Genomic DNA, 72089 nt, shown 5'->3' with positions numbered 1-72089 from the left:
AAATCTCAGATCTTGCAACACTCCACAAGCTTCTTATTCCCTTAATACCTCAAAACTTACGGCTAACACGTCGTCCTGCTCTCCTATATAACCATTAACTCACACCCTCTAGTGGGGATATCGTACATTTCATAATTTCCTACCTTCATGCTCCTTAACTCCGGTCAACGTTCTCTCAACTTACTTCCATCCCTTTTTCCCTCCTTTTACTCAATAATACCAAGTAATAATTCATCTCCTTCCTCTCTCTACCTAACTCTTTAGTAATTTGTTTATTTCCTCGTAGCTCCAGAACCGTGTATTCATATACACTTCAATTTCAGCCGTTCGGAAGGTCGTACCGGACCCTGTTTCTTTTTCTCCCTGTTTTTCAATCACGCGTCCGAGCTCATTTCAGAAATTAACCTGTTCGATTTCAGCCTCAAATAACGAACTTTAACACATTTTTCACGATAATCCGAGTTTCGGCGAATGCTGGTTTATGGAACACCGGCACCCCCAAATGTCTTCCGTTGGTGCTCAAATTTTGCGTGACCGCTTTATCTGACCCGAGGAACTTTCTATGTGATTTCCGGAGAATTTTGTTCCGAGACCCCGGAATCCCGAAAAACCATGTATTATACATTTCAATTCCAGCCGTTCGAAAGGTCGTACCGGACCCTGTTTCTTTTTCTCTTTGTTTTTCAATCACGCGTCCGAGCTCTTTTCAGAAATTAACCTGTTCGATTTCAGACTCAAATAACGAGATTTAACACATTTTTCACGATAATCCAAGTTTCGGCGAATGCTGGTTTGTGGAAAACCGGCACCCCTAAATGTCTTCCGTTGGTGCTCAAATTTTGCGTGGCCGCTTTATCTGACCCGATGAACTTTCTATGTGATTTCCGGAGAATTGAGTAGCAACGGAAAACATTTGGGGGTGCCGGTATATCATAAACCAGGATTCGTCGAACCTCGGATAATCGTGAAAAATGTATTAATGCTCCTTATTTGAGGCTGAATCGAATAGGCTAAATCCTGAAATGGCCTATGACGCGTGATTGAAAAATAGGAGAAAAAGAAACTGGGTCCGGTACGACCTCCCGAACATCTCAAATTAAAGTGTATACACGGTTTTTCGGGATTCTAGGGTCCCGGAACAATATTCTACGAAAATCACATAGAAAGTTCCTCGGGTCAGATAAAGCGTCCACGTAAAAGTTGAGTAGCAACGGAAGACATTATGGGGTGCCGGTTTGCCATAAACCAGGCTTCGTCGAAACTCGTATAATCGTGAAAAATGTATTAATGCTCGTTTAATGCTCGTTATTTGAGGCTGAATAGAATAGGTTAAATCCTGAAATGACCTCAGACGCGTGATTGAAAAACAGGGAGAAAAAGAAACTGGTTCTGGTAGGACCTCCCGAACGGCTCAAATTGAAGTGTATATAATACACGATTTTTCGGGATTCGAGGGCCCCGGAACGAAATTCTCCGGAAATCACATAGAAAGTTACTCGGGTCAGATAAAGCGGCCACGCAAAATTTTAGTAGCAACAGAAGAAATTTGGGAGTGCCGGTATGCCATAGACCAGCATTTGTCGAAACTCGGATAATCATGAAAAATGTATTAATGCTCGTTTAATGCTCGTTAATTGTGGCAGAATCGAATAGCCTAACTCCTGAAATGACCTCGGACGTGTGATTGAAAAACAGGGAGAAAAAGTAACTGGGTCCTGTACGACCTCTCGAACATCTCAAATTAAAGTGTATACACGATTTTTCGGGATTCAAGGTTCCCGGAACAAATTTCTCCGGATATCACATAAAAAGTTCCTCGGGTCAGATAAAGCGGTCACGCAAAATTTGAGTAGGAACGAAAGACATTTGGGGGTTCCGGTATGCCATAAACCAGCATTCGTCGAACTTCGGATAATCGTGAAAAATGTATTAATGCTCGTTATTTGAGGCTGTATCGAATAGGTTAACTCCCGAAATAACCTCGGACGTGTGATTGAAAAACAAGGAGAATAAGAAACTGGGTCCTGTACGAGCTCCTGAACGGCTCAAATTGAAGTGTATACACGGTTTTTCGGGATTCGAGGGTTCCGAAAAAAATTCTCCGGAAATCACATAAAAAGTTCCTCGGGTCAGATAAAGCGGCTACGCAAAATTTGAGTAGCAACGGAAGACATTTGGTGGTTCCGGTATGGCATAAACCAGCATTCGTCGAACTTCGGATAATCGTGAATAATGTATTAATGCTCGTTTAATGGTCGTTATTTAAGGCTGAATCGAATAGGTTAACTCCTGAAATGACCTCGGACGCGTGATTGAAAAACAGGGAGAAAAAGAAACCGAGTCCGATACGACCTCCCGAACGGCTAAATTGAAGTGTATAATACACGGTTTTTCGGGATTCCAAGGTCCCGGAACAAAATTTTCCGGAAATCACATAGAAAGTTTTCTCGGGTCAGATAAAGTGGCCACGCAAAATTTGAGTAGCAACGGAAGACATTTGGGGGTGCCGGTATGCCATAAACCAGCATTCGTCGAACCTCGGATAATCGTGAAAAATGTATTAATGCTCGTTATTTGAGGCTGAATCGAATAGTCTAAATCCTGAAATGGCCTAGGACGCGTGATTGAAAAACAGGAGAAAAAGAAACTGGGTCCGGTACGACCTCCCGAACATCTGAAATTAAAGTGGTTACACGATTTTTCGAGATTTCAGGGTCTCGGAACAAAATTCTCCAGAAATCACATAGAAAGTTCATCGGGTCAGATAAAGCGGCCACGCAAAATTTGAGTAGCAACGGAAGACATTTGGGGTGCGGGTATGCCATAATCCAGCATTCGTTGAACCTCAGATAATCGTGAAAAATGTATTAATGCTCGTTATTTGAGGCTGAATCGAATAGGCTAACTCCTGAAATGACCTCGGACGCATGATTGAAAAACAGGGAGAAAAAGAAACTGGGTTCGGTACGACCTCCGACTCAAATTGAAGTATAATACACAGTTTTTCGGGATTCCAGGTTCCCGGAATAAAATTCCGAAAATCATATAGAAAGTTACTCGGGTCAGATAAAGCGACCAAGCAAAATTAGAATAGCAACGGAAGACATTTGGGAAGGTTGCCTCTTGGGTGAGGCTTCAAATAATTAATTTTGGGTCGCTTTGTATTGTGTCAATTCCTGGTCCTGCTTTGGTTCGTATCATTTTGGGTCAGGCTTAAATAATTCATTTTGTGTTGCATTGAGTTTTGTCAATTCCTGGTCATACATCGGATCATTTTCATGTCGTGGTTTACTAATCTAGCTTATCAAATCGAGTCAATTTTGCCACCTCTAGACGATTTTGAATGTTGGCCCTCCCCGCTTAATTAAGTTAGTTATATATTCTGATTCGCAGCCGAAAATTAATTTATTTTTTTTAACAGAATTTACGATACCTTTTACTGATTTGTTAGGATGAATCGAGATCACTAGTTTCAGAATTTTAACACTTAATTAAACTTGAAGTCAAATACGGAGTATTATTGTCTTTATAATCTTTAATTTTCCCAATTATCAATACAATTCACACTACCTTTGATCAAATACGCAATTTTAAAAATGTAGTGAATTAAACTAAAATTAAAAAAAAAACAAAATACCTTTGAAATTGAAGAAAATATATCTTTCTCAAAACAAGCAGGTCAATAATCAAAGTAATACTAACCCACAAAATAGCAAGAGAAAGAAAATATCTAGCACCAAGCTCGTGTAACTTCTGACATAATTTTACGTCATGTTACGTATTAATTGGTGCAAATTATAAACTTAATCAATCATCCGTCTCAAACATTTATTCATGACAATGAAAATAAGAGGTAAACAAATAATCGAGACGGAAAGAGTAAAAGCAAAGCGATCAGAGAACTTTGAAGGCGTAAATGAATTAATTCAACATAGAATAAACTTCAGATGATAATTATTTCATTTTTTCATCATTTCGCTTTGCTAATAATAACAACAAATTGAAAAAGAAATTGAAAAATTGAAAAGATTTGGGGAAATTGAGAAAAACTGGAGGAATAGAAAGAGCGCTATTGTGATTTTTGTGAGAAAAGGGGATAAATCGGCGGATTATATAACTTCAATTAGGTCATTAATTAGGGTTTTTAACATTCAATTTTCTCCAAAGATGGGCTGGGCCGCTGCGTTTTGAGCCTACCGTTTCAAAGCCCAATGGTGTTTGTCAAATGTTCACGTGCATTACTCATTTACTCCCTCGGGTCTTTGTGAATAGTTCACATTTACTTTATTTTATGACGGGAAATAAAGCAAAAATATATTATTGTATGGGACGGATGGAGACATGCAGTAGTAGTCAGGCTCCGATATTTTGGGCTGAAATTGTCTTAACTGGACTGAACTTAATGGAGCTGGACTAAACTGATGTAAGAGTTAAGCCCTGTTCTGCTGAACTGAAACTCTGAACTTAATTTAATGCAGCTGAACTGAACTGAATTTAATGTAGCTAAACTAAACAGTCTCGGTGAATAGTTCACGTTTGCTTTATTTTATGACGGGAAATAAAGCAACTATATATTATTGTATGGGACGGAGGAAGTTTTTTAGTTTTCAGCTACCTTTTCAGGTTTCAGCTACCTTTTCGGTTAGTTTTACCAAACAGAGCCTAAGTTACTATTTTGTATTTATAAAGAGTGGTCACTTCCACGTGTCAACTAACTTACTCCCTCCAATTTCATTTATTGTTCCCCTTTCTTTTTGACATAAGAAATAAGGGAATCAATTTGCACCACACAATACACATGACCCCATATCAAATTAGTTTTGGACCACACAAAGTTGTCCTAAAAAGGAAAGAGGGAACAATAAGTAAAATAGATGGAAAGGAAAGAAGAACAATAAATGAAATTGGAAGGAGTATTTGATAAAGTCATGATTGGTGGTGCTCATAATCGCGTCAACATCAAAATCGCCATTAGGCTACCTTTACACCAAAAATAAAAAGTTGTCACTTTTTAACACAAAATTATCACCTTTTAGTCTTTTACCATTAAATAATCCCTTTTTTTATGTGATCGCATCATATTGTCAAACACAACCTTTAAATTTTTTTTTTCCAAATACCACCTTTAAAAAAAAAGTTAGTAAAACACAACCTTTAATAAATTTTTTGTTGTCAAACACGACTTTTTGGCTGAAGGACTTAGCATTTTGCAATGGGGTAACTTTCAATCGATATTTGAGATAGCAAACGATGTCGGTTTGAGGTGTTCTTGGACTCGTTGGAAAGGTGGAAATACAAGCTTTCCATGGGTTATTAACACGATGGTCAAAAGTGGCCTTATGTGGGGTCTATTGTTGTGTAAAGTAAAGCTGGTCGGAGAGATTAACGAGTGGTCGGAGATTTTTAGTGGGTCTTTTAAAGAGGTTATGATGCTTTGTTTGGTCTGAAAATTGGTATGTAGGTAGCGGGGAGTGTAAGGTAGGCCGTAGTTGTGTTGTTTTTTGTGGTTATTGGTTACAAGTGGTGGTTCGAGGGGAGTTAATTTGAAGGTAAAAAACATTCAAAAGAATGTCAAAGTAGGATTTCTTTTTTGTGGGTCAATTCACTCACCTCAAACCAGCACTTACAACAAACAAGCACAGAAAACAACACAACTACGGCCTATCTTACACTCCCCGCTACCTACATACCAATTTTCAGACCAAACAAAGCATCATAACCTCTTTAAAAGACCCACTAAATATCCCTGACCATTCGTTAATCTCTCCGACCAGCCTTACTTTACACAATAACAGACCCCACATAAAGCCGCCTTTGACCATCGTATTGATAACCCCTGGAAAGTTTGTATTTCCACCTTTCCAACGAGTCCAAAAACGCCTCAAACCGACATCGTTTGCTATCTCAAACATCGACTGAAAGTTACCCCATTACAAAATGTTAAGTCCTTCGGCCAAAAAGTCGTGTTTGACAACAAAAAATTTATTAAAGGTTGTGTTTCACAAACTTTTTTTTTAAAGGTGGTGTTTGGAAGAATTTTTTTTTTAAAGGTTGTGTTTGACAAAAAACCTTTATAAAATAATGTCTATCATCCTTCTCATTACGTTCCGTTTTTCTTAAGACCATTGCTTTTGGTCTGAAATAAGACGGGTAACATGTCATCATTTTACAATAAAATGTTGTTATTTTTTGATAACATGTTACCATTATTGTTCACATCATTTTCAGGGTAAAAAATGACACCTCTAGTCATAACATTTTGTGAATTAATTGGTTACATTTTCTTAAAAAATTGCAACATTTTATTCGTCTGACAAATAAGACCAAAAGTGTCCGTCTGAAACAAGAATTTGTGTTCTCATTATCATTGGAATTCATATTTACAAAATAAAAACTTCGTACTCCCTCCTATTCACTATAATTTTCCCTATTTCCCTTTTCGGATTACTCAGGTTTTCTTCCCTATTTTCTCTTTTGGGTTGATTTATGTGGTCTAAATTCGATTGCATGTAGGGTAGTGTGTTTTGTGTGGTCCAAATTAACTTTCTTATTTCTTATGCAAAAAGGAAAAGGGAAGAATATAGTGAATAGGAGAAAGTATATGTTATCACATGTGTTGCTTACTATGGAGCACGAGGTATTATTTTAGGTTCGTCTCTGTTATAGGATGATCATTTAGAATAGTAGTAGTTGTTGTCGTCGTTTTTTTAAACATGTCAAAACGATGATAACACGTTCAATTATCCTGAGGAAGAACTGACTAGTTAGGACTTTTAGATAAATGGAGATTTACGACGTGATTCTAGTATTTACCCATACCTAGCCATGTGGCCCATGCGAGTCCCGAACCTACCTAAAAACCATTTTGTTAAATACTATTAGAGAATATTAGAATAGAATATTAGATAGGATAGAATATTAGGAAATATATTATTATGTGGAAAGATAATATTATGGTTATCATAATATTATCATTTAGGATATTTAGGATTATTCTTGGATTATCCTCCAAGACGGTCTACTATATAATGTAACCGATTCATTAATAATAATCACCTCATTATATCGTATTATACTATCTTACAAATACTTCCAACTTCAATTTGATTTGGCTAAATTTGCCGGAAAAAATCTCAACCTAAACTGTTTAAGGGTGTGTTTGGATTGGGGGATTTGGAGGGAAAGGAAAGGGAGGGAGAGTGGGGATTTAAAATTCTTTGTTTGGATAGCAAATGAGGGGGGAGGGAAATGGAGGGGGAGTGATTTGGAGGGATTCAATTTCCCTCCTCCAAGCCTAATCAAAATCTCTCCATAATAGGCAAGATTTGGAGGGATTCAATTTCCCTCCTCCAAGCCTAATCAAAATCTCTCTACAATAGGCAAGATTTGAAGGGAAATTGTATCCAAACACCTACAGCCCATTCCCCCTCCTTTTCCCTTCTCTCTCTTTCCCTTCCCTCCTCCCCCCTCCCCTCCCTTTCCCTCCATTTTTGCTATCCAAACACACCCTAAAAGCAGACTTGGATAAAGTGATAAACTCGAAAACTGGGTGAATTGAAATTGACCTACCTTGACTTTAAAATGGTAAAAATCACAACCTTATTTTTTCCAACTCAAATCGATTTGAATTGACTTGTAACCCAATATCGACTCAACCCGATCAATGACCCGTTAACAACTTACTTTAATAATGATGAATAAGACAAAATTCACACCGGCCTTAAATATTTTCACTTAAAACTAAAATATATACTATACACTTTACATCATTTTAACATAAAGTTTGCTATCTAAGATTAGATAAGTAAAAGATATGTTAATAACCTAACTTGATATTCACCCAAGGCGAAGACATATAAGTGATCACAAATTCTCATTAAAGACGGGCATATCCGTCACAAGCTAAAGACGGGTCAAGTAATACCCAAATAAGTAGATAAGACAAAAACAAAATGTTACTCCCTAGGCATTCTGCTTTTGTCTTATCTACCCACTTGGTTATTATTTGACCCGTCTTCAACTTGTGACGGATATGTCCGTCTTTAATGAGACTTATAACCCAACCTGATCTGATCAAACATGTCTTGCTTTGACCCGACTCATAACCCACCGCCTATTCGAGTAACCCGATTGCCAGTTTCCTACATTGAAAAACTGACTGAAGTTTGCTGTAACCCTTTGTTAAGTTTGCCAGTTTGCCACTTCCCATTCCTCAAGCGGGTAAGTTTTCTCTAATCCTTTGTTAAGTAAATTAACAATTTATTTTGTTAATCAAAGTAATTTAGTGTAATTGCAGAATCTTGCCTACAGTAATCTGTAATTTAAATTAATTGAGGTTAACAAAAACTGTAAATTTGGTTTTAGTACATGTATGTTTTGATTCTAAAGATTGTTTCATGCATCTCTGCCCAGATGAATTAAGTATTGAATTTTTTTTATAAGCCTATGATTTTTTTTACATTTCCGCTCTTCCTTTTGTTTTTCATTTTCCCTTTTCTATTCGCATTTTGAGGTGTGCGTTCACCCATGGACAGTTCTAAAGGATGATTCATTTTGGGATTAAGACTCTGATGTTGTTGTTATTGTTGTTGAATCAGTCTTTTAAAGCATAAAACGAGGAATATGATACCAACCGATCCTTCGCAATCACTCTCTCTTCAAACCCGGATTCAAGATGGGGACGTAGTGGTAGTATATGAACGGCATGATCAAATGAAGCCCATTAAGGTAACTGAGGGTGCGGTGCTTCAAAACCGATTTGGAATGTTCAAGCATTCGGATTGGATTGGAAAGCCATTTGGGTGTAAAGTATTCAGCAATAAGAAGGGGTTTGTTTACCTTTTAGCACCTACGCCGGAGTTGTGGACTTTGGTTTTAAGTCACAGGACCCAGATATTGTACATTGCTGACATTAGCTTTGTTATTATGTACTTGGAGATAGTTCCTGGATGTTTGGTTTTGGAGTCTGGTACTGGTAGTGGCTCACTCACCACTTCGCTTGCAAGGGCTGTTGCTCCCACTGGTCATGTCTATACTTTCGATTTTCATCAGCAGAGGGCTGCTTCAGCAAGGTTAGCTTGCCTTCCAATTATATTTAACGGAAATTTCCCATGGTATCCTTGAACTTTGGCAGATTACACATGGTACCCTCATTTTAGTACCCCTGTCGGCCCTGTGTTTACCTTTTCCATTCCCAGAATACCCTTTTGACAAACTTCCGTCATAATGCCGTTACTCCTATGAGTAATTAGATGAGTAATTGAGTATGTTATGCTATCAAAAAAAGTGTCATAAGTCATACGAGTAACAACATTACGACGGAAGTTTGTCAAAAGGGTATTTAGGGAATGAAAAAGATAAACACAGGGGCAACGTAGAAACTTAAAATGAGGGTACCATGTGCAATATGCCAAAGTTCGAGGGTACCATGGGAAATTTCCGTATATTTAATAATGCACACTGAACATGGGTTCATGGTCGTTGTCGCCTCTCGAGGTCTTTATTCCACATGGCCGCACCACAATAATTGAGTTTCCCTTGTTTCGTTTTAAATAGATACAACTCTTAGTGTGTTTTTATCCAAAAAGCGGAAACATCCCTGAATCCCTGATAGTGTAGAGTGCTGGACAGTTGCTAAAATTGTAGCCAAACATATGTAACATCCGACTAAGTACTGAGAAATGACGTTTGTTTTCACAAAATAGGGAGGATTTTGAGAAGACAGGCGTGAACAGCTTGATTACAGTCGGCGTTCGGGATATTCAGGGCGAGGGGTTTCCTGATGAATTCGTTGGCAAGGCAGATTCTGCGTTCTTGGACTTGCCGCAGCCTTGGCTTGCCATCCCTTCAGTTGGAAAAATGCTTAAACCAGATGGGATTTTGTGCTCATTCTCCCCCTGCATCGAGCAAGTTCAGCGCTCATGTGAAGCTCTTAAAACCAAATTTACAGGTAACTCTTTCTTCAAATCGAAATTACTCCGGTCTTGTTCATCCTCGCTTCACTTGGTTTACCTGTGGGAATGGCTTATAATACTCTACCAATGGCTCTAGGGTTCTTCCAATAAGTAAATTTTTGTGTTTTTCATATAGATATAAGAACGTTTGAGGTTCTCTTGAGAACTTACGAAGTCAAAGAAGTGATATCTGAGTCAAGCAAAGGAGACGAGAATGTCAGCTTCAAATCCCCACCTTGCAAAAAAAGACAGCATTCAACTGAGAAAAGCAGTGCAATAAACGCTTCCATTACTACAACAGTGATGGCTAAGCCGTGTGCAGAAACAAGAGGTCACACTGGTTATTTGACATTCGCAAGACGGAATTGCTTTTCGTGATGGCCACACGCCCGCCCGCCCAAATTTGGATCCATACGGGTTTTGGCTGGTCAAATGCTGGTGAGAACACCTGCCTGTCAGCTCCTTGCATTGGAAATCCTACCTGTGGAATCGACTATTGACGATGGAGTAGGAACAGGACATCAAAGCAAGTCTCAGAATTGATTTTTGTATCGACTAAAAGTACTCTTTAATCCATTTTTCATTGCCGCTGTACACCATTGATTTTTTAGAGCTTGTAGTCCTTGATGATCGATGAATCGATGATATATGTTACACCTTCCTTCCGGGTAGATTTACAAGCTAATTATCGATATATAATGTCGGATACACCAGAGTTGTAATTCACGGGAGTAATACACATTCAACTTAGGCTTAGTCAACATCTAGGTAGCACCAAAACGGACACGGACACGGACACGACACGGACACGTGATACGGCATCCCATGAAATTTAGGACACGGGACACGCTATTCAAATTCAATAAAAAAATATTTTATGGTTATAAATAACGTATGATTTATTATTGTAATGTATTTGATTCTAAATTTAGTGTATTTGATACTAAATTTAGGTAACTGGAAGTAAAATTCGACCTTAACTATAACTAATTCTAATTTCGCACCCAAACAAAATCTTTAATCAATCTTTTTTGAGAATTTATTCCTCGTGTGAACTATAACATGTTTAGGCGTGTGTTCGACGAGTGTCGGGTGTCCGAGTGTCCGACACGGTGTCGGACACGGGACGGCTAGTTAGGAGGAATGTCCGTGCTACGTAGGTCAACATGCGTAGTTAACCTTCTCTCAATTTCATACTTCTCAAGGAATTTGAGAGACCGTCTCTCCCAAAACTTTGGTGTAATGGTGTAGGGAGATGGATAATGTTGGAGGAAATTGAAATGAATAGTTGCATGAATATACACAAAAACTTTAGAGAGGCGGTCTCTCAATAGCGTTATTGAGAGACCTCTCACATAATACGAGGAAAGAGTTATTTATTTTTTGTTTTTAATGTTATGTCGCCCACTAATTTAGTGGGAAACGGTATCTCAAAACTCAGAAGACCTACTGATAAATATATTAATGAAAAATTATAGCGGCGCTTTCCGTCTTTTTTCTGTTTAACTGCTTCCCACGTTTCTACAATACTGTTTTCATTTATTTACATGTCGCTTTTTCATCAGTTAATTGGGCTTACTTTCTATTGGACCTGTTTTATGCTATAAAACGGTCTTATAAAAGAGCGCAAATAACATTGTACAACCTGTTGTATGATAATAGTATACAACAGGCCCACTTTACATCTCACAGCCCAATTTAATACTTATTTTTTTTTAAAAAAAAGACAACTAAACCTCAAACAAATCAGACGATACACACCTCTCCCAAAATCAAACTCAAAAACCCTCTCAACTTCAACCTAAAAATGGAGAAAAAAAGACCAATTGACAATTCCATCAAGAAGGAAGAATGCATGTAACAATATTCAAAGGTAAGTTCTTCATCAATTTGTACTATTGATATGTATTTTATCATTTTTACCCAAATTATTAGAACCCTAATTTTTGTGTTTGATACCGTTTTCCCCAATTTTCATATTTGTTTGATGTTTCATGATTGTTTTCATGTTTATGATCAGTAACGAATTGAAATTGTACAAGTAACACATCTTGTTCGAATCTGGTCCATTTTAATTTTGTGATAATGGTTGAAGGTTGTATTAAAAATCATAAACAATGAATGGTTGTTGTCAGTAATGGTAGTATGTTGCGTATAATCGTTTTTAATTACGAGCAAAGAAATTGGTAGGGCTTTAATGAAATACTAAAATAGTATAAGTGGAATATTGGCTGCACAATACTTTATGTCTATATGCTAGTTATGAAGATTACGACTCTAGTCTGATTGGGTTAATTACATAGGAAATCAATAATGAAAAATGAAGCAACTACATTGACATTGAAACATATGAACTTATGACTCCACAACCATGTTAATTTGAGTTTGCAGGGCACGATTGAATTTTTCGTCTGTTAAGCACATGGAATTTTTCGTCTGTTAAGCAGATGGAATTTTTTGTCTATTAATCTCAGTTTCGGTCTTCGAGTTTCTTTTGCTCTTCACACTGAGTTTGCTGGGCACACGCATTCTTCTGTGCAATTTATTGACCTATTAGTTTTAATATATAGTATCTTTTAGTTAGTATGTAAAAATGTTCAATTACATAAAAGATGTAGAGCTGTTGTGTAAAGATTACGAGTTTTCATACAAAGATTTTGAGTTTAAAATTTAATGTGAGTTTCGGTCTTCGAGTTTCTTTTGCTCCTCATATTGAGTTTGCAGGTCACACGCATTCTTCTGTGCAATTTATTGAGCTATTAGCTTTAATGTATAGTATCTTTTATTTATTATGTAAAAATGTTGAAATTACATAAACATGTAGAGCTATGGTGTAAAGATTACGAGTTTTCATGCAAAGATTTTGAGTTCACAATTTAATACTACAAACTAGGTTTGTTTTAGTTTATTTCCTAATTGGTTTTGTCTATTCTTTTTAGGGTTTTTTGATAACTACTACCTTTGTACTATACGGTTTTAAGAACTACTACCAAGATAATTTTCGTTTAAAAACTACTACCTGTAAGTTTGATTTTTTTTAAAAACACTACCAAATCTCATCCAAACCCAATAAAACACAATTTTAACCATTTATTTTTGAATTTTAATCTTAAGTTGTAAACCTTATCCCTTTAGCACTACCAATACTACCGTTTGGCAATCATTTTGGGGAAAATCACTTTAAATTAGCTTCATCTAATTCACCTATCTAACGTAATTAAGATAAGAAAAGTTGCTTAAACTTTATCAAATTAGCTAGTTTAAGGGATAAAATAAACAACTTAGGATGGAAATTCAAAATTAAATGACTGAGATTGTGTTTTATTGAGTTTGGATGAGATTTGGTAGTGGTTTTTAAAAAAATCAAACTTATTGGTAGTAGCTTTTAAGCGAAAATTATTTTGGTAGTAGTTCTTAAAACAGTGTAATATATAGGTAGTAATTATCAAAAAACCCTTCTTTTTATTAGACCTTTGAAAAGATCAAAAAATGATGAAGAAGAAGACACTGACGACGACAATGATCTGAAAATGTTTCCTCGCTTGGAGACAAGGATGTCTCCGGCAAAAGTAGTGAAACTCATCAACAAATTATCACCCACTCAAAAAGAAAGTTCAAGTCGCTGCATAACTTTAGATTCAAATACGCCTTCGAGATTGTCAACTATGTGGGAAATGAAGTTAAATCAAAAGCATGTTCTTTGGTTGATGAGCTAGTTCAAAAAGTCTCCAAGTGATTTATTATACGAAATTTTCTTATAGATCGTAACTATGTATGTTGTTTTTTAAGATAATAACTATTTCATGTTTGAGGTACAAGATTGGAATTACATGACTGTATTTTTTGGGCATATTCTAAGATTTCGAGTTTTATATGATACAATTTGGGCTTTCTTTTCGAGCTCCGTAACAAAGGTTTCGAGCTTCGTAAGAAATGTTTCGAGCTCTGTAATTTTATACGCTAAAATTGCAATAAACAATAACTATATACAAATTTCCGAAAGAAAGGTTTCGAGCTTCGTAAGTAAGGTTTCGAACTCTGTAATTTTATACGTTAAAAATTGCAATAAACCATGACTATGTATAAATTTTTGCAAGAAAGGTTTCGTACGTAACTATTAGAGCTAAAAAAGAAAGGTTTCGAACTCTGTAATTTTATACGCTAAATTGAAATAAACATGACTACGTACAAATTTTTGGAAGAAAGGTTTCGAGCTACGTATGTAACTATTCGAGCTACTTAAGAAAGATGTCGAGCTACGTATGTAACTATTCGAGCTACTTAAGAAAGATGTCGAGCTCTGTAATTTTTTACGCTAGATTGCATAAACCATGACTACTTTTCGAGCTCCGCAAGACCGCAAGAAAGAATTTGAGCTGCGTAAGAAAGATTTCGAGCTCGGTAATTTAATACGCTAAATTGCAATAAACCATGACTATGACACATCTTTTAAATCTCATCATAAATACAACCATAAACTAATAGAATTTGTGTCCATACGAAACAAACACACTGAATTAAACGACTACAACTACTACTAAATAAGTTTCAACAAAGTTAAATTACAAGTTTAAAAAACTATAGATGATAATCCTACGACGACATCAGAATATCGTGAAGATCGACGTGGCTATTACCATGATTATTAGTAAGAGGCACAACTCCAGCTCTATCTCCCCCTTTAATTTCTCTGCACGAGTCTTAGCGGCTTTGAATAAGCTTCATAAGCATCAGCGTCTGAATCAAATATACGCCCAATCAATTCCGATTGCTCAGCTTCAACACAAGAAAAAGAATTGTTGGCACCTGAAAAAATATATTAATGACGTATTACATTTAGATTAAATAACCGTTCAACGTCTATTTACGATATTAACAAATTATGATTTAATGAGGTATCATATAAATTTTCCGAGCTAAGTTAATAATGTATTATACGCAAAACATATCGAGCAAGACAAGTAACTTACTGAGCTATTCAATAAAATTATTGAGTAAACAAACAGTTATTAACTATTACCTTTACGAGGAGATATAGCTTCATAATGTTTCTCCAAATCCATTGATATTGATTCAATAATACTATTTCCATTGAAGTATCAATTTTCTTAGAAGTCTCACTGGCCATTGGTGATGATAAATCTATTGTTTCATCTACCAAAATACCTTCGTCCACAACTGATTCTTGAGGATACAAGATGCAAAAAAAAAAAAGAGAATTACTAGTATCTTATACAACGTATGATGCCAAAACTATGAAACCAATTGCAAAAACCACCGACCCACTGAGTTATCATGTAAATTTACCGAGCAAATGTAAAATCATCATATATATCAAACAGTCATGAGCAATACTAGTAACCTATTGAGCTGCCATGTAATTTTCCCGAACAAAATTAAAGTTTTAATATATATCAAACAAATAGAGCAAAACTCACAACCTATACGAGCTATTCAACAGACTTATCGAGCCGAACATATATTCAAAGTCGGAAAATTAACGAGCTATTCAATAGACTTATCGAGCTATTCAAATTTTAATATATATCAAACAAACAGAGCAAAACACACAACCTAGACGAGTTATTCAACAGACTTATCGAGCCGAACATATATTCAAAGTCGAAAAATTAATGAGCTATTCAACAGACTTATCAAGCTATTAAAATTTTAATATATATCAAACAAACAGAGCAAAACTCACAACCTATACGAGCTATTCAAGAGACTTATCGAGCCGAACATATATTCAAAGTCGAAAAAATAACGAGCTTTTCAACAGACTTATCGAGCTAGTTTAGCCTTGTAAAATTGACGCAAATCATATCTTCTATGAGATACCATTGCAAAAATTCATGGATTTAATGACGAAAATTCTAAGTTTCAGTACAAATATATTGACGTAACACATAAAACTAACGATTATTACCTTGACAAGGAGATTTCTCATCTAGTTGTCTTTTCAAATTCATTGATACTTGATTAAAAGCAGCAATTTTCATTGACATTCCAAATTCCTTAGAAACTCCGTTCTCTATTGCTGGTGATAAATTTTAATCATCCACCGTAAAAACTTCATCATCCATATATTATAACTCTTGTATAGATCTTTGATTCTGATTAAAGATTGTGAATTACTATAGATGAAAAAATAATATTGATGGAATAGATAATTGAGTAACTGCATAATTGAAATCAGTTAGAAAAATATGGAGAGAGAGAGAGGGAGAAAATTTTGGACTGCGTTGAACATTTAGTTGCAAAATTTTTGATTTAGTTTTACATAAATTAGGAAAATAAAAATTAGGGATGGAAAAGACTAAACTAGCCTTGGTTGTATATTAATACTATACCACAGGAGGTATAGTCTATTAAACAAATACTACTATACCTCCAGTTGTATAATGAGCATTGTACAACCACTATACATTTATCCGAGCTTATGTGTAATTTTTCTGAGCTTTTTAAAAGTTTGTTTTTTTTATGGTTAAGTGTGTGAGTTCAGAAACTTTACAGCATTGCTCAGGTTCTTTAAGACAAAATTCGAAGACATTAGTACATAGCTCGGATTCTAAACCATACAACTGGTGGTATAGTCAATTAATTGAGCGCAAATAACATTGTACAACCTGTTGTATGATAATAGTATACAACAGGCCCACTTTACATCTCACAGCCCAATTTAATACTTATTTTTTTTTAAAAAAAAGACAACTAAACCTCAAACAAATCAGACGATACACACCTCTCCCAAAATCAAACTCAAAAACCCTCTCAACTTCAACCTAAAAATGGAGAAAAAAGACCAATTGACAATTCCATCAAGAAGGAAGAATGCATGTAACAATATTCAAAGGTAAGTTCTTCATCAATTTGTACTATTGATATGTATTTTATCATTTTTACCCAAATTATTAGAACCTTAATTTTTGTGTTTGATACCGTTTTCCCCAATTTTCATATTTGTTTGATGTTTCATGATTGTTTTCATGTTTATGATCAGTAACGAATTGAAATTGTACAAGTAACACATCTTGTTCGAATCTGGTCCATTTTAGTTTTGTGATAATGGTTGAAGGTTGTATTAAAAATCATAAACAATGAATGGTTGTTGTCAGTAATGGTAGTATGTTGCGTATAATCGTTTTTAATTACGAGCAAAGAAATTGGTAGGGCTTTAATGAAATACTAAAATAGTATAAGTGGAATATTGGCTGCACAATACTTTATGTCTATATGCTAGTTATGAAGATTACGACTCTAGTCTGATTGGGTTAATTACATAGGAAATCAATAATGAAAAATGAAGCAACTACATTGACATTGAAACATATGAACTTATGACTCCACAACCATGTTAATTTGAGTTTGCAGGGCACGATTGAATTTTTCGTCTGTTAAGCACATGAAATTTTTCGTCTGTTAAGCAGATGGAATTTTTTGTCTATTAATCTCAGTTTCGGTCTTCGAGTTTCTTTTGCTCTTCACACTGAGTTTGCTGGGCACACGCATTCTTCTGTGCAATTTATTGACCTATTAGTTTTAATATATAGTATCTTTTAGTTAGTATGTAAAAATGTTCAATTACATAAAAGATGTAGAGCTGTTGTGTAAAGATTACGAGTTTTCATACAAAGATTTTGAGTTTAAAATTTAATGTGAGTTTCGGTCTTCGAGTTTCTTTTGCTCCTCATATTGAGTTTGCAGGTCACACGCATTCTTCTGTGCAATTTATTGAGCTATTAGCTTTAATGTATAGTATCTTTTATTTATTATGTAAAAATGTTGAAATTACATAAACATGTAGAGCTATGGTGTAAAGATTACGAGTTTTCATGCAAAGATTTTGAGTTCACAATTTAATACTACAAACTAGGTTTGTTTTAGTTTATTTCCTAATTGGTTTTGTCTATTCTTTTTATTAGACCTTTGAAAAGATCAAAAAATGATGAAGAAGAAGACACTGACGACGACAATGATCTGAAAATGTTTCCTCGCTTGGAGACAAGGATGTCTCCGGCAAAAGTAGTGAAACTCATCAACAAATTATCACCTACTCAAAAAGAAAGTTCAAGTCGCTGCATAACTTTAGAATCAAATACGCCTTCGAGATTGTCAACTATGTGGGAAATGAAGTTAAATCAAAAGCATGTTCTTTGGTTGATGAGCTAGTTCAAAAAGTCTCCAAGTGATTTATTATACGAAATTTTCTTATAGATCGTAACTATGTATGTTGTTTTTTAAGATAATAACTATTTCATGTTTGAGGTACAAGATTGGAATTACATGACTGTATTTTTTGGGCATATTCTAAGATTTCGAGTTTTATATGATACAATTTGGGGTTTCTTTTCGAGCTCCGTAACAAAGGTTTCGAGCTTCGTAAGAAATGTTTCGAGCTCTGTAATTTTATACGCTAAAATTGCAATAAACAATAACTATATACAAATTTCCGAAAGAAAGGTTTCGAGCTTCGTAAGTAAGGTTTCGAACTCTGTAATTTTATACGTTAAAAATTGCAATAAACCATGACTATGTATAAATTTTTGCAAGAAAGGTTTCGTACGTAACTATTAGAGCTAAAAAAGAAAGGTTTCGAACTCTGTAATTTTATACGCTAAATTGAAATAAACATGACTACGTACAAATTTTTGGAAGAAAGGTTTCGAGCTACGTATGTAACTATTCGAGCTACTTAAGAAAGATGTCGAGCTACGTATGTAACTATTCGAGCTACTTAAGAAAGATGTCGAGCTCTGTAATTTTTTACGCTAGATTGCATAAACCATGACTACTTTTCGAGCTCCGCAAGACCGCAAGAAAGAATTTGAGCTGCGTAAGAAAGATTTCGAGCTCGGTAATTTAATACGCTAAATTGCAATAAACCATGACTATGACACATCTTTTAAATCTCATCATAAATACAACCATAAACTAATAGAATTTGTGTCCATACGAAACAAACACACTGAATTAAACGACTACAACTACTACTAAATAAGTTTCAACAAAGTTAAATTACAAGTTTAAAAAACTATAGATGATAATCCTACGACGACATCAGAATATCGTGAAGATCGACGTGGCTATTACCATGATTATTAGTAAGAGGCACAACTCCAGCTCTATCTCCCCCTTTCTCTGCACGAGTCTTAGCGGCTTTGAATAAGCTTCATAAGCATCGTCAATCAAATATACGCCCAATCAATTCCGATTGCTCAGCTTCAACACAAGAAAAAGAATTGTTGGCACCTGAAAAAATATATTAATGACGTATTACATTTAGATTAAATAACCGTTCAACGTCTATTTACGATATTAACAAATTATGATTTAATGAGGTATCATATAAATTTTCCGAGCTAAGTTAATAATGTATTATACGCAAAACATATCGAGCAAGACAAGTAACTTACTGAGCTATTCAATAAAATTATTGAGTAAACAAACAGTTATTAACTATTACCTTTACGAGGAGATATAGCTTCATAATGTTTCTCCAAATCCATTGATATTGATTCAATAATACTATTTCCATTGAAGTATCAATTTTCTTAGAAGTCTCACTAGCCATTGGTGATGATAAATCTATTGTTTCATCTACCAAAATACCTTCGTCCACAACTGATTCTTGAGGATACAAGATGCAAAAAAAAAAAAAGAGAATTACTAGTATCTTATACAACGTATGATGCCAAAACTATGAAACCAATTGCAAAAACCACCGACCCACTGAGTTATCATGTAAATTTACCGAGCAAATGTAAAATCATCATATATATCAAACAGTCATGAGCAATACTAGTAACCTATTGAGCTGCCATGTAATTTTCCCGAACAAAATTAAAGTTTTAATATATATCAAACAAATAGAGCAAAACTCACAACCTATACGAGCTATTCAACAGACTTATCGAGCCGAACATATATTCAAAGTCGGAAAATTAACGAGCTATTCAATAGACTTATCGAGCTATTCAAATTTTAATATATATCAAACAAACAAAGCAAAACACACAACCTAGACGAGTTATTCAACAGACTTATCGAGCCGAACATATATTCAAAGTCGAAAAATTAATGAGCTATTCAACAGACTTATCAAGCTATTAAAATTTTAATATATATCAAACAAACAGAGCAAAACTCACAACCTATACGAGCTATTCAAGAGACTTATCGAGCCGAACATATATTCAAAGTCGAAAAAATAATGAGCTTTTCAATGACTTATCGAGCTAGTTTAGCCTTGTAAAATTGACGCAAATCATATCTTCTATGAGATACCATTGCAAAAATTCATGGATTTAATGACGAAAATTCTAAGTTTCAGTACAAATATATTGACGTAACACATAAAACTAACGATTATTACCTTGACAAGGAGATTTCTCATCTAGTTGTCTTTTCAAATTCATTGATACTTGATTAAAAGCAGCAATTTTCATTGACATTCCAAATTCCTTAGAAACTCCGTTCTCTATTGCTGGTGATAAATTTTAATCATCCACCGTAAAAACTTCATCATCCATATATTATAACTCTTGTATAGATCTTTGATTCTGATTAAAGATTGTGAATTACTATAGATGAAAAAATAATATTGATGGAATAGATAATTGAGTAACTGCATAATTGAAATCAGTTAGAAAAATATGGAGAGAGAGAGAGAGGGAGAAAATTTTGGACTGCGTTGAACATTTAGTTGCAAAATTTTTGATTTAGTTTTACATAAATTAGGAAAATAAAAATTAGGGATGGAAAAGACTAAACTAGCCTTGGTTGTATATTAATACTATACCACATGAGGTATAGTCTATTAACTGAAGAGTTGCTGCATACATTAAAATTTCACATACTATACACTATCTTTTGGAAAAAGGCCCGTACAATTATATGATCATGTCAATCCGCATAATCAACCGTCTTATAAAGCGTTTAAAAAACTCAAATTCTTTGAACTAGAGTAGGTCTTAGTTTGATCCAGACCATTGGGTTTTAGTTACAAAACCCGACCCATATTAGGGCTTGAAAATAAAACCCAAATTCACTATACAAACGGTATACAATATTTAACCTACCTTAAGTTTAAGGCGGATAATAGCACTGTAAATGAGAATTTGTGTTAATTTATTCATTTTTGATTATTTTAAAACGCATATCGGGCTGAAGCCCAAGAAGCCAGGGCCCGGTTCCGACCCTTCTTACTCGTATAAAACCCTACCTAAAGAAACACATCTTGTTTATTTGATCGACACGAAAGAAGTGTTTAGCAATGGATCAACCATCTGATAATAATGAACCGTTATCGGCTCATAATAATCCGGGTTTCACTGCTCATATTCAACCGGCGGCTCATACTAATCCGGGTTCCATACAGCCACGTCGGCATCGCACTCTTTTTCAATGGACACCGGAGTTGCGTAACAAGTTTGTTGAAGCAGTCAATTCCTTAGGTGGTGCTGAACGTATGTTTATGTCTTCTTCTTTAAATTCTTTAAATCTTTTAATATTTCTTATAATCTCCTCCATCCAATATGTTTCTTCGGATCGATTTGATTTCGGTTTGTTTTTTTACTCCATATATAAAATAACTCTACTAAAATTAACAAGATACTTGCTCTTTGTGCTACTCTGCTATTTCTCCAGTTTTTTTTTTTCTATTGAAGATTTATAACCGCTTGTCCTAATCATTTGTTTACGTTTTTTATTTATTTATACGGAGTGTTTTAACAAAGCTAAACAAATGATAGGGACGGAGAGAGTAATAGACAAGAAGGGAGTACATATTACTAACTCTGACATCTATCTTAATTACAGAAGCGTCTGCCACGGACATACTAGAATTGATGGGCAATGTTAACAACTTAACTAAAAGAGTAGTGGCCTCCCGACTCCTGGTAAATTTACCTCCCTCTCTCGACTTATTAAAAGTTAAACAAATGATTGAGACGCTCCATATTTATATTAGGCAATCCTTTTGAACTTTGGTTCCTTTGAAATTGTCAACTTTGTGTTCCAGAATTATAAGAAACGTGCGGAAGGACAGAGACGTACCAGCAACCTACAAGAGAACTCAACTTACACGGCTGACCCCTTGGAGGAGAGTCGGCGTGCTTATTCCCTTGGAAACACTCATACTCTCAATCAAGAATGGTTAATAAGTTACCGAGAGGATTATATTAGAGACATCCTTGCCTCAAAAGCCTAAATTGTCTAGGGATTTCAAATGACAAACTTCAACAATGTGCCTTATCTGCTGATGATGTTTTTCAGATAGAAAATTGAAGTTGACAGTATTATAATTTCGTTGTACAATTATGGTAGCCGGGGTTTCTGAACTTGTCACAGATTGTAGGTCTCGTCAGTACAGACGGGGCGCAGTTGCGCAGATGAAACATGATTTGGGCTTGAGACAAATATTCGTTAACAGGAAATATAGCAAACTACCCCTAAGTTTGATATTATGTGCAATCTATCTTTTTAACTTAATAAATGTAGCAAAATTGACCCCGTAAATTTTTCCATAATTGTGTAGATGATTGTCGTCTATAAGGGTTTTTGGACTCGTAATTGGATTCGAGGAAAATAGGAAGAGGTAGTAAATGGAGATATCATTAAGCCTTTGTGAGAAGCTTAGAAACATTGATGATTTGATGGTTAGAGTTATAAGATCATAAATTCATAATCATATTAAAAGAAATTAAAGCTTTAAATCAAATTAAGAAAATAAAGTACTATTGATTATTAATGATAATAAACCATCTAACATAATTTTTTTAGAGATTCAAAAATAATCGAAGATTCAATTAAGGAAATTTATCTTCCCAACTTTATCGCTCAAATTGATGCTCTTAGTGCACCATCTATTAAGGAAGTCGGTAAATCCCTTCCCATCTACGTTGTTTATCGAATCCGACACTTATCGAGATCAGAAAATTTATCACCGATAATTATGAAACCTAATATTTCATCTAATATGAAGTGTCGAGTGATAAAAGTAGAATACAAATTTTATAAACCAGACAAACTTATATCCTGCAACTCAAAATAACATAATTCATTATGCAACTCAAATAACTTCATTTGCAAAGTCGAGATTTAAAGTTAACTTAATTCGTTGTACAACTCAAATAACTTCATTTGCAGAGTCGAGATTTAAATTTCGGGACTATATAGTAAATACATGTGACATTTTTTAGTCGGGTTTTTTGTTTTCATATGAAAAAATATGCACACGTGCAAACCACTGAAGGAACGAGAGGACTACTAAGGGCAATCATCCCCATGAAATAAAAACTCGAAACTTTTGAGTTAAAATCTTTATGTCTTTTCCAATGTTTTTAATCAACTTTTCATTTTCCAAACTTTAAATCTTGATTCCACCACTGCATGCATACGAGATGACATGTGTAGATCGATATTGTTAGAATGCTAGATATAAGAAATGAAAACGAGAACAAATTATATTACCTGGTGCTACTATTAGAAGTGTGACAAACATAATTATCATGAAACATTTCGAATCCATAATAATAATAATTATAATCACTTTGTATTTGTGAATTAACTAGGGAAAATACTATGATCAATATGTTTTTTTTTTTTGGCTTGAAATAATGTTGTGTAGTTTTGGCTCATTTTATAGTACGAGTAAAAGTAATTAATAAAATTGATTAAGTGCATTTTGTTTTTTCACATCTTCTTAATTTGTTATATTTTGATTTAATGCTAATATTCTTCCTCTTATGTAAATTGGATATCATACAAAAACTTTATTATGTCCACATTCTTTTTATTTTATTTTTTGGATTCATTTTTTTTAATACTAAAACTGAATATATTCCATCAGTTTTTGTATTTATGACGTTTTTGTTTTTTCGAGGTGACTCTTTGACTTAAATATTTACAAAAATAAAGTAGTCCAAAAGTTATACTCAATCCTCCTCCGCCTATAAGTTCCTTTTCTCAAATATATGTGAAGAGTATTACAGTATAACGAAGGGAACTATAAGCTGAATAGGAGGGAGTATAAAATTATACCAATAAATTCCTTATAAAAAAGAATTTTCATATGAGCTAATGAATATACATTTCATGATTTTTTTTCTTATATTTTAAGAGATATTGAAGAGAAAAGAAAGTGTCTCGACAAGTGAGAATGATATATATAAAAAAAAAAAAAAATTAAAGGAGGTCCGTTTTAACTTCAGAGTTTTTTAAATGATTTTTTTTTGTGTAATGCTGTTGTATACGTATAACCAAGTTATTAGCTCATATAAGGAAAAAAGAAAGAGGTACATATGAGTATAAAACTAGTCTAATGTATGGTTTTTAGGTAGATAATAAACGTATCAAAACTTTACAAATAGAAGTGCAACCACGGAAAAAAATCACTTTCAGTTTCATAAATATCGATTTTGAACATTAATTTAATTAACGGCTTCAAGAAATAAAGTAAACAAACAAAAAAACAACTTATATCGGATAAAATTAGTTACCAACTTTATTAACCGTAAAATAGGAAAACATTTACAATTTCAGACGACAAAGTTAAGATATTAGGATTATCTTTATTTAAATATCTTGAGTTTCGAGCTTATTATACGTTTTCAACAATTAAACTCGATACAACAGCCGATAGTCGAGACAAGTCAGACAACAACTCGTCTTTGAGGATGAGCGAATTGTTTTCCGGGAGCTAGAAAATAATGGGAAGTATCCTAAGTTTTTTATAATCACATATTTTGCAAAAAATTCATTGGCAAATATTATGTTTTTTTTTTAGACAGAAGGTGAATAACTTACCTAATACATAATAATCAAACCTATTATGTGGTAGTTTTAAGGGAGGAGAGTTTCTCTCCATTTCCTAAAAAGAAATGGAGAAGTCATTTCCTTTCGGTGGTCCAGATCATATTCTGGCATCATCAAACGGCTCAAAATTTATAGGTAAAAATAAAGGGATAATGATGTTTGGTGGGAAAATTATTATTAAATGAGTTTAAAAGAGAAAATGGAGAGGAATTGGAGAGAAAGAAATGGAGATGATCCATTTCCGTTTTAAGGGGGGCAAGCTTCTATCAAGTGGTTGGTTAATGCATCAACAACTATATGACATGGTTTGTTTCTCTTTGTAATAAGTACATACTCCGTAGATTATACGAGTAATTAGTTTAATTTATTAGTAAAGTGATTAGCAAGGGACGGTAACTCTTAACCTAATGTAAGTTGCCAACAACTTGACTAATTTCCGCTCGATATCATAGGTCTTAGAGCAATGCTATAAACAGTCTCTTTTGGGTATTCTCCGATCATCTCCATTCACAAATTGTTAAAATAAGATAGATTAGCTACTTGCATCCGTCGTCCATATAAATAAAATAAAATATAATTTACTCCGTATTACGCTGTGACAAAAAAGAATGCTAGAGAGAAAACCCGAAGAAGAATGAAACCGCGAACTTAGCTCGTGTAGCATTAATGAGCGCCATGAAATAGTCATGTATTTGTCACGTATTTTTCCAATCAATATGATCAAATTCATTACTTTCCACATAGTAAATAAATGAAAACAAGTAAGAAATCATGCTTTGTATACATCTAAAAGCTAAGTCATACCGTACATTATCATGTTATTTTAATGATTTCTGTAAGTTCTATAAATGAAATTTTCAGCAAGAACATATATCTCATGTTCAAGTTAAAGACACCCTTAGAAGAAAATTTCACTCATTTGGAACTTGGAAGTACATCATCCCACATTCCCATCTATTACACATTTTCAGAAAAATATGTGTGGCTTCAAGATTTTGTTCTTTGCCATCCTTTTTGTCATGAAACCAGGTAATTTCTCGGCTTTCACGTCTCTTTTACCTAATTTATTGCAAGAATATCGATTTATTCACAACTTACGTGAGCTTAATTTGTAAAGTCATGAGAGGTATGACTCATGACCTGGCCTCAAACCCCGTCAGCATCAAAATCACCTTTATAAGTTCATTATATCTTTGTTACAAAGGATAGAAGGATTATCGAACCTTTTCTTGTATACATGCTGTTTTAAAAATACAAAATAATTACTGAACGGCTGCGTAAAACCGCCCTTATAAAATACAAGAAATTACAGTACAAGTTAAATGTGGTATCTTGATACAATTTATTAGGTACTCCAGGATGTGAAGCGAGAGGACCGTTTGAATGTCCAAGAATGATCAACTGCACCCAAGTTTGCCAGGGATATGCAAGCTGCTGCGTCAAAGGCGTGTGTATATGCCAAAGCTGTAACAAACCCGTGTTAATTCTATCCCAAAATCCATCCTAATATTAGAAACCATATCAGTTTATGTATATCTTTCTTACTATCGTTTTTTGGGTGAAAAGGAAGCCATGGGAGAGTTTTTGTGATGACGAGTTTCAGACCCAGATTACAGGTACCACCCGCAATTGTTTACCAGCTAAGCCCTTATAGTTCCTAGGCACAACACTCTAGTTAATGTGATTACAGAGTAATTAGTTTATTAGTACATTTTCCGTTTTGCCAAAAACAACATAACATTTCGCTGTTTTTAGCACACGGGTAAGACTAAGTTCACATGACGAACTTCCAAAGGCCACTATTGAGTGCTTTGAAGGCATTGTGCATACAAAGACACTACAGAGGTTTTCCATTTTTTTAGATTTCATCAGCCAAAATTTTTAAAGTAAATGAGCATTGGTCATTTGCTGTAAATGATACTCCCACCGTCTTAATCGTTCATCTTACCCTTTTTATTCTCTGTGAGGGGTATTTTAGTTGAAGGTAAACAAATCATTGGGACGGAGGAAATATTTTTCTCCTGCAACATTTTTCGACAACAGTTGTGGATTGGGGGACTAGATACCAAGGAACAGGCAATTAGCTTTACCTGAGAGTTGTAACTTGATGTTTCTCACTATCTGGTTTTTGTAAGGAACTCCCTGATTAGTATGACAAGACCAAGAGGGTTTTCCAAGTGAACAGCATGTCCACAGCCAGGAACTTCAACTGCATCATAATTTCCAGCTTGACCGATTTCGTTGCATATCTGCTGTTTTATCTTCTTGAATTTTGTGTCTTTCTCACCCACGATAAACCGCAGTCGTGTTTTGCAGTCCCTCAAGTCCTCCCACAGCGGTCTGTCACCAATAAAATCGTGACTGTCAGACTGATAATGCAAGTAATACAAGTTAGAGTTGTTCATTGGCTGCCCATTAGACGTTTAGACCTGACCCACAAAGGAAGCGGGTGTGAGCAGAGCATTTTCAAATATTACATAGGTTAGGCTCGCTAGCCCGCATTTGCTCCCCTCTAATATCAAAACCTATCAGCATAAAATTGCCTTAATGGACATAATTTTTTTTAATTTAAATAAGGTAATTAAGACAGGAAAAAAAAATACCAAAAACGACACTCAGGACTCAGGTGGATATGTGTCAGAGGAGAATATAAACTTACGACTGCCTTCCTATGCTTAAGTCCGACAAAGCTTTTGCAAGACCGTGGATATCATCGTGCTGTGAACGACTTGCTACGACGCTTGTGAAACTCGGGTGTTCTCTAAAGCTGTAAATCAAGATGATTCTTATAAGATCCCGGCCTTCTGGGTGTGGGCAAAACATCATACAGTATTTTATAGGGATTCTAACAAAAAAGAGAAGTAAAAGATACCTCTTCCATAGATCACCACAATACCAGGTATCAAGAAAAGGAACTAAACCAAAAGAAACGAGAGAGCGTGCACGAGAATCATCTTTGGCAGCTCGAACATTTCTTTCTGACGAGTTCTTAAGACCGGGGCTTCCAGAAACAATTATGGCTCCATCAACCTACCAAAATTTTGCATATACTAAATCAACAACAAAGTCATTCCTCAAAGAACAACTCCTTCCATCTCGTTCAATCATTTATACAATCGTCAACTTTGACAAATATTTCTTTTTATGATTATCTTTGAGCAATATTTTCCACAATCCAACTAGACAAATGTTACAATTTATCTATCTAAATAATTTTTGAGAAACTAACGTTGAAAGTTAAAATATCTTGCGGAAAACATAAATGGGATGAGGTAATAGAAAGAATAGACCAAAGCTCTATACTATAATACCTTGGCACTACATCTCAATGCCATGTACAAAGCTATCCTTGCTCCCATGGAATATCCGACAAGAGTGACTTTTCCAGGAGCAGCTTTGTCCAGAAGTTGGCTCAATACTGCAGCAACTGCTTCAACAGATAAACTAGGTACTCCAACTGTATCAGATTTTTCACAAGGTTGTATGTTTGATCTCCCATGGCCTGGAAGGTCAATGGAAATACATTTTGCAGATCCTGAGAGAGCTTTCATGATTGGAATCCAATCCTGACCAGTTCCCAGGAATCCGTGAAGAAAGAGAAGCACATTATCCTGCAGACAGAAGGCGTAAGTAAAATGAAATACAACTCAGTTTGATGAATCAGCACTTCATCTAATAATGATCAAACGGAATGGCAGGGTGAGTCTACATCAATCATGACATTGCCTAAAAGGCTCCTTGACTATAGATGTACGTGTCCTTACCATGTTGGCTGACAGCGAAAACTGTGTCGTAAAATGTATTGACTCTGCAACTACACGACACAAAAGGTACAAATAAATGTGCAATTTTGACTGATTATATCATATTTTACAGCCAATAAATAAGTCTTTTGCCCCATCGGAAATGAAAAATATTGAAACAAATAAATATTAGCACATGTTTTGAATATATCCTTGAAAATGAACATTCACTTACGTCGGCACTCTCCCCAGTCTCATGCACATTGATCAAATACGAGAAATCTCCCACTTTGACATCAAGCTGATAGGTAGAAATGCAACCATCGCTATAACTTCTTATGATAGCTTTGGGATTCATTTGAAAGTTGCGCAGCACATAATCAGCATCACTAATAGATGCTCCCAGGTATTGATTGTGTGGTTGACGACATATAACGAGTGAGTCAACTGTTACATCTTCTTGAAGCCATTTATATGTTCCAAGACCATGAACTACACAATCTCCCATCTCCTTGTTGAATTCTTCAGATGTGTCGGCACTTCTCATATCGAGATAACGTGCTAGTTGAACATAAGACGACAGGCCGATACTAGTTTCAAAGGTGGAGCTTATAACAGCCAATTTACCCTTAATATGCGCCCATGATGCAATTGCCGCAGCTTTCTCAAAACCACCAACAACACTTGGTTTCACGACCTGACAGAAACAACAATAAGATTATTAAACTATTTAAAAAAAACCATGCAGGGGATACAGAACAGCTTGAATCTAGATATTCCGAATAGAATAAAGCTCCAAGACATACAAGAGCAACTACTCCTGGATGAGTGAATCTGGCCAAGGAATCAGGAACCTGTCCTTGAATATTGTCAATTGTTTCATCCAAAGCCACAGGCAGACCAGTCACTTCACAGAACTTCACAATGTCGACTTCAAGCTCAACTGGTTCCTAAGAGAACAAAATAAACAATGTTCATTATCGATATAGTTCAATCCGGCTTATTTTGTCTAACTACTAGGTTCATAAGCTCATCCTCCATTTATATTTAACAAATTCTTTATTTCTATAAAATTTTTAGAGTAAATTTCTAGAGCTCTGGGCTTTGAGAGAGATCAATGTTTTTATTATGGGAGCAAAAATCTCACATGTGAAAGAACAAGTAGGAGCAAAGACGACAATTTTTTCACGGATCTAAATTTACATTGGCCATCAACAAACAATTATGCTTGACATCACCCTTTTTTATGATGTGACTAGGTCAGCTGTGGACTAAACCGAACCCAGTGTAGAAAGTAGAAACTGGGGAAATGCACACTTCAGTTAAGTTGTTCTGGGCTAGTTTTTCCGGGTACGGAAAATGAACAAGTAAATAAGAATGCCCCAAACATTTTCACCATGTTACAAAGATTGTAAATGATGGCCTGAACTAAACAATGAGAGATTCAAAGGGATTCACGAACTGCAAACCTACTTATAAGTGTGCATCTTTCAATCTAAGCAACCCAACATGAAAAACAGCTATACCTCAATATACTGCAAGCCACAATCCTTCACAAGGGAGCCAAATTCAATCGCTTGTTCATAGGTCCACTTCCGGTTAGCATCCACACGCAATTCTATGTCAGCACCAATCTTATTTCTTATTTCTTTCACAACTTCTGCATCTTCCTTGGGGTCATCCCTGCGGGCCACCTGCAACAGTTTAGCGTTAACATGCTCAGATTTGATCTAATAAGGGTCGTAGTGCCGGTGGAGCTAATGCAGCTGTGCAGGTCAATGTTAGCTGAAAATGAATCATACTATAATTTTAGAAATGACAGTATCTAAGGCTTTTCTCCCATTCAAATTATGAATCACAGCTACAACTCAATCAATCATGTTTCACTTACTTTTACTTTTAAAGCACGAAATCCCTCTTCCACAAGATCAAAGGCAACTTTTGCAACTTCTTGTGGAGGCCCATCGGAATCAAGAAGAGCGCAGATGTCGATGCTTGCTGGCTGTTGATGAATCATACTGACTTGATCTGATTGAGGCCAGAGTACATCAAGCAAGGAGCAATTTTGCCTAGCAGCGATAGCATTCAGAACAGCCATCTCGAGTCCACATCGTACACTTGGGAAAATAGACATTGGCTGTAGAAAAACATTACAAACAGATATTGTTACGGTAAGAAAGCCAAAATGCAACCACAAAGTGCAATTTGATAATTTGGCAGGATGGATACGTTGACATGCACACACACAAAAAAAGAACGCTCTTACCAGGACTCCAATCACTCTCCATATCCACACAGAAAACGATTCACCCAGTAGAGGAAGATGACCATTTATGGTAGCTCCTTTCAGGACATGAACAAAAAAACGTAGTTGCTCTTCCACGTCTTGCAAGCTTTCTTTGTGAATTTCAAGGGGGGCAATCTGCTCATAAAAATCATGAGAAAATATCATAATTAATATAGCTAATCCCCTTAGTAGCACATATCATCTATTCAACTAGAACTATGCTCACCTCACCATATCCAGTACTTCCATCATCAAGAGTAATAGCTAAAATAAAGCCTTGTCTAAGAAAACTTGTCATGCCACTTTTAACACAGACGGTAGTTGGTGGGGAACTTAAATGTACTCTAAAACAGACAAAGTTGAGATATGTATCAGCTGCTAAACATCAATATGACAAAAGATCACCGAGCTTTTTAAGCATTTGGAAACTCACCCATACAACCAGTACTCCAGTTTCTCAACCTTGTAGAAGAACTCATCTAGGGCAGATTCTGGAGTAGACGAACGCGACATGACAGTGAAAGCATGAGATGCCACTTGACTAGCATATTTTCTCAAAACACTGTAGAAGAACAGGAATATTAACCACCAATTCAGCTAAATAGACAAATAAGTAAACATAGTTCCAGTTGCCAACCTGTGAAACACAGTGTTACTGTCAATGGAACTTGAAACTTCGATAACGTAATCTTCATCTGCCCGTTGAGATTTGAACAAAGCATTTTGTAGTTCAAGTTTTGTTTCCGCTAGTAGATGCTTCACCCTGTTCAATAGTATTTAAGCAAAATATTGGAATGATGTAGAAGCGAGAATGGAAGAGTTTTAACATGGAACTAACAAAAAAACTCCTCCACCACAGTTTTAGAATCACTCTAATGTGGTTGCCAAGTCTACCCACAACCACAAGACACATTTTGATTTTCAGAAAAAGAGACATCATACATGGAACTTTTTGTATCGAAAATATAAGCAAATAAAGAAACTAAAATATGAGAATTCATCTGCTTTAAGACAGAACATCAGTAACAATAACAGAAAGGAAGTGGCAAATACAACATATGTGATATTGAACAATCCTCACCTATGCGCATCACACAACTTGCTGATTGAAATGTTGTGATTTAAGTAGAAGTACTTCTCCAATATTTGTGTCTCAGTTTTTCCAGCAATAGGAAGAAAACTGAAGATCCCACCACCGCGGTTGTTTATAACAACTACTGTAATCGGTTTCCGGTGCATCCTATGATCAAAGTTACCAAAGCGAGATGTTAACCCAGTAGTGACCTATTTTGGACAACACATTGGTCCATTTACTAACAGAAATTAATTTTCAATCATCAGCTCTAAAGTTAACAAAATGGCAGATTAGTATCCTGATATTACTTCTCCGTCTAGCTAGTTATAGGCTTATAGCTTCAAACTGATGATGTGATCCTAAATCCTAATTAATCTAGATGACGTTCAATATATTACTACTCTGATCGGCCAAAAATTTAGAATTATTTATGCTTCAGATAGACACACGCTCCACCAATGCTCGCTGAAATCAGCTACGACTACAGATAATTAGGGCGATAAAAATTATAAAATTTACTACACATATTATTGACAAGACATCTTCACTGGCAGAAGGAATGCTCAGCCACCTAAATCCTCTTCTTATGTTTATGATGACACATACTATTATTTTTGTACAAGACGATAATTAAGATATCTATGAGTGATATGCACAGATCTACACGTGATAATGCACTGCAACAAATTAATTTCATTTTTCAGAAAAATAAAAATGCAATGTAAGTGAAATTATTTTTTTACCTTGCGCTTAAGATTGCCAGCCCATTTGTATCATGAAGGAAAGAAACATCTCCTATTAGACACAGTATCTGACATAATAATTAAAATATAAATTACTAAATAATATCAAAGAAATATTTTACAAAAAAATCAATATACTAGGAAATTATCACCTTTTTTTAATCATTTTACTAGAATTTATGATATCAGCTGGGATTCGAAGACAATAAAAAAGAGTAAAAGACCCATAATACTGGAAGAAGAAAGCAGACCCATAAAACAACACTGAATGGAAATGCCTCAAGACTGCAATCCAACTTGATTATAAAGGGAAAAAAAATCAATCTAAACTCCTGCAACTTCCCCTTTATTAAAAAGTAGAAGTCAGAAAGAGAAGGTTACTTAACCAGTAGAAAATGAGGAAAAACTCCTTAATACAGATTGGTAACAAATTGCATTTTAGATTGGTGACATATTGCAATTATCTTCTACAGTTCTACCTAATCATAAGCAATGTAAGTACCAGCACCAGCATCATTTACATCAGTGCCTCAAAAAAAACCCGCACCTTAGGCAGAGTAGGGGGGGAGTCGGAAGTGAGCAACCTATCCCCTGCAATAAAGGATGATTCCCGTAGACCCTTACCAGACGGTTGGACCAACTGTGACTTCTTGTTAAGTATGAGCCAAACAGGTTTTTCACTTTCTACGTACTGTCGATTTTGCTCATTAAATACCAAAGCAAAAAGAATATTCAATCTTTGACTCTTTCACAAATGAGCAGCTCGCCGATGAGTGATGTCTACCAGTAGAACTATTTCCCCCAAAATTCTACTTAACTAAGACGACAACATAGAGGCTAACAAGACTACACACAATCAAGCCATGTATACCATATAATACAAGAAATTACGGGATTACCTTTTTCTTGCATCCAACAGCAAAGCCAGTAGCAGTACTCAGCAAACCATCAATGCCACTAGCTCCCCTATTACCAACTGTCTGTATCCACTGACAAGGAAGCCCAAACTGAGAAGTTGTATCAATGCAACTAATAACACCTTGAGAATACATGTCTGCATCACGGATAGGCATACTGTTTCCCATGAATAAAGCAGTTTCTGGCACAAGCACTTCAGAAAGTATATGTGCAACATAAGGCTCGGTCAGTGAGTACTCCGAGCATATTCGAAAAGATAAAGCCCACGCCACCTAAAATATGTCACCAATTAACATTTAAGTTCAAGGTTGTGTGGGGGCAACTTCAAAGAAAGCACCAAATTAGATTCATATAGATATAGTAAGGAATGAACTTATGATATAAAGCTTGTGCACATAAAATTCTGTAACCGAGCACCAAACAAAAACTGAACTATTACAGCTAGATTGACAAAGCAGAAACAATGGACCCATGAAGATACAGCAAAAGAGGTTCTTCCAGGTTTCACATCAAAATTTTAACAGGAGGCATAGTATGAATTAGATGAGTAGTCAAGAGTACTCAGATTGATATCTAGAGTAGGCATATTGCTCATATAGCCATCATTGGTTTACAACATGGCCGGTAAAGGAAACATACAAATCAAGGTTAGAATGTGAAAGTAAGTACTCGGAAGTTTGACAATTTACAGATAAAGATTAGCTTTAACCCCACCCCCACCCCTTTTTTTTACACAAAATCTCATTGAAGACGGCGATATCCGTCACAAGCTTGCGACGGATACCATTTCCTCTCACAAAATACCCATGAGAGGTGAGTGGGGAGCACATGGGGGTGCCCCACCTTGTCCCCTCTCCCTTTTTGTGAGAGGTCTTCAGCTTTGACGGGATTAGCCCGTCACAAGCAAGACGCTTTGTTTTTTTTACTTTTCCTGTTCATTCACTCATATTTTTAGTTTCTGGGTATTGAGTTGAGACCAATAGCAGGATATTCAATACAATTAAAGGCAGGATCTCTATCTTGATGAGATACCGGATATCCACTCTACATTTCTCTTCAAATTTTTACAAACAGATAACCTTCTAATTGATCCACGACCGAAACTTATCTACAGTGATAGACTCACGGATAAGCTTTCAAATTGATGCATTAGAAACAACATTTTCCCGTTGCCATAGAAAGAAGTTCAAAAGGAAACAGAAAAAGGCTACATCTGTGAGAACAATCTGATATATAGTTCATTACCACTGAGTCCACTGCTTTCAGACCGCTACTCCATTTCCTGGATAATCTTGGAGCCATGCTCTTCAGAAGACATGCAGCAAACTCGGAAATTGTGCTCTGGATCCTATGTGTCACTATATGTGAAGGATCATGCCGACAAGGATGTTTGTCAACCATTATATACGGGCAAGGAATGCAGTGTTCCAAAAATTGAGATATCCTCTTGCTCGTTATTTTGCTCCCAATCTGTAAACAATTACTGCAGTACAATTACAATTTGACCAGGAAAAACCATAATTGCACGAACTTCATGAGATAAAACGGTAAAGACAAGCTCAAGAGCTTAGGTTTTCTAGGAGTTCTGGGAAGAGGCATACAGCAATGACGAGAAAGAACACTATAAAAGTGAAAAGAGAAAAAGGTCAAAGAGAATGGTGATGGGAATACAACTGTAATCTCCTCTCCAGAAACTTCATACAAATCAAAGACAGAAGAACATAGTTTAATTAACGGCAGCGACATTGCACTGAGACCAAGTTATCAAGGTGAAGTTATTGCATATTTCGAAGCAAAACCGGCTGCATTTATAACTCAATCTCCAAGATCAGGCTGCGATGACCAAATCAGGTCTCAAAACGAGATTTGATACCATGCAGAAAAGTGACGACAGCTATGTAGGAAGAAAGGAGCAAAACCTAGTAAAGACAACTTTGTACGGAGAAAGGAGCAAACCTGAATGATTACATCCACTTTTGCCCATTTCATAGCAGCATCACAGAGCAACAGGTGATCAAAATGATCAATAAAAACAAAGTTCTCATTATATTCTCTCGAAGATGTTAAAAGCTTTCTCAGTCTTACACCAGACAAGATATCCGCTACAATAGGCCAGGAAAGATGTCTAGCTAATACAAGAGCTGCCCACATTTCCTCTTCTGTGTGGATAGCACCAACCACCAAAAGCCCACGCTCACAATTCTGAATCACCTTTTCAATTTCAGAAGTTAATCCAAAAGTGGTTGCATGCGTGTAATTCAGCGAGTTGATATACTTAGTGAAAGGCTGACTGCTTGAGACCCAAGAATCTAGTTTATCCAGAATGCTCCTATCCCAGTTCCTGGAACTATTGTCCAAAGGTTCCCTGAAAGAGCAATTGAGATGAACAGGACCATATGGTGTGCAAGTAGCCCAATAGACAGCCGAATCAATCGTTGTGAGAACCATCCTTGCCGTGATATGATCAGTTGGTGGCGGAAGATGGAAGAAGAATCTCACATATGAACCAAAATGATTCACCTGAGTTATAAATACGCTAAGGTCTTTAGAATACTTGATGAAGTAATATTTTCAGCCTATCACACATTCACACCACATATGCCTAATACTAGGCATGAAAAAATCAGCGGGTTAAATCATGCATGCACCTTTACGTTAACTTAACAAATCAAGAGGTATAGATGATGATAGAATAAACCTTGTCCTACTATGGGACTATTTAACACCATGACTTATTAAGCTTTGTTATATTATTGAGAATCACATGGTAACAAATAAATATAACTCGCAGTCTTGTTAATGGGCCAGTCTGTTTTAAGTTTCAACTTTGGTCAAGTATCAGAAACAAAACTAGATAAGGCCTTAAAACATAAGACGGAAAAAACAAAAAAAAAAAAACAAAACAAAACAAAAAAGCAACTGCAGGGCCAACCTTCAATCTTCAATCCAAACATGTTTGGAAGGGGATTCATACCAAAACAGATCAGGCAAATATCAAATGCTAATAGAGAACAAGTAGAATATTCAAATTGAAATGACATAAAACTACTGCCAATCCATTTTACCTGATCTATTGCCTGATTTGCCCCAGCCTCATGGAGTTCAGAAGGGCGATCAGCAGTGAGCAATAATAACGGCACAAAATCTTGACTAGCCTCCACAACCTTAAGATATCAGAGCACTATTGAGTCAGTGCATGAAAGAGCATTAACGAGTCAGTGATGAGAGACAAAAAAATGTTTGGAGTAACTTACAGCTGGATAGAGGTTAGAAACTGCAGTACCCGAGGTTGTAATAACTACAGCAGGTTTCTGAGACCCTCTAGCATACCCGAGAGCATGAAAGGCAAGTGATCGCTCATCATAGCATGCTATGCAGGTTATACAGGGATGAGAAGACGCCGCAACGGCAAGAGGAGATGATCTTGATCCTGGAGCTACACAAAAGTACTAGAATGGAAAATAGATTAGGCATACATATGTAAACAAAAGTACAAGAACGAAAAACAAATTAAGGATTACGCATACATATGTCACCAATAAAAGAGATATCTTTAACACCAGATCTCACCGTTAGCCCAAGACGAGAACATTCTTCAATTATAAGGGACGCCCAAACAGCATTGATGTTGGCACAGTCTTGCAGAGTGAAACTTGTTCTACCAATTTGCTCAAACTAACAATCACAAAGGCAAATAGAGCTTTATGCTCGAGAAAGCTACATAATACATCATCATCATCATCATCATGATAATATTATTAGCACTCTAGTATGACAAAGGAGAAAACGGTTAATCTAATCAGCTAAGAATAAAGCCGTGACCTAAAAGGCAAAAAAAAAAAAAAATTACAATTAACTTCTAGAAGATGTTCCCATATGAACTCAAACCATGTATCAACCTCAAGAAGGATGATATCATGAAAGAGCTCCCTATACGAAACTATTGATCTTAATGAAGTAGCACAATGTTTCTTGAAACACTCGTCAAGTCATTATTCGTGGGCGAATTAATTGACATGTTAGAAACTGCATATGTCCCAGGTCTCATCATAGGTAGAAGTTTCATGGGAAGGTCTTGGTTGAGTGTTGACACTTGACAGTAATTGTCAGACACTGAATGGATTTTATATGATTAACAGTCAATACTTTAGCAGATATATTGTCTGTTCTACGTCCTAAGGGAAAAGGACACACATGTGGATCCTCCCTAGTCCACCATAATCAAAGGCCTCGTGACTCATGAGAGTACTTAATACAGTATAAATTTGCTTCACAATGAAGCAAGATTGAGAACATTAAGCAGTGAGTAATTGGTTGATTTTTAATTTAGTCGCAAGATTATGTTTTAACGGCTTCAAAATCTTAAACAAGAAAGGCGGTCACATATGCAGACACAATTAGAAAGGAATTTACCATGTTTGTGCAAAAAGCATTCTCCACGGAGAGCCTAATGCAGAACTCACAGGACAACAGGGTACTTTTCTGCAAAATAAAATTTGGGAATGAAACTAGTTAAACTGAAACACTTTTAAAACAAAATACAACAAACAGCGTCACGCTTAGATTAGAACATGCAATCTAAGAGTAAAGCATTACCAGGGGAAAGAGATACCATTTCCTCCAAAGCAGCTGCATCATCACAAGCTCCTAGTGCCGGGGCGTCGATATAAATCTGTTGGAAGTAGGATGCATATTTAAAATAAGTTAACCTTATCGACCATTTAACATACGATAAGACATCAGAAGAACATTAGCTATTTGAGAATTGCACAAACCAAGCTAGAAACATACCATTTCTAACTGCTCGTCCTTGACAACATTGAAACACCGAGCAGCAGAACCAATTATGTTTCTATTGAAGGTCTCCCACATGGGTGGAATGTAATCAACTGCCTAAAAGGATCATTGAAAATTAGTGATGCAAGAGCAATGAGCCAAAAGAGAAAAAAGGACAAATTTTTTTATGAGAGATAATATTCCTTGAACAATTAACCCATTAAAGGGTTAGCGGCCGGTACAAAAAGACACCAAGAAAGTGACCCCCATGTACAAAAAGACACCATTGGTGTGACGCCCATATGCAAAGTGAGATATGGATAAATAGGCTCTCAAACTATCACGAATAATTTTATCTACAAAAAGAAGAAAAAACAAGTTCCTGTTTGTGAAAGCACGTGGCTCCGCCGAAAACAAAGAGGATAACAATAGCCATCTATTAATCCAAAAGGGTAAAAGAGCTAACAGTAGCCAACTCTTTACATGCGAGCATTTAACAAATCGCCAGTTGACGATGAAGCCAGGAGACAGATGCGTGCCACTAGGAATTATTAGCGGTAAACAGCCAGCAAGAGTCACCAAATGGCTACAGATTCAGTACAGGAGTGGTGAAAGCAACATGTACGGAGTACCTGAAAGAGAGATCTCTCACAAGAAAGAAGCGCTTGATTCAAATTCTGTCCAGTGGAGCCACCCCAAACAAGTGTTCCCATCAACATACAGCAGCTTTCATATTCATTCAGTTCAATCTAGGAAACACAATATAAAGGTTCACTGCCCTGCTGCAACATATACCCAAACTAGTAGACAAACATGGATTTATCACTTCTCATTAAAAAAAGGGACAATCAATGAAATGCAGAGTAATGATTCTTGTAGAAAGATCGTAAATTCACCTGGGGAATTACAAAGTAAAACGAAGCAGTCTCACACTTCATAATAGCTGACTTGATGTCGTAATTGACACCAATGAAGCCGTAGGCTGTTACATTGAGTGACTCGACTAACAAATATCTGCAGAAAACTATTGCATGTTTTTTAGAGATATTTGAGCAATCCAGAAAAGGAACGGACCTTATTCTAAGACTATCAAATGAACTGTCACATAAGCACCCCCAGAATGAAGACGAAATTAAATTAAGTCAAATGGCAAGAACTGTTCCAATCAGTATACCGGGTCTGTTCCTAAGGTAAAAACAGTTTTGTTGATGTACCATTTTTAAAATGGACAACTTCTTCAGATCACCGTCATGCCATCATCATAATTTATCAAATTTCTCCAAAAACGCGCATTACATGAAGGGCAGATCATGGCGGTGTCATTTCCACTTTCCTGGGAGATGAGGGCTTTGGTTCACAGGTTCACCTTGTTATAGTTCACGAATTAGGTTAGAGCGCCAGCTCATGGTGGTGCGAGAATACAGAATGCGGAGCCATTAAAAGGGCACTGACAGGGAATTTTTTTTGCTCATTATGGACACTATCAGAGGCTCTCTAGGTTTTAAGGAAATTCACAATTATGTTATCCATTAGAAGCCATAAAAAGAGCTACCTTCAAAAACCAAAGACTCCTGTTGAATTTATAGAGTCCACCAAATCAAACAAAAAAATACACACCTGTATGTATTCCCTCACCAACTGTAACAACGCGCTATCATGCGAGCTATTAAATTGGACTAATACAGACCAACAAAAGAGCCTCAGTCCAAAAAATATTTGGAGTCAGCTAATATGATCTCCAAGTGAAATATGCCCGGGCCAACCTCTGAATAGGATAACAGGAATCTATCCTTGGTAATAGGATTCATAGAGTGACCAGAGAATATTCTTCAGCAGCATCTGCATTTAAATTATGACTTTCTAACCTAGTCCTATAAGCAAATTAATATATCTAAGACTGGTAGGCATTCATCAGCCGTAAGGGCATTCAGTCCTAGCTCACAACAATAGCTACATTTCAAACGAGACTGATACAGAGTGTTCTTAAAAAAGTCATTTCTCCAATGCTGTATTCCGTTGTGACCCAGATGAGCACACTGCTAATGTTCATGCTAATCCCATAGCATACTGACAAAGTTATAAATCCTGTTTGACACCCTATAGTATTAGATCCTTATCCACCAGAAACAGCTACCCCAAGGGGCTCTGATACTATCCCATTTGTTAGAACATGTTCAGATAAATACAACACTTATATACAAGGCAACCATTTAACAAAAAAGTAACACTCTAACTTCTGCAATCAATCGGCCTAGTAAACGCCTAGAAAGAACGGAAATTTACCCAAATGAACTAAAGTTTCAACAGCACAAAAATATGGTATAGTTAAAAAGCACTAAAGGTGTGTAAACTGCTTTTACCTTTTAAAAGCGTTCCAATTATCAGAGCTAGAAGCAGAATGTCTGAAGCAAACAGCAGCTCCAATTCCAAAAACACCGCGGGACTTGCTAGTTAAAGCAGGCTCATTTTTCAAGGTCTCCGATTGCTTTAACATGTAAAACTGGGGAAACACTCCTGATGACTCAGGCTGACAGCAGAACCAGTTCAGGGCACTGGCAGTAGGCGGTACAGCAACCTGCAAACAGTTCACAAAAAAACTCGTTCACTTACTCCTACACACTGGCTCTTTCAATTAGCAATTCAGCACTCAGGATGCTCAACGGCCAATCAAACATAGAAAGTAGATATGGATACGAGGGTCATAACTGATTTCAGAATAGTACACAGTAATCTCAACCAATTAGGAATGTTCAGCACACTGAACTGATCAGAGTACACAGTAATCTCAACCATACATAGGACTCTCGGAATTGGCAATCAACCTAACCCTTGTTTCTTCATGATCTCACATCATTATATATTCTAATGTATCGTCCGTCCCAATCATTTGTTTACTACTCCCTCCCAGTCACTATAATGTTCCCTCTTTCCCGAAACGGATTATTCAACTAATGTTCCCCTTTCTATTTTTAGAAACTTTTACTCTTATTTTATTCATTTCTCTCTCCTATCACCAAACCCTACACAACTCTTTTACTCCTATTTTATTACTTTCCTTTATGTTTTGGCCCCACAATTCTTTATTTAACTACTAATAATTCATCCCTCTCTCCTATCACCAACCCCACACAACTCTTTTACTCCTATTTTAATACTTTTCCTAAAGTATTGTGCCAAAACCAAAGGGGAAGATTATGATGAATGAGAGGGAGTACATTATATTCGTTGTGACGGGTATTTTAATGCATTACCCCCCTAGGCGATGACACAAGAGGCCGACAGCGAAAATTCCCCACCACCCTCATTTTCCCTTTTTTCTACCCTGATCGTCCCATAACAATTACCCTAATTCCAAGCAAGCCCTTCGATAAATTCGACAACTTGCCCTACCAATAGACATCCAAACCTAATTGGCAAATACCGCGTTTATAAACAATCAACATAATGCAATCCCAAATCCTAAAGTACACCAACAACATCTACATTCACATAACTACCAATAAAAAACTAAGATCGCAAAAATCAATCAAATTCAATCACACTTAATTCATAGAGTAATTACATAAAACAGCATTATAAATTAATTCTGTAAGCATTAAAACTACCTGAAATCGGACAAAACCAGAAGAACAAGAAGGTGGATTAAGCTTAAATTCAAGGAGGGCATCCTTCAAAGCTTGAAGACCATGGTGAAGTGTCAATGCAGGTGGAAGGGTCTTAGTAAGACAAGCTTCTACAATCAACTCATCCTTTTCGGGTTCGTATTCCGGGTCGGTTCGGGTCAGCATTTGAGCTGAATTGGCAGCATTCATTGCTGAAATTTTGGTGGATAAAAAATGGAAATTTGGAGGGAGGAGAAATTGTGGGTAAATGGATGAAATGGGTTTGGGTCTGGATTTGGATTCGGGTTTTGATTTGGAATCGGGTTTGGGTTTCTGAAGGGATTTTAATGGGGAAAAGAGAGGAATTGGGTGAGTAGTAAGAATGGAGGTGTGCATGGTTTGTTTGAATGGAGATGGTGGAAGAGTGGAGGGAAGGAAGGATAAGGGTGAACAACGGTTTTCTGGATAACTTTGATCCCCCACTCTGACCCGTAAACCCGACTCGAGAAATAGGAACATCCATGGAATGTAGTACCTCAGACCTCATTAGTTTTTGAGTTTATGTGTATTGTTTTTGAGTTTTTTAAAGTTTATAAGTTATATTTTAATATTTTTTGCCGTCAAAACTCAAATTTAACTGAGCTTATATGTAATATTTTTGAGTTATATTGTAATTTTTTGAGCTTAATGTCTAATTGAATAAACTCAGAAACTTTATAATAAAATTCAGAAACTTTAAAACAAAACTCGAAAACTTTATTGTAATGCTCAAAAACTAAGCAATTGGTGGTAATACATCGGATGTATAATCCACTTACTGACCCGACTCCATTTTTCGAAATAAAATAGCTGTTTTTTTTTTACGTAATTTCACCCATCTGGCCATTCAATTGAATTCATCTTCAGTCAGTTCAATTTAGTTCATCAATCTAAAAATTAACTATTACATCACTTTAATTCAGCTCTTAGGCTAAGTTTATCCAGGTCTTACCTCAGACTAAAATACGAGTCTTAACTTAAGATTTGATATTTTATTTTTAAGACTCACTTGATACTCTTATATTATTCCACTTTATCCTTTAAAACTCACAAAAAGCATTAAAAATTTAAAACCCATAAAAAACATACACTACAATAAATAGGACTCACATTTCACCTCACCAAACACTATTCATGGGTCTTAAGATTCCAAGACTCAAGTTAAGGAGCCCAATTTCTCTCCATTTCCTAAAAAGAAATGGAGAGGCAAGTTCCTATGAATGGTCTGGATCGCATTTTGGCAACATCTAACGGTTCTAAATTTACGCATAAAAATAAAGGGGAAATGAGGGTGAAGGGGTAATTATTATTTAAATAGATTGTGAGAGAAAATGGAGAGAAAGAAAATGGAGAGGATCCATTTCCCAAGTTAAGACCCAACCAAATATCACCCACTTTATTGCAAGTCTTAACTTAAGACACTATCAAATCTTAACTTGAGAGTTGAGACCCATGTTAAGACCTTGGATAAACTTAGTCTTAGTTCAGTTTAACTCTTTTCAACTGAAAAATACCGAGCCTAAATTTTTATAAATAATAATTTAATGTAGGTACGATATGTAATGAATATAATTATATGAGTTTTTCTAACCTATGCCCACTAGGCATAGGATAAAAAAACTAAAATAGGAAAGAAATAAATGTGTGTTACGCAATAAATAGTTTTAACCCGTATTTTGATTCTAACCCAACCGAGATTTGTGTTCACCCTGATCTTTATTCTGACCCGACCGATTTGGAGGAGTTGGAATGAAGATCGTACAAAACCAACCATACCGCCAATGACGTAGTGGAGGTAGAGAGGGGTTAACAAGGGCGCTCGTTTCTGCTGATGGTCGAAAATTTCAAAGAAATTAGATATTTAAATTTTTCCACTTTTTTTCGAGTTTCCTTTAAATCATTTACCCATTCGCCTTCATTGAGATTTTTTGTCCCCGCTTGGGGTCAATTTCTAGCCCTACCACTGCGACACCGCCTTACTCTTCTCCTACACAAAATAGGTCCTAAACCCCCCAAAAATCGACCAACAAGGGCGTTGGTGTTAGGGAAACTCGATACACGATCGACTGTAACACAGTAATAAGTTCATAATTATACAAGTATCATTCTTAGTTGGAAAATGAAAGGGCGCCATCGGATGACATTCAATTTATTTGGGCGTCACCCTCTCACATGGGGTGAGTGGGAATCCCTCAGTTAAGAATATATATAAGAGGGTGATACCCAATTTGGACGTCATCCGGTAACGCCCTATAACTATCCTTCTTAGTTAAGAAGAAACGTGATCTTTATACAAAGTTTTAAGATTCACAGAAGTAAAACTCATCTCCCTTTCTTTTTTGACTATCTTCTAAAAATGCATAAATAATGTTGTCAACTAAGATTTAGTTATTTAAGCTAAATTTCATAAAATGATGCGAGTAATTTGATTTATAAAATGAGACTAATATTTTTCCATAACATCAATTTACAAGACAACAATGAGTAAGAAGGAACTTCATTCTCATACATACACGGAGTACTGTACTCGCCATATTAAGATTTCATGCATACGTAAAATTCATCAATAAAATTCTTTTAACCTAGAATTAAAACACCGTGCTAATTAAATGCAATTATGAGCTTCAAGAATTACAACTTATAACTCAATTTACTCAAAGATTAATTAACATATAATTATAAACAAGAAAAACAACAATAATTAATTACAATCAAATACTTGAGTATCAACAATCATATTTTAACAACTTTAATCCTCCAAGAAATATTGTAATTAGACTAAATATGAAGAATTGTTAACTGATGTCATCATCGTTGCATCTCTCTTGCACCTCTTTGTTACCGGAGCACAAAACCTAATGATTAAACGTCGGGCCTTCGCTTCTTCCAACCTTTTACGTCGAGATGACTCTTCATCGTCTTTCTTCTTTTGTTCTTCATGATCTCGAACGCTTTCAAGAACCCGTCTCACATCTCTTTTCATGTATTCTCCATCTCCATTATTAATTTCATAAAACATGTGATGTATCATACTCAATGTACTCAAAACCCTCTTAAGCTCATCATCCGTTGTAATTATCTCATTATCAACTTCCCTTTTTCTTTTCTCGTCTTCAAAGAAACAATAAGGAGCAATCTTGATAACATTAGCCCTACAAGATTCCTCCCAAACATCTTCCCTATCATCAACGATCAAAACATTGCGTCTATCCGATAACACAATATCAAGCCCTTTCTGCCCCTCATGAGTACAATCCTCCCTACTAATAATCTTCTTCCAAAACACGGACCCACCATCATCTTGGTTCGATCCAAGAGCTAGCAAATCCGCCATAGTATGAGCATAGTCACGTGTCCCCATAGTATAGATAGACAACTCAAACATATCACTAGCTTTCTTGAGAAACTCACGTACACCCGGCCGTAACTTGACTAATTTTGATCCATCTTCAACCTTGTGTAGCTCACACGAGTCGTCCCTAACTCGTCGCTTGTCTTCTAACGTGAGTTTTTTAGTTCTTTTTGCATGGAGGAGGGTGTTATCCAAGTCGAGAATCAAATTCAACTTCTTTTGCCCTAGAACGGCTTGTGAGTCTTGATCTCGAAGCTGGTCCATCTTGGAAAGAATTTTGGTCATATTAACTCGAATTTTGAGACGAGGACACTTTTGCTCTTGCATGGCTTCTTGTTTCATCATTACGTACAAAGTTATTATGAATGTAATACAATGTTTTTGATTGTGATTGTGATTGTGAAGTAGGGTTTTTGCAATGTTTTTTAATTGAGAAAGGATTAATTCATTTTTATATATATACATATGATGTAAGGAAGTCGAATTAAAGTCATATTAGGATTTAGGTGTACAAGTTTCCGAAATTGATAAGAAGTAGTAATTTGTTGTTAGTAGGTTTAAAATTGTTTAGCTTGCTACTAACGCACCGTCGGTAGCAAGTAAGTCTGAAATTTCCCAATGCAAATTAAAAATTAACCGAACTAATTAAGTAACTAATAACATTAGGACAATGTTATAAGGAAATTAGCTGGAAAAAAAATAAATAAACAGTTTTTTGTTTATAATTACAATCACACGATGATAATTGTTAAATGTCACGAATGATTGATTGGTCCCTAAAGTGATGTACTCGTATTTTATTACTGAGTGACAAATAAAATGAATATCTATACGTAATAGATACGGTCATACAAAATTACGAAGTATAATCGGAAAAAAACGAAGATCATTTATCAATTATATTTTCACATGCAACATAAACAAATATGTTAACTAAATTATTATTATAATATGTTTAAAGCTTTTTTAGTAGCCTGAAATTATTTTTTCAGTTTTTTATTCTTATATAAAACTTTATTAACTTTTTTGATTTTTTTTTTTTTTTTTTTTGAGAAAAGATCATTATCATTAATAAAAAGTCATACGGCATTTACAACATATGTCAAGTTCAATCGGATACAAATCGATTACAACCATAGGAAATAAATTCTTGTTCAAAGAATGAAACACTGCAACAGAGTCTCTATCATCGATTCGCCGCAAAAGGCTTTCATCCATAAGAGGGTCTCCGAATCTTCCTTGACGAGTATCCATTTCTTCTGACGTGATGATTGTAGCCATGAATCGGACAAAATATGTAAAATCATATATATAACGATCTATAACAACGCTGATCTTCTGCTGACTTATTAGAAAACTGCAAACGAATCAGAAAACGAAAGCTCTCAAACTGAGAGAAGGACATCACCGATAGACGGGGACGGAGCACTCAGAACTTTTTTGAATGTTTTAGAATTGAATTATAATGTGGCTATGAATACATAGCTTGTATGCAATCCTTCTTTGTCTAATATTATCATGGTATGAGAGCCGGTGAAAAACTTCAAAACCCTAACTCGTTCACCTTGGGTCTCCACTAGACCTGGTAAAACGGGTCACTCGGGCCGGGTCAATTTGGGTCGGGTTATTTCGGGTCTGCCACATATTTCGGGTCGGGTTGGATCGGATCGGGTCACTTTCGGGTTTCGGGTTAATTTCGGGTGACCTGTTGTCGGGTCATTTCGGGTCGGGTCATTTTCGGGTATAGGTCATTTTGGGTCGGGTTGCTTTTGAGTTAATGGCTAAGCACTTAAGTTAATACTATTTTGATTAAAAAAGGTTATTTTGCAAATTTAACCATTTATTAGGGATTATTGTAACCAATGAAACTTTATTTTGATATATATAGTATTAATATGAGTTAGTACTAGTCGTTTCGGGTCATTTCGGGTCACTTCAAGTCATTTGGATCAGGTAAGTTATGAGTCGGGTCTTTTCGGATTGGGTCACCTCGGGTCGGGTCAATATTGGGTCAGACAATGTTCGGGCCGAGTTTGGGTCGGGTCGGGTCAATTCGGGTTTCGGGACATATTTGGGTCAAGCAATTTCGGGTCATTTTCGGGTCTCGGGTCAGCCTTTTCGAGTCGGGTCATTCGGGTCTGGCCCATTTTACCAGGTCTAGTCTCCACACCATTAATACACACTTGCCAACAATTCGAATCTCACTCGTTTCTAGCTTGGATCAGTTAGCGCATTTCAAACAACTCTCTCGTACTCGCTTTCAACTTTCTAACCAAGATTGGTCTTATACTTTTACCCAAGGATCGTCAACTTGCAGGAGCATAATACGCATAATAATTAAATCATCTATATTATTTAGCGCGCATATCCTCTAAATTAATTACGGAGTATGTCCTATAATTTTGCAGTAATTGTCCAACTGTTATTTTCGGTGAATGGTGTGCACTAGGTAAATCCATATAGTACATGTGCTCCAAGTCTAGAAGGAATAACTTTAGCCTTTAAGCCATAAACAATTAAGCACTCCACAATATTGTTTTTGCGAAGGCTTGAACCCGAGGTCCCCTAGACTCCACATTTGCTGACCATCATAGTAGATTAGATTAAAATATTAAATAGATGCTTCCCGTAATAAAAATTTGATCTTTCAAATTCAAACCCTATTAATGGGTAAGAGTAGTTATTAAGAAAATCCGTTTTACAATAAAACGTAGGTAAGGCCGCGTCACATAAATATTGGTGGAGTACAAAAACTCCATGCACAAGGGGCATACAGACAGTTGCTGTCCTTAATGCTTTGTGATTAATTCCCCAGGAGCAGATACGAAGGAAAGGTCTTGGTGCTTCAATGTATGGGTCATGGGATTGTTGGTCGGTTTTTGGGACTTATCCGTGTTGGAATGTGTGTACTGTGTAGTTGACGTTATTAACCTGTCTCATAAAGTGTTGAATGCATTTGTATTTCCCATTTATTTTTGAATGCTAATTGGATCATTAATCTCGGTAAGATTAATTTACCTCTTATTGGTAGTGTTGGAAGGTCTGTTGTATCCTCGTATTGTGTTCTTTTGTGTATAAATTTACCTCTTTTCACTTCAATCCTTCATACTTCAAATTAATCTCACAGTTTTTTTTACTACAACTATCTTCAATGGCATCCACCCCAATTTTTCCGGATGAAATAATGATAGAAATTCTACTAAAACTCCCTGTCAAATCAATCTTAAGATGCAACACCCTTTCAAAGCATTATTACTCTCTTATTCATAGCCCATTCTTCATTCGTCGCCACCTTAACCTTGGACGACTCAACGACAATTTCAACGATCGCTTGATTGCCAGTCCAATGGTAGACTCCTTTCGTCTTTTTAATCAGACACCCGGCTGTTTCATGGAATTGGAGTGCCCTTCTTCCCTGGTTGATAATGTCAGTAAGCTCATGATATCTGGATCCGTTGATGGACTGTACTGTGTTATCGATCGCGAGAATGTGTTTGATAGGCGTGCCATAACTCTATGGAATCCCGCTACTTTGGAGGAATTCTTTCTCCCTATTACACCACTAACTAACGATGATTTTGAAGATGATGAGTTTCCTAAAAAATGTTTGGCTTGTGGTTTTGGGTACGATGGCAATTCAAATAACTATAAGGTTGTAATAATTTATGAGTCGATCTCAAATATGTTCGGTGACATGTGTATGTACATCTTCAACGTAAGTGAGACGACATGGAGATATCATGGCGAACACCTTGGTAAAATGTTTTGGAAAATCACAACCTTTGTTGGAGTCTTTCTAAGTGGGGCTTGTCATTGGATATGTAAGTTTCTTCGCGGAAGTGCTCTTTCCTCTTGTCATCGTGGTTATCAAGTTCTTGCATTTGATATGTCGATGGAGTCGAGTAGAGCTATATCATTCCCTGACGTTGGAGATGTATATGTAGGGTCTAATACGACATCGATTGCTACCTTACATGGATCTTTGGCTTTGATTGATGCCATTGAAGAGGATATGGAGGGTAGATGTTCGTCCTTTAATGTGTGGGTCATGGCAGAGTATGGTGTTACCGAATCATGGTCAATAATGTACCGAGTTTCACTATCACCTGGAATCGTTGGTCGATATTTGGGGATCACTAGGGACCGGTTTTATGTTAGTGAAGGCGAGGGATGGATGGTTTCATATGATCTCAATTCCAAGGATGTTGAAAATTATGGTATCCTGGATAGTAGCATTTGTAGCTTGCTCCCTTACGAGGAATCCCTTGTACGCATCATCTCGTCTTAGTCCCAATTTCTTTTTAAACGTTATTTCACATGTTTACTATTCTGTTATTCTCTGTTTTCGATTGGTTTAAAATACCTAAGCAATTCAGTAGTATTAAACCACTAGTTAATATGAGAAGTCATTTATTTGAAGGTGCCCTTCTCTCGTGGATAGACAGATAGACTTGTGAAGTTCTGACTTGAACCAAAAACTCAACCTGACTTGACCCGTTTTTCCATGGTCAAGACCCGAAATTCTTAGTGTCATCATACATTCATACCCAAACTCAATACAACAATGAATGACAAAATTGGATCGATCACACCGTAGAGACCATTAACTGGACGGCAAATTATATGCTTAAAGAAATTTGACGAGTATTGGACAATGGTAGATAAATCTTCCAACGCCTTGAAATGGCCTCTCCGATCAGAAAGGATTACAGAGGCTAATATTTGACTTGCAATCGCCTGGTCGTAGAGATTGTCGTTGAGTTGACCAAGGTTAAGGCGACGACGAATAAAGTATTGACTATGAATAAGGGAGTAATAATGCTTTGACAAGGTGTTGCATCTTATAAAAATGATACCATTAAATTCTTTACGAAAAACTCTTTCATATGAGTATATATATCATAATATTTAGTCTTATATTTTAAGAGATATTGAAAAGAGAAGGGAGTGTCTCGAAATGTGAGAAAGTTATATATAAAAAAATAGAGGGAGTAAATGAATAGGTGAACTTACAAATTTTCCCTTCAAAAAGCATCTTTTTAAATAAGAAAGTTATTGATAATTTAATTGTATTCACTAATAAATGTAATTATTGATTAAAAATGTAATTTTATTATATAATTATTTTCATTAAAGTTAATCTTTTATTCAAATTATATAATTTTCACTAAATACTAAACCATAATATTTTATTTAAAGTTTAAATAATAAAATTTTAAATTATTAAATCTTTTATTAATGCTATTATTTGATAATGACTTGACTCATACTATTCATGTTATGTATAAACAAAAATAAAAATCGTTTTGATTACTTTTATAACAAAAAATAATTGAGAGAATTTATAAATTAGAATCACTAACTTTGTGGTATAAAAAATACATTTCAGCACATTACTCAATTCACAGTTCAATTAAAAAATACATATTACAAAATACAATAAGGACAAAAATGAATAATTAGTGAGATACCACTATTATTTCACAGTTCAATTTTACTCAGTTTTCCTGGTTACGTTTCAATTTTTTTGTTCTCATATCAAAATATAATGTCGTGAAATATGAAAAATTAATACGGTGTTAATTTAGCATGATTAAGTAATACGAGTACAAAAGTGAACACCCTACAAATACCGCGCATTTATTGAGCGGTATTCAATTGATACAGAGGAACCCAACCCTAAAACCAACACCGAGAAGATGATACACCCCGAAATCTGCAAGGCCCAAAGCATTGTCATTTTATCACAAAAAGAAGGATAAGTCACACTATAATCTTTCGACACTGTAATCCCCGCCATCATAATACAGTAACCGGTTTTTTCTTCGTGACTCAGCTCCGTAAGGCCTCTTGATAGTGAATATAGTTTCGACCTCAATCAGCCACCAACGGTCAGTGTCAATCGATTGAAGAGTAGACGGGTTGCGCACTTTTACCGATGGAAAATGACATGCTTGTGTCTCATCAACAGGAATAAGTGCAAGGTGATAAACATGATTAGCTGGCGGTGAGTAGAATTTATGGTGTGACAAGGTTATATAATCATTGTTAACAAACTTAAACTCTTTCAAACTCAAAATAACAATAATATCATTTAAAAAAACTTAGTAAATTAGTTTAATTTTTAAAACAGCCCGTGAATTTTCACGGGCCTTACACTAGTATGGTCCATATCTACAACTACAATTTCTTAGGAAATTCTCATGCAACAAAAAGTATCGATAACATTCTCCCATAATAATCATCTGATTAAAACATGAATGATGAACGTCTTATAATAGCATTTTTTTTTAAATTTAAATTTTACCAAAAACTTAAACCAAAAAAAAACTAAAACACCGGAAAGCACAATCTTTACCAGTTAATAACTAAACATATAGCCGGAATTATAATCTTACTTAACAATGCGTACAAGAGATTCCTCATATGGCAGTAAGTTTTCAACATTTATATCCGAAATGCCATGACGTTCCTCATCTTTGGAGTCGAGATCATACGAAACCAGCCACCCGTCACTTTGTCGAACATAAAATCTGTTCCCTACTATCCCCGAAAATCGACCCACAATCCCTGGTTTTAATGAAACTCGATGTAAGATTGTCCAAGATTCAGTAACACCATACTCAATCATAGCCCACACATCGAATGACGAAGACAGTGCCTTCCTATAATGCACTCTATGTGCATTGACCAAACCTAGAAACCCGTTGAAGGCGACAATAATACACTCCTCAGACCAATCATATTCATCTCTTACGGTAGGGAATGTAATAATTCTATATGACTCGGTCAACATGTCGAAAGCAAGAATCGAGTAGGCTGAATCATGAGAAGGCGTAGTATATACCCAATGGCAAGCACCGTGAACAAATATTCCAACATTGGATTTGATGTTCCAAGCTTTGATACCAAAGCATTGTTCAGAATTTCTCCATTCTCTCGTGCTGACGTTCAAGATGTAAAACTTCGATTTAACCATAATTGAGCAGTCTTCAGCCGTATCTGATGCATACCCGTAAATTAAAACAACCTTGTAATCATCCGTAGTGTCGTCATACCCAAACCCACAAGCATAACATCGTCGAATGGCTTCTTCATATGTTTTTGTCACAATCTGGTTTCCTTTAGTATTATTGCGTTTTAGAAGAGCACGACGAAAAAGGGATTGCTCCTTTGTAGCCGGATTTAATACAACAGTGAATGAAAAAACTGCTTCAATCACACAGTAGAGACCATTCACTGGACCGCAAATTAAACGCTTAAAAAACATTGTAAAAAATTGGACAATGGGAGATAGATCATCCAACGACTTGAAATGGCCTATCCGATCAAAGAGGCGTACAGATCCTACTACTGGACTCGCAATCGCCTGATCATAGAGATTGGCGTTGAGTCGACCAAGGTTAAGGTGGCGACGAATGAAGTACTGACTATGAATGAGGGAGTAATAGTGCTTCGACAAAGTGTTGCATCGTAAAATAGATTTAACAGGGAGTTTTAGTAGTATTTCTACCATTATATCATCCGGAAAAGTTGGATGGGAGGCCATTGAAGATAGTTATGGGAAAAGAAGAGTGAGATTAATTTGTTTGAAGTGAAAAGGGTTCAATATATACACAAAAGAGGGCAGCGTAAGGGTTAAAACGGTTCATTAGTATTGCTCATTACCGAGAATGAAGATCCAATTAGCATTAAAAAATAACTTGGAAATACAAATGCAATTAACACTTGCTGTGGCTTAATAACAGCAAAATACATCTTTCCATTCCAAGAGTCACAATTAAGATATATAAACGGTCTTATTCAAATACTGGTGGCATTAAGGATCGCAACCGTTTGGCGATGAATGTTCGTTGCGTAAAATTAGGCCAAACAACCAAATTGGTAAATAAAGTGGGAGGTAATCGCCAGATTGGTAAAAAAAGTGTAACTTGTGCCGGATTGGTAAAAAAAGTGCAAGAATGTGACAAATTGACCATAAAAATTTCACCATATTTAATTTACTACCTTAATAATTTGATATGACCAAACTGCCCTTGCCATACTCTTAATTTATAATCCGAAAGCTGACAAATAAGTCATTTTATGTTTGCATATTAGTCAGATGTAATATATGTTTCAATATTGGTTAATTGTTTGGGTTCAGACTTGTTCGAGTGAGCTATTATTATAAATTTATAAGTTTACGAGGACTAAGAACGGGTTAATTTACTTATTCAAATTAGGTTGATTATGTGTCATTCGGATATGAGTAGATCTGCCCGCCTAATTGACTAGACCAAAAAAGATGACCCGAGACTCGGAATTGACCCAAATTAAAACCCTCTATGTGACTTCAAACCCGAATTGACCCGTCCGATCCGAACATTGACCCGAAAATGATCGGGCCCAAAATAATCCGACCCGTTTGACCGGAAAATGACCTGACCAACATATCGAAACAGACCCGAAACTCGAAAGGATCCGACCCAAATTAAAACCCTCAATGTGACACCCGAATTGACCCGTCCAGCCCGAACATTGACCCGAAAATGACCGGATCCAAAATAATTCGACCCATTTGACCCGAAAATGACCCGACCAACATATCGAAACAGACCCGAAACTCGAAAGGATCTGACCTGAATTAATCCGAAAATGTAGCGCACCCAAACTTACGCGAGCCGATTAACCCGTTTGTTAGGTCTAGACTCGAGTTATTTTGGTATCATTTTTAGGTCATGTATATAATTATGATAAATGTTAAATACGTCGCAAGAAATGTTTATCTCAAATTTGGGTTGAGTTGGATCATTACGTACTTTGGGTTAGGAGTTGAGTTTTTGTCGGGCGAGTTTGACTTCAAAATTTCGGCTTGGACTTGCTACGTGGACGAGGGTAATTTTGTTCACTTTAGTTGGAAGAAAAGAAAATGAAAACAATATGTAGCATTTTTGGCCAATTTGTCACTACCTTTCACTTTTTTTACCAATTTGTCTCAAATGATACTTTTTTTACCAATCCGGCAAACTACCTCCACTTTATTTACTAATTTGGTAGTTTGGGCCGTAAAATTATAAGTATTTATGAGTATGCTACAGCAGCAAAAATAAAGAGGATCACAATAGTCAACTATTAGCCCAAACCTCATACAGCATCTAACGGTAGCCAATGATTTACACGCGATCCTTTACCAAAACGCCAGTTGACGATAAAGCCAGGAGACAGATGCGTGCCACCAGGAAATATTATCAGTAAACAGCCAGGTCAATAGCAATAGATACAGTACAGGAGTGGTGAAAGAAACAAGTACGGAGTATCTGGAAGTCTGGAACAGAGATCTTTCGTAAGAAAGAAGCGCTTGATTCAGGTTCTGTCCCGTGGAGCCACCCCAAACAATTGTTCCCGTCAACATACAGTAGCTTTTGTATTCATTCAGTTCAATCACGGAAACACAATTTTAAAGGGTCACTGCCCTGCTTCAACATATATCGAGTGAGCACAAATAGAGTAGAAGACAAACATGGATTATCGTCTCTCATACTGAAAATTGACGGTCAAATACTCACAATTTGCACAAACAATTGCACAAATAGACTACCAATTTCTCCTAGCTTGTACAGCCAAATACTCACAAACTTCACTTTTACGCAATTTGCAAAAACAAATCAACAAGTTGAATATTCCTCGTAACAGTCCACTCACAGAATAAAGTAAACGTAAATTCAATGCAAACGGAGTACAGAGTATTATTTAATAACCCTCTTGCTAACAATGAGGGTTAGCATTCATGAAGTGCAAGTATAAAAGAAAACGGAGTGCATAATAAACCAACCACACCGGCCTCTCCTTCTACACAAAATCGGTCCCCTACAAGCCCCAAAAATCAACCAACAATGACGTTGGGTGTTAGGAAAACTCGGTACAAGATCGATGTTAGTCGTAAACTGCAGTAACAATGAGAAAGATTAGAGATAACCGATTTGTAGTGACGTGGTATGGAAGCCACTGCCTTGAAAACTATATTCCGGTACGACCGTGGTGGCGATCAGCTAGTGCCGGTAGTTCCCCAAGGATAACACTACAGTCTCCACTCAGTTTCGCCCACTCGGAACTGTGAGACTTGGAACGATCAAGAAACAATACCCAGAATTTATGATAAGAGAAGAAGAGTATGTTTGTTGTTTATTTGGAGTAAGGAGTGTTTGATCTATTTATAGGAATAGATCAACAAGGCTTCCAAACACGGCCCACTTCACAGCCCACTGATAAGTGGAGCAAAAACAGAAGGTGGACAGCCCACTGATTAGTGGAGCAATAACTGTTAGGTGGACAGCCCACAGCCCACTGATTAGTGGAGCAATAACAGTTAGGTGGACAGCCCACTTCACAGCCCACTGATAAGTGGAGCATTAAAAGTTAGGTGGACAGCCCACTATACACAAGCCCCACTAATAGCACTACCTTCAGTCCAAAACAAGACAAACAACTCTGGCCCAAGAAAATAGGAAAGCCCCACATTAGCCCCTATTTCCAACAATCCCCCACTAGGGGCGCCACAGAAAGAGAAAGAAGAATTCCTGGGTAAAGGAAGGATTGGATACTTAGGTATCAATATCTTTCGATTTGAATTGACACTTTAGTGAAATGAGGAAACAACTTACTTACAACGAGAGAATATCTTGCGATTTGAATTCCTAGCTGAGCTTCGGTCGATACCCCCCACAACACATATCATACCTTCAGATTAAGATTGTTCCGCGAAAGTGCAACGCGCTCTTTTAGAGTTATGCGTTTACCTCGGTACTGATAGATGTGTTCAGAAGACTTCTCATAGTCTTAATAATCGTTACACCTACGTAGGTGACTCAAGTGCTTCTCAATAGCACTTCTCACATGAGTCATTAAGGACCTAAGTCCAACCTGGTGTATGATTCATCAAGTGCGTCTCAAAAGCACCACTATTAATGTTATGAATCATACAACGCCATAAGAATAGAAGCTTTAGACCTAGTCAAGTCTCACTCTTGACCTAAGGACTTAAGCCCCATTCCCCTCGACGTATCAACGACTAGTCTCCTAGCCAGCCCTTTAGTAAAGGGATCAGCAAGATTGTTTTCGGACTTCACATAGTCCAAAGCAATCACTCCATTGTTTTGGAGTTGTTTAATCGCGTGTCTTATTCGAATATGTCTCTTTTTCGAATTGTAGACATTGTTCTTTGCAACACCAATTCTTTCTGAAGTCACGGTGCGGGAGACCTGTGTTAGCCGTCCGCCCCATCTTGGTATATCGGCTAAAAGGTTTTTCAACCATTCACCTCTTGCCCCGCCAACTCAAGAGCTATGAACTCAGATTCCATGGTAGAGCGTGCGATACAAGTCCGTTTAGAAGACTTCCACGATATAGCACCTCCACCCATGGTAAAGACATAACCACTAGTAGAACAGATCTCATCGTTACCGCAACCCAGTTAGCATCACAAGATCCCTCTAACACGGCGGAAAATTACTATAATGCAAACATAAGTCAATTGTTCCTTCGTATTTTAGTAAACGACGAAGAGCATTCCAGTGTTTCATTGCTAGGGTTATGTGTATAACGACTCGCCTCTACTAACTCGCATAAGCAATATCCGGTCGAGTACGCTTCATTAAAAACATCACACTACCTAGGATTTTAGCATACTCTTCTTGGGAAACACTCTTGCCCAAGTTTTTACACAATGCTACACTAGAATCATAGGGTGTTCGCGGCACACATCATCAAAGCAGTTAAACTTTTTCAACACTTTTTCAACATAATGAGATTGACTTAGACAGATTCCATTGGAGTTTCGGATGACCTTAACTCCTAGGATAACATCAGCTTCTCCTAAGTCCTTCATCTCAAACTGTGATGACAAAAAAATCTTTGGTTCTAATAATTACCTCTAAATTATTACCAAGTATTAACATGTCATCAACATAAAGGCATATGAGCACACAATCAGATTCTATTACCTTTGAATAAACACATGAATCAGAATGGTTAACCTCATATCCATTACTTATTAAAGTGTTGTTAAATTTCTCATACCACTGTTTAGGTGCTTGTTTCAGTCCATAAAGAGACTTGTTCAGTTTACACACTTTACTCTCTTGACCCTCAATCACAAACCCTTCAGGTTGAGACATGTAGATCTCTTCCCTTAGTTCACCATTCAAAAAAGCAGTTTTAACATCCATCTGATGTATAATAAGGTTATGAATAGCAGCTAAGGCGATAAGAGTCCTAATAGTCGAGATTTTGGTCACAGGAGAGTAAGTATCAAAATAATCAATACCCTTCTTTTGTGTAAAGCCTCTAACTACAAGTCTAGCTTTGAACCTCTCTATTGTACCGTCAGGTCTCATTTTCTTTTAAAGATCCATTTACTTGTAATGGGTTTACTACCTTTAGGTAAGTCACTCAACTTCCAAGTTTGATTTGACATAATAGAGTCAAGTTCATTTTTAATAGCATCTTTCCAAAAATTAGCATCAATGGATTTCATTGCCTCACTATACGTTTTTGGGTCACCTTCTATTAAAAAGGTCAAAACAAATTCATCACTAGCACACACAAAGGTGTATCCATGTTCGAACGACAAAGAAAGTTGAAACAAAATCAGCTCCAAAGTTCTTTGGACATCTAGGTCTCTTACTCCTTCTAGGTTCAAAGATCATGATCGGTAGAAGTGCTACTACTAGCAAGTGAAGAGATATCAATAGATGTAATGTAAACTAGGAGATGAATCAACATTCTTCTCAATGGAAAAACATGCTCAAAAACACAAGATATCTAGCTTCGGATATAGAACGATCACTTAAAGACATGAATCTATAAGCAGAACTATTTTGAGCATAACCTATAAAAACACAATCATAGGTCTTTGATCCAACGGTAGGTCTCCGAAGTCGGGTAAGCCCACTTTAGCCAAACACCCCCTGGACTCTAAGGTAACTTAGGTTAGGAGGATAGCCCTTCCACATCTCATAGGGTGTCTTGTCAATTTTCTTATGAGGTACACGGTTAAGAATGTGACAAGCAGAAAGTATTGCTTCCCCCACATGTCGTCAGATAGGCCAGAACTTAAAAGCATAGCATTCATCATCTCTTTTAAGGTTCTATTTTTCCGTTCACTACACCGTTTAGACGAGGTAAGTAAGGTGGACTAGTCTCATGTATTAAACCATTAGCAAAGACAAAAGTCGGCTAGATAAGCAGATTTGTACTCACCACCTCTATCAGACCTTACCCTTTTAATTTTCCCGTCGAGTTGATTTTCGACTTCATTTTTAAAGTTTATAAACGATTGTTCGCTTCATCTTTAGTCTTAAGCGGATAGACACGGTGTACCTTGAACAATCGTCTATAAAGGTGACATAATAATTCTTTCCACCTCTACTTGCAATATTTTTGAAGTCACCAGTCGGAGTGAATTAACTCAAGAAGACTCGTATTCCTAGTTGTGACAGGTTTACTAGGTTTCTTTGTGAATTTAGCTTCAACACCGCTAACACATTTAGAGAATTCTTGACTTGTCAAACTTGGAATTAAACTCATAGTTCTAAGTTTTTTAATATAGTCAACATTCACATGACCTAATCTACCATGCCAAATATCAATAGACTCGGCGATATAAGCGTAAGTGGATGCAATATTATTAAAAACCAATCGAGTTCAACACAAAAGACCCCAAAGAAGATAACCCTTGCCCACAAATTCCCCATTACGTGACATTACCACCTTGTCGGCCTCAAACACAAGCTTCAACCCACTTTGTTTAATAAGGCACTGATACAAGGTTTCGACGTAACGAGGGAACATACAAAACATTATTTAAAGCAAGTGTTTTCCCTGAGGTGAGTTTGAGAAAGATCTTGCCTTTGCCATTGATCGGTGCGGATGAAGAGTTACCCATAAAAACGCAACCCCCATCAGCTACTTCCTCGAACTCAGCAAATAACCCCTTATCGGCACAGAGGTGTCGGGAAGCGCCGATTCAAGACCCATTCAAAGAAGATTACCCACCATATTAGCTTCCACAACCACAACAAGAAATGATGTCATCGATTCTGACATTGGCTTCGTAGTTTTCTTTTCGGAGCATTGGTAGGCTTTGTGCCCAGGTTTTCCGCAAACATAGCAGACAAAAGGACCCTTAGCAGTTTCAATCTTAGGAACCGGTTTGGAGTGCTTCCCTGGACCATTCTTCTTGGCTCGACCCTGGTTCTTACCACGACCAAATTTAGCCTTACCCTTACCCTTGAACTTCTCAGAATAGGACGGACCACCAGACTCAACCAAATTAGCATCAACATTAGCATTAGAAGATTTAACCGATTGACTAACAGGTTTGTCCTTAAGGCGATTTGCCTCTTCGGTCCTCATGTGTCCTACAAGTTCTTGGAGAGACAAGTCTTTTTTCTTATGCTTAAGATGGTTTCTATAGTCAGACCAGGAAGGGGGGAATTTTTCCAATAACACATTAGCTAGAAAAATCTCATCTAGCTTCATCCCTTCATTCACTACGTCAGCACATAAATTCTCATAAACATGTACTTGATCCATTATCGGTTTGTCATCTACCATCTGGAACCCCAACCATTTCCCAACGACATACTTCTTTTTACCAGCATCATCAGCCCCATATTTTTTCTCTAGTAATTCCCACATGGTTTTAGCAGATTTGTAAACCATAAACAAGTCAAATAGGGTATTATGCATAAGATTAAGGAGGTGAAACCTAACAGTTTTATTATCCTTATCGTGTTTTGCAATAGCCTCTGCATTTGACTTTACTACAGAAATTCCAGGAGGTGTAAGCGTCACATCATCAGTAATTTCGTTTACAGGTGCAGGCGGGTCAGAAAATAGAACGTAATCAATTTCATACTGTTCAAAAAACATCAGTAATTTTTGAGCCCAACGTCTATAATTATGACCATTTAAGGGTTCGACTTTAGACAAATCAGGAGCATTCTTAGACATAATCGACATTGTTACAGCAACAATAATATAGTTTTCAAATTGTTAGTCGTAAACTGCAGTAACAATGAGAAAGAATAGAAATAACCGAATTTGTAGTGACGTGGTATGGAGGCCACTGCCTTGAAAACTATATTCCGGTACGACCGTGGTGGCGATCAGCTAGTGCCGGTAGTTCCCCAAGGATAACACTACAGTCTCCAACTCAGTTTCGCCCACTCGGAACTGTGAGACTTGGAACAACAGAATGTATTACTTCACCCAGGAATTATAGAGGAGAAGAGAAGAGAAGAAGAGAGGAGATGTTTGTTGTTGTGATTATGCTGAAGAGTAATCATCTATTTATAGCAAAATAGATGAGCAGAGGAGCCTAAAAACGTCCCTCTCAAGCAGTAGAAAAAGAATTAGTGCGGCATTATACAGGTCCACGAAGTAATAGTGCAAAGAATAACTCTTCCACTCGAAGCGTATGCACCATTAGCGGCTCCCACAAAGAGCCCCATCAAGGCGGTCAAAAGGACTAAGCTTCTGGACACTTCAGTCCAAAACAAACAAACGGCTCTGGCCCAAAAAGATAGGCAAAGCCCGCCGCAGGCGATTGCCAAATCCCAAATCCCAAATCCCGGATCACGGATCCGGATCCGGGCCGGGCCGGGCCGGGCTCGGGCTCGGGCTCGGGCACGGGCACGCGCGCGCGCGCGTGTGCGAGCTGAATTAAGCACCTCACAAAGCTTCCACAAAAGCCTCCCATGACCCACACAATTAACTAGTGGAGTACACTAGCTAATATAAACACAAGAAAGCTACACTATTCTACCAATTTGGGACAACAAATGAATAGTTGAACAAACCAACTTGGCTTTTATAGCCATCAAGTCCAACAATCCCCCACAGATGGCAAAGAAAAGCATAGAGAAGAAATTCCTGGGTAAAGGAAGGATTGGATACTTAGGTATCAATATCTTTCGATTTGAATTGACACTTTAGTGAAATGAGGAAACAACTTACTTACAGCGAGAGAATATCTTGCGATTTGAATTCCTAGCTGAGCTTCGGTCGATACCCCCCACAACACATATCATACCTTCGATTAAGATTGTTCCATTAAAGTGCAACGCGCTCTTTTAGAGTTATGCGTTTACCTCGGTACTGATAGATGTGTTCAGAAGACTTCTCATAGTCTTAATAATCGTTACACCTACGTAGGTGACTCAAGTGCTTCTCAATAGCACTTCTCACATGAGTCATTAAGGACCTAAGTCCAACCTGGTGTATGATTCATCAAGTGCGTCTCAAAAGCACCACTATTAATGCTATGAATCATACAACGCCATAAGAATAGAAGCTTTAGACCTAGTCAAGTCTCACTCTTGACCTAAGGACTTAAGCCCCATTCCCCTCGACGTATCAACGACTAGTCTCCTAGCCAGCCCTTTAGTAAAGGGATCAGCAAGATTGTTTTCGGACTTCACATAGTCCAAAGCAATCACTCCATTGTTTTGGAGTTGTTTAACTGCAGCGTGTCTTATTCGAATATGTCTCTTTTTCGAATTGTAGACATTGTTCTTTGCAACACCAATTGCTGCCTGCGAGTCACAGTGCAGGGAGACCGGTGTTAGCCGTCCGCCCCATACTGGTATATCAGCTAAAAGGTTTTTCAACCATTCACCTCTTGCCCCGCCAACTCAAGAGCTATGAACTCGATTCCATGGTAGAGCGTGCAATACAAGTCCTTTTAGAAGACTTCAACGATATAGCACCTCCACCCATGGTAAAGACATAACCACTAGTAGAACAGATCTCATCGTTACACCGCAACCCAGCTTAGCATCACAAGATCTCTCTAACACAAAGGAAAATTACTATAATGCAAACATAAGTCAATTGTTCCCTCCAGGTATTTTAGTAAACGACGAAGAGCATTCCGGTGTTCATTGCTAGGGTTATGTGTATAACGACTTCGATCTACTAACCGCATAAGTAATATCCGGTCGAGTGTACGTTCATTAAAAACATCACACTACCTAGGATTTTAGCATACTCTTCTTGGGAAACACTCTTGCCCAAGTTTTTACACAATGCTACACTAGAATCATAGGGTGTTACGCAGCACATCATCAAAGCGATTAAACTTTTTCAACACTTTTTCAACATAATGAGATTGACTTAGACAGATTCCATTGGAGTTTCGGATGACCTTAACTCCTAGGATAACATCAGCTACTCCTAAGTCCTTCATCTCAAACTGTGATGACAAAAAATCTTTGGTTCTAATAATTACCTCTAAATTATTACCAAGTATTAACATGTCATCAACATAAAGGCATATGAGCACACAATCAGATTCTATTACCTTTGAATAAACACATGAATCAGAATGGTTAACCTCATATCCATTACTTATTAAAGTGTTGTTAAATTTCTCATACCACTGTTTAGGTGCTTGTTTCAGTCCATAAAGAGACTTGTTCAGTTTACACACTTTACTCTCTTGACCCTCAATCACAAACCCTTCAGGTTGAGACATGTAGATCTCTTCCTTAGTTCACCATTCAAAAGGCGCTTTTAACATCCATCTGATGTATAATAAGGTTATGAATAGCAGCTAAGGCGACAAGAGTCCTAATAGTCGAGATTTTGGTCACAGGAGAGTAAGTATCAAAATAATCAATACCCTTCTTTTGTGTAAAGCCTCTAACTACAAGTCTAGCTTTGAACCTCTCTATTGTACCGTCAGGTCTCATTTTCTTTTTAAAGATCCATTTACTTGTAATGGGTTTACTACCTTTAGGTAAGTCAGTCAACTTCCAAGTTTGATTTGACATAATAGAGTCAAGTTCATTTTTAATAGCATCTTTTCAAAAATTAGCATCAATGAATTTCATTGCCTCACTATACGTTTTTGGGCCATCTTCTATTAAAAAGGCTGAAACAAATTCATCACTAGCACACACAAAGTGTATCCATGTTCGAGACAAAGAAAGTTGAAACAAAATCAGCTCCAAAGTTCTTTGGACATCTAGGTCTCTTACTCCTTCTAGGTTCAAAGATCATGACTACTAGAAGAGCTACTACTAGCATGTGAAGAGATATCAACAGATGTAAAAGGTAAACTAGGAGATGAATCAACATTCTTCTGTAATGGAAAAACATGCTCAAAAAACACAGCATCTCTAGCTTCGGATATAGAACGATCACTTAAAGACATGAATCTATAAGCGGAACTATTTTGAGCATAACCTATAAAAACACAATCATAGGTCTTTGGTCCAACAGTAGGTCTCCTAAAATCAGGTAAGCCCACTTTAGCCAAACACCCCCAGACTCTAAGGTAACTTAGGTTAGGAGGATAGCCCTTCCACATCTCATAGGGTGTCTTGTCAATTTTCTTATGAGGTACACGGTTAAGAATGTGACAAGCAGAAAGTATTGCTTCCCCCCACATGTCGTCAGATAGGCCAGAACTTAAAAGTATAGCCCTCTACTTGCAACATTTTTAAAGTCAGCCATGTCGGTGTGGATTAACTCAAGAAAACTCGTGTTCCTAGTAGTCACTGGTTTACTAGGCTTCTTTGTAAACTTAGCCTCAACACAGGTAGCACATTTAGAGAAGAGAAGAAGAGAGGAGATGTTTGTTGTTGTGATTATGCTGAAGAGTAATCATCTATTTATAGCAAAATAGATGAGCAGAGGAGCCTAAAAACGTCCCTCTCAAGCAGTAGAAAAAGAATTAGTGCAAAGATTATACGGTCCACGAAGTAATAGTGCAAAGAATAACTCTTCCATCAAGCTGTATGCACCATTAGCGGTCCCCATCGAAGCAGTCAAAAGGACTAAGCTTCTGGACACTTCAGTCCAAAACAAACAAACGGCCCTGGCCCAAAAAGATAGGCAAAGCCCGCCGCAGGCGATTGCCAAATCCCAAATCCCAAATCCCGGATCCGGCGCAAGACACGCACAAGTGCCACAGCGGAAATGTTACAAGACTCGCAGTCAAAGCCTTCCACAAAGCCTCCCATGACCCACTAGTGATATGGTAAGGAGTGTGGTCATATATAAACACAACACAAACACTATTCCTCACCAATGTGGGACAAATTGGAAAAAAGACTATGCTCAAAGTAGCCCCTATTTCCAACAATCGACAGTAAAAATAAATTCACAATTATACAAGTGGTCACTCTTAATTTTGAAGAGTCGTTATCTTATACTCCGTAAGATTTATGTAAGTTAAAGACTCACATCCCTTTGTTTTCTGATTGGCTAATATGTAATATATCGATAACAAACAAATTCAAACATCCAAAACGGAAGAATCGTATCAAGTTTGGCTTATGGCTCTCTAAAATCTCTAATCAACGAATCAACGAAGTGCAAAATAGTACTTCAATCAAACCCTTATTTGTTACTCAACTAGAAAAGCATACCACTCGAACTAACCCTTGATGGTCGTATAACAATCAATGAAATTTTAAACGATGTGCAAAGTAATTCGGTTAGACCCTCACTTGTTACTCAACCACAAAAGCATACCCAATGATGTGCAAAATACTTCGGTTAAACCCTGGTACAAGAGCTTTATGGAACAATATTAAATAACATGACATTTAAATAAGACCGTCTTACAATTGCCGGTTTTAATTTGCTTCAACTGATCAACTATCTATCTTAACATCAAACATTTTCACAACAATTAAAAGTTCAATTATCTTAAATTAATAACAAAACATCAAGAGCTTAGTAAACTGACTTAATGATGCGTACTAGAGATTCCTCATAAGGCAGTAGGCTACGAACTTCGGTATCCAAGATATCATAACGTTCTTCATCCTTAGAATAGAGATCATACGAGACCATACACCCATCACCTTTTCTAATATAAAACCGGCCCCTTACAATCCCCAAATATCTACCACCAATCCCATCTGATAGCAAAATTCGATGTAGAATTTTCCAAGATTCTGTAACACCATACTCAGCCATAACCCACACATCAAAAGACGAAAATAGTACTGTCATATTATTTTCTACTCTATTTTCTATTTGTTCATTGACCAAACCTAGACACCCATTAAAGGAGACAATAAACGCATCGGACCAAACATATTCATCTCCTACAGTAGGCAATGCTATAAATCTATGCGACTCAGTCAGCATGTCAAAAGCAAGAATGGTAAATCCTGGGCGACCAGAGGACGCATATTCCCAATGACAAGCACCGTGAACAAAGACTCCAATACCAAAATTGATGTGCAAAGGAACTACACCAGACCACCCTTCAATACTTCTCCATTCTCCTTTGCTAACACTGAAGATGTTGAACGACTTGGCATTAGGCGCAACTACATCTACATCCTCGGAAATTAAAACAAACTTGTAATCATTTGTAATGTCATCATACCCAAACCCGTAAGCAAAACATTGTAGATCACGAATGCCAGTATCACTCGAGTTTTCTTCAGAAGGAACAGGAGGGAGAAGTAAATGCTCCCTAGTAGACGGATTCCATACAGCAAAGCGGTCTTTCATTGGCTCAATAACCAAGTAGAGACCTTCTACTGGATCATAAACTACATGGCCATGGTAATTTGACGATTCATCGGCGAAGGGAGACTGGACTTGTAAGACCTCAATATGACCTCCTCTCCTATCAAATAAATGTACAGAGCCTTGTATTGGACTAACAATCGACTTGTCGTTGAGTCGGCCGAGGGAAAGGTGGCGACGAATGAAGAATTGGCTATGAATTAGGGAATTATGATGTTTTGATAGGGTTTTGCATCTTAAAATTGATTTAACTGGGAGTTTTAGTAGTATTTCAGTCATTATTTCATCTGGAAATATTGATGTGGAGGCCATTTTGGGGATAATTGAAGGGATTGAAGAGAGTAGTAAATTTCAATTATGTGGAATGTGAAGTGAAAAGGGGATTAATTTATAGCAGGAATTCTCTGGAGTATGCTTTCAAGTGGATTTGATAAGTTTCTTCGGTCAGTTGGTATTAGAAAGAAGTCCAATCATGGTGAATTATAACTTTATAAACTAATTCCACATCATATTTATTTCAACTCTTAAACCATTCCAATGGTAAGTATATAAGTTTCTAGCTTTGTTTTTATTTAATAAATAAAAAATTAAGAATAAATCAAACCTAAATTTATTTAGCTAAATTTCTATTGGTTGATTTGTGATAGTGGTCCATTCAAAGCTACTAGCTTAAATTAAGCTAATCGCTTAAAAAGCAGTTCATTCTATATGACCATCTCCATGGTGAAGAACTAAACGCATTTTAAGAAATTGCAAGCAAGTCCTTAAGCTACACCATTGGACTTGCTCTTAGTTGTGGGAAAACCAACGTTTTGTCAGTGTCTTTTGCTTTTCGAAACTGCTAGAATGCGACAGTTTCATGAGCCTTTGAGTAACCGGGTTACAAAACGTCGTCGACGTTTTATAACAAATCGTCGACATTTTTCATAAAAAGACATAACTACCCTTTCCTCCTCTCTCTTACCCATTCCCCTGTCTTCTACTTTTTACATGTTAAAATCACACACCCTCAACCACCACTGCCACCATCCCTGCCACCGCCCCTTCCACAAACCCGCACCACCGCCGCTTCCATAACCCTGCACCGCAACAGCCGTCGCCCACAACTACAACACCACTCCCCCTCTTGGTCTTTCTTCTCATTTCCATTTTCTTCTTAATCTCTTCTCATTTCCGTCGCCCACCACCGCACCACCACTCCCCCTCCACTACCAATACGTCGCCGTCCACTGCAGCCAGCCACTACACCAACCGTCGTCACCATCCTCTAACCACGTCGCCCGATTTGGTTTCATTTCTTAATCTTCAATTTTGTCCAGATTTTCGATTAGTTTTTTTAATTGAGTAATTGATGTGAATTTATGAAATCTGGGTGTATGAATTTCGGGTTTTGTTGGATTCGTGGTTGCTGGTAGTGATTTTTTTTTTTTTGGGACGTTGATACTCAACGTTGGAGACGGAAAGGGATGTTGATATTCAACGTCCAAGGCCATCGTGAACATTGAATGTCAACGTCCACCACTAGCATGAACGTCAACATTCAACGTTTGGGGTGGTGACGGACGTTGAATACCAACGTCCGCCATGGGTAGAGATGATGCATGTGCACGTCATGTATGGGTAGAGACGTTGAGTATGGACGTCTAGGTGGAGGTAGGACGTTGAATGTGGATGTCTGTGTGTGTTGTTCCAGATGTTGATACTCGTCATCCATGTCCATTATGGACATTGAAACTCATCATCCACATCCATTAGAGATGTTAAAATTCGTTGTCATAGTCATTGTCCAAGACTCACGTTAATCATGTATTTAATTGTTTAATTTATAGTTTTTTTGTTTTTTATTGGTTTTTTTATTTATCTAACGTTTTAGTCTCGTTAATTCAGATGACGGATAGCGAATATAACGTTTAAAATTAACGTTTGACATTGAATCCGATTAACAAAGTCTTGAATTTTTTTTTAAAGTTTGTTGTTTGGGAAGATTTGGGAGAGAATAGAGTAGAGGGAGAGTGAGTAAGGGTAGTGTTGGTCTTTTTTTTAAAAAACGTCGTCGATTCGTTACAAAACGTCGACGACGTTTCGCAGCCCCTTGAGTAAACACAAAATCTCATTGAAGACATGACATATCCCTCACAAGTTTGTGACGGATACCACTAGTCCACTTTACCTCAAAATGTACCCACTTTTTCTCTCTCTGCAACACTATTCATGTGGTCCTCTTTCTCCACTAACCCATTTTGTTACCATTTTATCTCACAAAATATCCGCCACAAATGGTAACCCGTCACAAGGGAGACCAATTGTTGAGTAAAACGGGTATTTTAAGACTAGATCTCTAAAACTCACCTGATTCGGTAAAGTTAATTCGAAATATATCACACGAAACTGATTTAATAGATCTGAAGTGACCTGAAATGACTTAATCAAGTTAAAATCATGACTAAAAAATAACTAAATTAAGTTAAGATCATGACCCAAACGGCCCAAATTGACCCGTTCCAAATGACCCATTTACCAGGCCTACGACCAATTTATCTTTCATTAAAATGTGATTACTTTCTGGTAATATACAGAGTACTATAATTATTTTATAATAAATAGTGATAATTTCAAAACTAGTGGTCATTCTTTAAATTATAAAAATTATATAAAAATAACCACTATCTAGTACTCCTTTTCATTCAAACCAAAGGTAAACTTGATTTATCACACTTGTCGAGACATATTTTGGAACGTGAATATGTTTAGTTACACTTATTAAATAAAAATTTGATATTCTTATAACATTTATAACGATAAATCAAACAAGATCTCACATGACTATATTTTGTCTTATAGATTAAGAATAATATCAAAGATTTTCTACGACTATGAATAGTGCCAAAAAGTAAATGTTACCTTTGGTTTGGATGAAAGGGAATAAGATTTACCCAAAAGTGGTCACAGTTTTCATGTCGCATATACGACGGCCGAACCCTAGAATTTGGGTTTCCCTTTAACTTGTAGTGGAGCATATGTAGAGATGGAAGTGGTCACGCGTGCCGTTGAGCTGACACGCCTCAACACAACCCACAACCTATTTAGCACGACACGGAATTGACACGACTCGCCATGCCATGACGTGCTTGGGCCAAAATTTGAGAAAAAAAGACCCTGCCTAGGCACGGCCAACCTCGACACGGTACGCTTGAGCACACTCAAAATATAAAGAAATTGGATTGAAGTGAAAAAATTGTTAAGTCACGCTCAAGCACAACACGAGAACGCCACGACATGCATGAATCGTGGGTCGTGCATGGGCTTATACCAGGCAAAATGGGTTAACGGGTCGGGTCCAGGTCTGGCCAATTCGGGTCGAGTCGGTCAGCTCGGGTCTCTCATTGATTTCGGGTTAATTCGGGTCGGGTCGGGTCATTTCAGGTTTTGGGTCTGTTTCGGGTTTGTTGGTCGGGTATGTTTCGGGTCAAGCACGTCGGGTCATTTTCGGGTCAATGAATAATAGAGAAGTAGTCATTTCAAGTCTTTTCGGTTCAATTAGAGTTATAATTTGTTGGGTCATTTTCGGGTTTTGTGGTTTCAGATCGGGTCATTTTTGGGTCCGGTCAGTTACAGGCCAAGAAACTCGGCTCACGTTCGGGTCGGGTCGGATAGGATAAATTCTTGTTTTCGGGTCACTTCGGGTCTCTGGTAAGTCTTTTCGGGTTAGGTCAATCGGGTCAGATTGTTTTTGCCAGGTATACCTGGACCTCCATCTTTATTTGACTGGCACAACACAAAACTCACCTTCTTATACATAAGCCTTAACCATGCCATAATCATTCGTCCCAGAGTTTTTTTTGTTTTAGTTGTGTTTGAACCATTATTACAAGTTGCTCATAATCAATCGCCTCCTAAGAATTGTGCTCCATCGTTTCATTACGTGAACCACATAAGGAGGCATATTGTTTTGTAATTTCTTTTGGTGGGAAAAGTGTTTTGGGGTACTGGGGTCTGGGTTGTACTCGAGTTGCATGATCAGGTTGATCGTATGGATTTCCTTGTAATCGGGTAGGATTATTAGGAAATATTAATAAGAGAGTTGAGTGGACGTAGAGCTTTAGAGAGTATGTCGAGCCACTTCAAAATTCTTGTGTTTGTGCCTTTCATAAGGTGATTGTCGAGGTCCAACAATTATATTTATTTCCTACTACGCCCTCTCACACGAATGCCCATTGGGTCCGAAGAGTGGTTAATGCACATGCTCCCCACATACCACCATACCATGTGCGGAAATTCCACTTCGTGAGTTATTGGAGGCTATCAGGATTTGAACCCGTGACATTTAGTCACAAAGGCTCTGATACCAAGATAGATGAACCATCTCAAACGATAGTTGAGGTCTAACAATTATATTTACTAGGTTTGATGCCCGGCTACTTCCGGGCTACCTTTATTTTCCATTTACATTTTATTTCTGTGAAATATGATTCGCTAAATTTGGTTACCGCAACATCTACAATTTATATCTTGAAAATATGATGAGATGTAAAATTAGTCAACAAATTATTACTTTCATTACATGTGTTGTGATTACTATTACTTTCACTTCTCCTGCTGTCATTATTTTTTCTTTCACTACTCCCGCATTTAATTTCACTACTCCCGTTGCTGCTAGTATGACTTTCACTACTCCCGTTGCTATTATTATTGCTTTTACTAGCTACTCACATGGGTGGTTACTATCATATTAGTTGATTATTATATAATTTTATTAAAGTTATATATTTAAATACATTTAAAATATTAGATTAGAATATTATTTAAGAGCAATCATTATTATCTACTATTTAAATTACAAATCTAATGAACTGAAATATTATATTTTTTTTTTGGAAATCTAGATCGATTTAATTATCTTTTAATAGTTTCCAAAATATAATATACTTATATTATATTTGTGTATGTTAAATAATTAACGTCTTCTACAAATTTATACCATAAGTGTGCTTGTTTATTTTAAGAAAAATCACCATATTTGAGATTCTCTAAATTTATCTTCAACCAAAACTATATAATATTTACATTGAAGTCCTTTGTTTAGGTCCATCACACAACATTATCGATTAAAAATTATATGATATAATTAATTTGTATAGATTTTAATTACATAGAAGTCCTTTGATTTATGGAATATATATATGGTATTAATCGATTGATTTCCTACCTCGTATTACTTAATGGGGTTTGCTAAACGTCGCCCCTAGTTTTACTCATGTCGCCCCTAACAAATTACTATTTTGCCCCTTGCTCCATTATACACTAACATCTTGTTTATTTTCATTTCCGTATTCAAACTAGTTCCGCTTCAAAAATTTAAAAACCCACTTCAAAAATAACAAAAAAAACGTGTACAAGAACAACAATAACCAAAAAAATCGGAAAAAAAACAACATATCACATTTCCTCTTTTTACATATTTTAGTAACATTGATTTTCATATATTAATAGACGATAATTAATAACAAAAACGATTAAATTAAAAACAAAATTGACGATTAGAAAAGAACAGAATTTCAAACGGCCATAACTTTATGCTCGGATGTTTGATTTTGACGAATATTCTTTTCAAATCGCATAACTTTTCGAGACGAACACAATGGTAAAAAAAAAAATTGGAAAGTGACCCATTCGTGTGAAAAACACGAATTGGCCGGGGTCTGTTCATGTGATTTACACGAATCAGCCTAGGCCAGTTCATGTAAATCACACGAATGGGCCTAGGCCAGTTCATGTGGATTACACGAGCCTAATTTTTTTTATAAATGATTTAATGTAGCCATGTAGGTACAATATCTAATGAATATAATTATATGAGTTTTTCTAACATATGCTCACTAGGCATATGATAAGAAACCAAAATAGGAAAGAAATAAACGTGTTTTACGCAATAAATAGTTTTAACCTATATTTTTATTCGGGAAATATAGCAAATCACACTCATAAGTTTGATAATATGTGCAATCAAGCCCCTTAACTTCTAAATGTAGCAAATTAACCCCATAAGTTTCTCTTAATGTGCAATTAAACACATATTTTATTTTTAAAAATAAAAGTTGTTAATTAAATATTTTACTATTATTGAAAATCAAAATTATTGATTAGATATTAATCCTAAAATTCTTGTTTATTAAAAAACATGTTCAAATATTTTATTTATTTGTTTTGGCGAAACATGTTCCTAATATGAGAATTATTAATGATGTT

The 72089-nt window shown here is 36.5% G+C and overlaps 8 protein-coding genes and 1 non-coding gene across 11 annotated transcripts; 3 read left to right on the top strand and 6 right to left on the bottom strand.

Moving 5' to 3' along the window:
• Positions 1-3889: 3889 nt before the first annotated feature.
• On the bottom strand, positions 3890-3980 carry LOC141604042 (small nucleolar RNA R160). Its single transcript, XR_012525867.1, has one exon. It is a non-coding gene; the product is annotated as a small nucleolar RNA R160 (small nucleolar RNA).
• A 4096-nt stretch (positions 3981-8076) lies between these two features.
• On the top strand, positions 8077-10614 carry LOC141598856 (uncharacterized). The gene is made up of 4 exons (XM_074418665.1): positions 8077-8220; positions 8598-9071; positions 9705-9949; positions 10090-10614. Exons 2-4 carry the CDS (start codon positions 8623-8625, stop codon positions 10329-10331), a joined length of 936 nt encoding a protein of 311 aa, XP_074274766.1. The 5' UTR covers positions 8077-8220; positions 8598-8622; the 3' UTR covers positions 10332-10614.
• A 10599-nt stretch (positions 10615-21213) lies between these two features.
• Positions 21214-22293, top strand: LOC141602370 (protein PHOSPHATE STARVATION RESPONSE 1-like). The gene is made up of 3 exons (XM_074422667.1): positions 21214-21421; positions 21774-21853; positions 21976-22293. Exons 1-3 carry the CDS (start codon positions 21229-21231, stop codon positions 22162-22164), a joined length of 462 nt encoding a protein of 153 aa, XP_074278768.1. The 5' UTR covers positions 21214-21228; the 3' UTR covers positions 22165-22293.
• Positions 22294-25984: 3691 nt separating this feature from the next.
• On the bottom strand, positions 25985-42394 carry LOC141598855 (protein PHYLLO, chloroplastic). 3 transcript variants are annotated; one of them, XM_074418662.1, is made up of 28 exons: positions 41918-42394; positions 40673-40887; positions 39209-39326; positions 38945-39061; positions 38328-38429; positions 38149-38208; positions 37950-38018; positions 37107-37211; positions 36791-36985; positions 36602-36700; positions 35493-36056; positions 34782-35006; positions 33518-33808; positions 32619-32686; positions 31882-32040; positions 31438-31563; positions 31234-31362; positions 31027-31144; positions 30780-30935; positions 30405-30650; positions 30040-30207; positions 29320-29463; positions 28749-29210; positions 28082-28381; positions 27643-27800; positions 27430-27537; positions 26861-27110; positions 25985-26234 (listed from the first exon to the last, which is right to left on the bottom strand). In XM_074418662.1, exons 1-27 carry the CDS (start codon positions 42308-42310, stop codon positions 26888-26890), a joined length of 5118 nt encoding a protein of 1705 aa, XP_074274763.1. In that variant the 5' UTR covers positions 42311-42394; the 3' UTR covers positions 25985-26234; positions 26861-26887. The 3 variants fall into 3 exon arrangements, with proteins under 3 accessions (XP_074274763.1, XP_074274765.1, XP_074274764.1); XM_074418664.1 differs by having other exon boundaries at positions 38133-38208; positions 41918-42365; XM_074418663.1 differs by having other exon boundaries at positions 39209-39336; positions 41918-42328.
• Positions 42395-44726: 2332 nt separating this feature from the next.
• Positions 44727-45650, bottom strand: LOC141600511 (RNA polymerase II C-terminal domain phosphatase-like 4). The gene has a single exon (XM_074420753.1). It carries the CDS (start codon positions 45648-45650, stop codon positions 44727-44729), a length of 924 nt encoding a protein of 307 aa, XP_074276854.1.
• A 2806-nt stretch (positions 45651-48456) lies between these two features.
• LOC141600510 (F-box/kelch-repeat protein At3g06240-like) lies at positions 48457-49593 on the top strand. Its single transcript, XM_074420752.1, has one exon. The coding sequence runs from the start codon at positions 48457-48459 to the stop codon at positions 49591-49593; it is 1137 nt and encodes a 378-aa protein (XP_074276853.1).
• Positions 49594-51699: 2106 nt separating this feature from the next.
• LOC141600509 (F-box protein CPR1-like) lies at positions 51700-52854 on the bottom strand. Its single transcript, XM_074420751.1, has one exon. It carries the CDS (start codon positions 52852-52854, stop codon positions 51700-51702), a length of 1155 nt encoding a protein of 384 aa, XP_074276852.1.
• Positions 52855-55498: 2644 nt separating this feature from the next.
• LOC141600508 (uncharacterized) lies at positions 55499-60308 on the bottom strand. The gene is made up of 2 exons (XM_074420750.1): positions 59340-60308; positions 55499-55681 (listed from the first exon to the last, which is right to left on the bottom strand). Exons 1-2 carry the CDS (start codon positions 60306-60308, stop codon positions 55499-55501), a joined length of 1152 nt encoding a protein of 383 aa, XP_074276851.1.
• A 4725-nt stretch (positions 60309-65033) lies between these two features.
• On the bottom strand, positions 65034-66155 carry LOC141600507 (F-box protein CPR1-like). The gene has a single exon (XM_074420749.1). It carries the CDS (start codon positions 66153-66155, stop codon positions 65034-65036), a length of 1122 nt encoding a protein of 373 aa, XP_074276850.1.
• Positions 66156-72089: the final 5934 nt, after the last annotated feature.

The sequence above is a fragment of the Silene latifolia genome, chromosome 9 (genome assembly GCF_048544455.1).
Source record: "Silene latifolia isolate original U9 population chromosome 9, ASM4854445v1, whole genome shotgun sequence".
NCBI lineage: Eukaryota > Viridiplantae > Streptophyta > Magnoliopsida > Caryophyllales > Caryophyllaceae > Silene > Silene latifolia.
This window is presented reverse-complemented; position numbering and strand designations above follow the sequence as displayed.

Excerpts from the sequence above, each read along its gene's own strand:
- LOC141598856 (XM_074418665.1), top strand. The coding sequence starts at position 8,623 with ATGATACCAACCGATCCTTCGCAATCACTCTCTCTTCAAACCCGGATT. Across the intron at positions 9,072-9,704 it reads CAGAGGGCTGCTTCAGCAAG|GGAGGATTTTGAGAAGACAG; the intron begins GTTAGCTTGCCT and ends TTCACAAAATAG. Across the intron at positions 9,950-10,089 it reads TCTTAAAACCAAATTTACAG|ATATAAGAACGTTTGAGGTT; the intron begins GTAACTCTTTCT and ends TTTTTCATATAG.
- LOC141602370 (XM_074422667.1), top strand. The coding sequence starts at position 21,229 with ATGGATCAACCATCTGATAATAATGAACCGTTATCGGCTCATAATAAT. Across the intron at positions 21,422-21,773 it reads TTCCTTAGGTGGTGCTGAAC|AAGCGTCTGCCACGGACATA; the intron begins GTATGTTTATGT and ends TCTTAATTACAG. Across the intron at positions 21,854-21,975 it reads TAGTGGCCTCCCGACTCCTG|AATTATAAGAAACGTGCGGA; the intron begins GTAAATTTACCT and ends TTTGTGTTCCAG.
- LOC141598855 (XM_074418662.1), bottom strand. The coding sequence starts at position 42,310 with ATGCACACCTCCATTCTTACTACTCACCCAATTCCTCTCTTTTCCCCA. Across the intron at positions 29,211-29,319 it reads ATCCAGGAGTAGTTGCTCTT|GTCGTGAAACCAAGTGTTGT; the intron begins GTATGTCTTGGA and ends TGTTTCTGTCAG. Across the intron at positions 28,382-28,748 it reads AGACTGGGGAGAGTGCCGAC|GATAATGTGCTTCTCTTTCT; the intron begins GTAAGTGAATGT and ends TTCTGTCTGCAG.
- LOC141600511 (XM_074420753.1), bottom strand. The coding sequence starts at position 45,650 with ATGATGAAACAAGAAGCCATGCAAGAGCAAAAGTGTCCTCGTCTCAAA.
- LOC141600510 (XM_074420752.1), top strand. The coding sequence starts at position 48,457 with ATGGCATCCACCCCAATTTTTCCGGATGAAATAATGATAGAAATTCTA.
- LOC141600509 (XM_074420751.1), bottom strand. The coding sequence starts at position 52,854 with ATGGCCTCCCATCCAACTTTTCCGGATGATATAATGGTAGAAATACTA.
- LOC141600508 (XM_074420750.1), bottom strand. The coding sequence starts at position 60,308 with ATGTCGATTATGTCTAAGAATGCTCCTGATTTGTCTAAAGTCGAACCC. Across the intron at positions 55,682-59,339 it reads TGGTTGTGGAAGCTAATATG|TGGGCTGTGAAGTGGGCTGT; the intron begins GTGGGTAATCTT and ends TCCACTTATCAG.
- LOC141600507 (XM_074420749.1), bottom strand. The coding sequence starts at position 66,155 with ATGGCCTCCACATCAATATTTCCAGATGAAATAATGACTGAAATACTA.